We start from the raw sequence: 72089 nt of genomic DNA on the forward strand, positions 1-72089 counted from the left end.
TGCTCTTCACTCAGCTTCTTACCTGAGTTGAATTCCCACACTACAGCTTCCATCATTTTGTCTTCTCTGAGTTCGGGAATGCTTGTACTACTGTGCAAATTTACAACTCTTGGTGATCTAAAATAAAGAAATTTAGACTCTTCGTTTTTCCTAAGGAGTCCATCTTGCACTTTCACTTGGTAGGCATTTTATCGAACACTTCCTAGGCGTATATACATGACGCGAAATTACCTCAAACTCAAATCTTCTAAAACAAATAGACCTAAACACAACACAACACAACACAAAATCAAGACCTAAAATTGTAGAAGGATAAGACAAAGCAGGATCTAGAATCCGAATCACTAAAACCCATTTTGACATAATGTAACATGTAAAAAAACTCAATATTGCAAGTATTATATAAAAAACAAGTTTTTTTTTACGTAAAACAATTTAGCAATTCACATTAAACAACTATGAATGCTTATTATCTAGTAACTCAATGGATCTTCGAACAAAATTATGACGAATTATATACTACACAATCTAGATAAGGTAATTTAAAATCAGTATTAAAACAAACAAGATCAAGTGTAGACTGAACCTCACCGATTCACCGGTACCATTCACAAAGAGTAGAAGCCTTCGTTGTACAATCGTGGCAGCGATAGAGATCGTGATTTCCACGGTGGAGATCAACATGTGTATTTAATTGAACAGAAGAGCTGAAGGAGGGACGGCGGCGAGAGGTGGTAGCGGCGGTGGGGAAGCCAGAGGGGAAAGGGGCAGTGAAGGAGGGGTGAACGACAACTCTCTAGGGACCTAATTCAAACTTTTCAAAAATGCCTAAAATACCCCTCCGCGTTTTTTAAGCTTTAAAAATTCTGATCTAATCTCAGCCATTGATTAAGTTAATCCAAGGGTTTCTAAGGGGGTTCCCCAGTTCCCCACTTTTTTAGTGTTCCCCAATGAACCTCACACTATATATATATATATATATATATATATATATATATATATATATATATATATATATATATATATATATATAGGTTAATGCTAGACAAAAAACCCTAAAAATTTTAGGAAACTCTAGAAACTCAAAGCTCCCGACTTTTTTTTTGAAAAAAATAACACATGTAATATACATGTTTTTTAAGAGTTTTGTGTCAAAAAAAACAAAAACAAAAAAGCGCCGAATACTTTTAAAAAAAATAAAATAAACAAGTTCCAGAAACTTCGGTGACTAACATGTGTTAGACAAGATGTAATAACCATTTTCTTTTAAATTCATTTTTCATTACATGATTAACAATAATAATACTAGTAATAAATTAATTAAAAAAAATTAAAAAAGTAAACAACGTTAAAAAAAAAAAAAAGAAATAATTTAGTTGCATTTATCTTTAAGTGACTTTCATTCCCTTCATGGCTAATCATCTGGACACATGGCATAAATTAAACCTCTTAAGGCTATGTTACAACACGTGGATAGACATCTTGCATTCTTATCTACTCTTTTCGTTTTTTTATTATTTTTTTTTACATTGAGAAAAAGCGAAAACTTGACTATAAGTATGAAGACAACACCATTCATTTTAATAATATATATTCACTCCCCTAATAAACAATTCTCTAAAATCTGATGCTCTGTTGTCTCTGATTCTATTCACTGCCAAAAAGACCATTGAGAACTACAACCCATCAATTAGAGCAAAGGTATTAATGTACAACTCAACTTTTTATGTATTATTATATTTGTTTATTTAGAAATATTATAAACTTATATTTTCCAAAATAAGGTTTCTATGAATAACAGGTTGAAACAAAAAGGCAACTTCACTTGATAGTCTTTAAGAATAATAAAAATAAATAAATAATCTATTTGGTTAAGAATGATTCGTGACATCATATTTGTTATAATTGTGTCTACCAGTTTGTTGTTTTGTATCTCATTTTTGTAATTAAAATAGATATATAAAATAACAAGATTTCAAAATATTATATAATAGTCAATGTCAATTTAGGATTTTCTATAAAGAAAATGTTATTTACGTATGATTCTATCAAATTAAATTAAGTAGTATATCATATAATCATACTTTGGTTGAATAATATTAAGAAATATTTTATTTTAGTTTAAAATCATCATATGACTATATAGATCACACATGGTTTAATTTTATTAGTATTTAATGATAGAACCCTTTTGGTACAAATAAACCGAACATGTTTTTGGTTAATTTCAACTTAAATTGTATTCATTTTTGCAAGTTAGGGCAATTGTTCTATAAACTTTTAAAAATATTTACAACCTATGAATTTGTTTTCAAAAATTTATTTAACCAAACCACCTTTCAAAAGTTTTATGAATTTTCATTTAAGCAATGTTATGATTTATAAAAACCAATAGGAACAATCTGGTTGTAAGAGCTCTTTAATATATTAGGTGATGAATATTCTAATACTAATCAAATATTAAAGAAAATAATAATAAATAAATATAATTTCGAATTATGTTTTAAAGATATATATTAAGAAGATTAACTTTATGATATATTAGTAAATTGTTTCAACCTGACAACAACAAACAACAATAATAATAAAAATAATAATAATAATTAACTCTAACCGAATATAACTTTTATGTCAGATAATTGTGAACGGCTTTAGACAAACTAATATCGCTTTAGAATACAAAAAGGTACGGATCCTTACCCCCCACTCCTTATTGCTTCATATTCAAATTGTTATAAACCCATTAAATTAATATATCTTTTAAAACTCCTCACGTCTTTGATTATCGATTCATTTGACAGTCCGTTGGATTCCTATTCTAATCATAACATTGGATTTAGCTTTCATGTCATGCGATAGTATTATGTTTAGTTGTACTCATTATCACATGTTCCAATATATGTTACGTCTTGTTATGATAATATATTTTTGATAAATTATGTGAATAAGACCATTTGTACTCTGATACCCTGAGTGTCGCTTCTCGTGGAGTGTCCCACGGGCATGTTGTTGTGGCATCGACATCATGTGCTCTATTCGTGACGGAGAGATCAGTTCACGACGTCCCTAGGTACAAGTATGGTACAAAGCTACTAGGAGGCGTATGGATCGATCCTAGGATTTAAGTTAAGGAGGTGGATACCGGGTATGCCAACTCGCCATCTCGTGTGATAATTATGCAGGAGTAGTTACCTGTGTATTGTCACGTTTTAAGTTTGGCTCATGGGTACATCCGTATGATTTAAATTATGAAATTTCGTTACTTACATCGTCTCATTTTAACATAAAGTTCCATCCGTATAACATTTCATATAAAGCGTTATTTGTTATTTGAGCCTATTATTCCGTACTGAGCATTTGGCTCATTCCGTAAACTTTTTGTATGTACAGGTTCACAGGTTACTTCGGGCGGGGTAAAGAGAGAAGAATAAAGCCTAGGACTAAATCTGAAGATGTTTGTTAATCAAGTTGAATGTGTCCGCTTGGATATTAACCTTAAGTTTAGTTGTCGTGTGGTTTTGTATCCTTGTCAAATAAATAAATGGAATTATGACTTTTGTTTATGATACCAATGTTATTGTGACACGCCAGCCCTTCCGGGTTGGGGTGTTACAGCTATGGTATCAGAGCAAAGGCTCTTTCCTGTAGAAAACTTAAAGATAGTAATTAAAAACCTGTGAGGAATGGGTAGATATTTTTGATAGGATTCAACTTGGTCTCTTATTTTTTTTCTCTTTTCTAACTCCTACGTCTATTCTTATAGATGCATCCTCGTCGTCAGCCCCGTAGGACTACTCGTACTAACCATGTACGTAACAACACTTCTTCGAACGAGACTCCAGTTGATCCAAACGTAATTAATGCTATCAACCAGGCTGTTGCTGGGTTGCTTCCAAACCTTGTTGCTCAAACAGCTGAGGCCGTTATTCAACAAACTCGTCATCTAGAACGTACTAACACGAATCCAATCTCTGGTGGAGAAACTCGTGAGAATACCACGAACCATACTACTTATAGTATAGACATATGGATCGCTAAATTCCAAAAATAAAAGCCGAAGTCCTTTAGTCACGCTACTAATCCAATCGAAGCAAGAAACTGGATAGCTCATGTTGAAAAGATCTTCGGAGCTCTTGGAGTTCCGGAGCAATACAAAGTTAGATTGGCTACCTACAAACTTGAAGATGATGCACAAACTTGGTGGGAAGGATATAAGCAAGTCAAAGGAGGGGATGATTTCGACGCTAATCTTTCATGGGTCGACTTTCGTACCATCTTTTATGACAATTATTTTTCTACCGCTGATAAAGAAGCTTATATCAGGGAGTATGCAGTGATTCGACAGGGGAGTGATGAACCAGCCTCTGAGTTCATTACTCGATTTTCAAGGTTGGCTAGTATTGTAGGAGACGTTGCAGGATCAGCAGAAGCCCAGGTAGAGAAATGCAAGTGGGCAGTCAATAATCGAATTCGAAAGTCGATCATGTACATGAAATTTAAGGATATCACCGAAGTTGCTGATGCAATCAAAACTTTTGAGTTCGAGAGGAAAGAATTTTTATCTCGAACTGGGGATAATAAGAAGAGAAACAGGGAAGGACAATTTAAGCAGTCAATCGGCCAATCATCCACTACGCCACACCATCAAGACCGCAAAGTGCAAGGAAATCAAAACTCTGGAAATCAGGTACGCCCATGGCAACCTAGACCACAAAACCCGAGGCCCACTCAAAACCAGATTCAGCTGTATGCAGAACCTATTAGAGCACAACCACTGAATCAGCATGTAAACCTGAATCAGATTACATATCCTCTATGCAATACTTGTGGTAAGAGACATCAGGGCATATGTCACCGAGGTACAGGAGCATGCTTTAGATGTGGCAAAACTGGACACATGATCAAGGAGTGTACTAAGAAAGACACTAAGAAGAATAACCGACCAAATGCTGCACCACCCAATGTTGGAGGAAGAGTTTTCGCACTTTCTGCTACTGACGCTGCTAATGCCCCAGGTACTGTATCTGGAACCCTTCAGCTTGGTGAACGTAGTATCTATGTGTTATTCGATACAGGAGCGACCCATTCTTTAGTATCCCACTCGTTTACTAAGCACCTTCCGATAAGACCAGCACTCTTAAATCATACTTTAACCATTTCCACTCCCATGGAAAATTCATCCGTAATCACTCACGTATATAAAGATTATCCTATCCGTATTGAATCTATTGTGTGTAAGGCAGATCTATTTCCAATACATATGTGTGACTTTGATGTTATTCTCGGGATAGATTGGTTGTCTCGACATCACGTAACTATAGATTGTCATTCCCGCCGTGTTATTTTCGGCGATCTTCATCATCCTGATATTATATATCAGGGAACTCAAGCTCATAAATCTCTTAAAATTATCTTTGCGCTCAAGGCTCGAAAATTCATATCAAAAGGCTGTGCTGGATTCCTAGCATCGATTAAGGATACTTCTGCTAGTGTTAATAGTATCAATAGCCATTCCGTTGTCCGTGAATATCCTGATAGATTTCCGGATGAACTACCGGGATTACCACCCGACCGTCAGGTAGAATTCACCATCGACTTGATCCCTGGTGCCGAACCTATTTCTAAAGCTCCGTACCGTATGGCCCCGATGGAACTGAAGGAGTTGAAGGAACAATTGCAAGAATTGTTAGATCTGGGATTTATAAGACCCAGCGTTTCGCCTTGGGGTGCTCCGGTCTTATTTGTGAAGAAGAAAGACGGTAGTATGCGTTTATGTATTGACTACCGAGAGCTGAACAAGATTACTATTCGTAATCGGTATCCTCTGCCTCGCATTGATGATCTCTTTGATCAACTTCAGGGGGCTCAGTTCTTCTCAAAAATCGACCTGAGGTCCGGGTATCATCAGCTAAAGATCAAGAAGGATGATGTTCCCAAGACCGCCTTTCGTACTCGTTATGGTCATTACGAATTCTTGGTTATGCCCTTTGGGCTAGCTAACGCACCCGCAGTCTTCATGGATTTGATGAATTGCGTATTTCACAAATTCCTAGACAAATTCGTTATTGTCTTTATCGATGATATTCTGGTGTATTCTAAAAGTCGTGAAGAGCATGAAAGACATCTACATGCAGTACTTGGAACCTTGCGGCATGAGAAGTTGTACGCGAAGTTTTCCAAATGTGACTTTTGGCTTAGCCAAGTTGCATTTCTAGGTCATGTCATATCATCAGAGGGAATTATGGTAGACCCAACAAAGGTTGAAGCTATTACAAAATGGCCAAGACCCACTTCTGTTACCGAAATACGAAGTTTCTTGGGTCTTGCTGGCTATTACCGGAGATTTGTTGAAAGATTCTCAGTAATTGCTTTACCACTCACAAAACTCCTAAGGAAAGGGGTGAAGTATTCGTGGAATGAGGAACAAGAGAAAAGCTTTGAAGAATTGAAGAAACGACTCGCATCCTCCCCGATACTCGCTCTCCCTTCTGGATCAGGAGGCTACCAAGTCTACAGTGATGCCTCTAAGAAAGGCTTAGGTTGTGTGCTAATGCAACATGGGAAGGTTATCGCTTATGCCTCCCGTCAGTTGAAGCCTTATGAAGTTAACTACCCTACACATGATTTAGAATTAGCCGCAGTCGTCTTTGCACTTAAGATTTGGCGACACTATCTGTATGGTGAGAGTTGTGACATCTTTACCGACCATAAGAGCCTCAAGTACATATTCACCCAGAAGGAGCTAAATATGAGGCAACGAAGGTGGTTAGAACTTTTAAAAGATTACGACGCAAATATTCAATACCATCCAGGCAAAGCCAATGTTGTAGCTGACGCGTTGAGCCGAAAGAATTCCGGGACAATCTCTTGCTTACAAATTCAGCCTCGTATTATGCGGGATCTCGAAAGGATGAACATTTGGCTTCAGGTTAGTCAATCTGAGGGATATCTGGCTAGAATACAGATAGAACCCGACCTCATATCACGGATAAAAGATGCACAGAAGCAAGATGGAGAACTTTGGGCAATTGTGCAAAATCTCGAGGTGGGTAAGCAATCTGAATTTCGTATAGACCATCATGGGGTGATTTGGTGTGGCAAAAGACTTTGTGTACCCAATGACTCCACCCTTCGTGAGTCATTGTTAGCCGAAGCTCACAACTCACCATTTTCAATTCACCCAGGATCTACAAAGATGTATCGAGACTTACGAAATAACTTCTGGTGGAATGGCATGAAGGAAGACGTTGCTCGCTACGTAAGTAAATGCCTCACTTGCCAACAAGTGAAAATTGAACACAAACGAGCCAGCGGTCTGTTACAGCCATTGGATATTCCCATATGGAAGTGGGATGAGATCACGATGGATTTTGTTACCGGTTTGCCTAAGACTTTCAAGAAGAATGATGTTGTATGGGTTATTGTCGATAGATTGTCAAAGTCGGCACATTTTCTATCGATTCAACAGGGATTTTCGGTTAGTAAGTTATCCGAAATATTTCTTCAAGAGATTATTCGACTTCATGGCACACCATCTTCCATTATTTCAGATAGAGACCCACGTTTCACCTCACGATTTTGGAAAGGTTTTCAGGCAGCTTGGGGTACACGACTGAAGTTTAGTACGGCTTTCCATCCACAAACAGACGGGCAGTCAGAACGCACAATTCAAACCTTGGAGGATATGCTCCGAGCATGTGCAGTTGAATGGTCGGGGAACTGGGATGAATATTTATGCCTTGTTGAGTTTGCTTACAACAATAGTTGGCAAGCAAGTATTGGCATGGCACCTTTTGAGCTTTTGTACGGTCGGAAATGTCGCGCACCGGTCTGTTGGGATGAAGTTGGAGAAAAGATTATTGAAGGGCCAGAACTAGTTCAGATTACAAATGAAAAAGTCATTATGGCACGAGAGAAACTGAAAGAAGCTCAGAGCAGACAAAAGAGCTATGCAGATCAACATAGACGACCACTCGAATTTAAAATTGGTGACCACGTATTTTTAAAGGTATCACCTTGGCGTGGGGTTCGTAGATTTGGAATTAAAGGGAAGCTTAGTCCCCGTTTCATTGGTCCATTTGAAATCCTTGAAAGAATTGGAGAAGTATCATATCGACTGGCTCTACCGCCTCAACTCTCGCATGTTCATAACGTTTTTCATGTCTCCTCGTTAAGAGGATATAATTATCATCCACTCCATGTCATCAGTTATCCGTTACTTACAATTCACGAAGATTTGTCCTACGAAGAGGAACCAGAAGCCATCTTAGATCGACAAGAAAGGGTTATGCGTAGGAAAGTAATTCCGTTTGTTAAAATCCTCTGGAAAAATCACTCTGAACGCGAAGCAACATGGGAATCTGAAGAGTCAATTCGCTCTCTATACCCTAATCTATTCGAGCGATAGAATTTAGTCGAGGTAACTATGTATCTTGCCCTTCGATCTGTGTTGATTTGTTTCTGTTACTTCTGTAGTCATGCACGCATTGACTTATGTGAATATATCTTAGTTATGATTAAGCATAACTATGTAGGAGATATCAGTACCAGTAGTCACTCTATTATCTGTAAGTCTCCGTTGAGTTTTCCTATGGTAAAATATGTTATTAAGATGCGTTGTGGGAGGACCATTAGGGCACATTTGTATGGTAATTGACAATTATGGTCATGAACGTAATTGTGAATTACAGGTATAAATGTGCATTTTCGGGATTCCTATTATATAAGTTAGTGAATCTTTATGAAATTCTTGCTGTGATATCCTGAGTAGCAAATTTCAAGGACGAAATTTCTTTTAAGCGAGGTAATAGCTGTAATAACCATTTTCTTTTAAATTCATTTTTCATTACATGATTAATAATAATAATAATACTAGTAATAAATTAATATAAAAAAAATTAAAAAAGTAAACAACGTTAAAAAAAAAAAGAAAAAAGAAAAGAAATAATTTAGTTGCATTTATCTTTAAGTGACTTTCATTCCCTTCATGGCTAATCATCTGGACACATGGCATAAATTAAACCTCTTAAGGCTATGTTACAACACGTGGATAGACATCTTGCATTCTTATCTACTCTTTTCGTTTTTTTATTATTTTTTTTTACATTGAGAAAAAGCGAAAACTTGACTATAAGTATGAAGACAACACCATTCATTTTAATAATATATATTCACTCCCCTAATAAACAATTCTCTAAAATCTGATGCTCTGTTGTCTCTGATTCTATTCACTGCCAAAAAGACCATTGAGAACTACAACCCATCAATTAGAGCAAAGGTATTAATGTACAACTCAACTTTTATGTATTATTATATTTGTTTATTTAGAAATATTATAAACTTATATTTTCCAAAATAAGGTTTCTATGAATAACAGGTTGAAACAAAAAGGCAACTTCACTTGATAGTCTTTAAGAATAACAAAAATAAATAAATAATCTATTTGGTTAAGAATGATTCGTGACATCATATTTGTTATAATTGTGTCTACCAGTTTATTGTTTTGTATCTCATTTTTGTAATTAAAATAGATATATAAAATAGCAAGATTTCAAAATATTATATAATAGTCAATGTCAATTTAGGATTTTGTATAAAGAAAATGTTATTTACGTATGATTCTATCAAATTAAATTAAGTAATATATCATATTTATCATACTTTGGTTGAATAATATTAAGAAATATTTTATTTTAGTTTAAAATCATCATATGACTATATAGATCACACATGGTTTAATTTTATTAGTATTTAATGATAGAACCCTTTTGGTACAAATAAACCGAACATGTTTTTGGTTAATTTCAACTTAAATTGTATTCATTTTTGCAAGTTAGGGCAATTGTTCTATAAACTTTTAAAAATATTTACAACCTATGAATTTGTTTTCAAAAATTTATTTAACCAAACCACCTTTCAAAAGTTTTATGAATTTTCATTTAAGCAATGTTATGATTTATAAAAACCAATAGGAACAATCTGGTTGTAAGAGCTCTTTAATATATTAGGTGAGGAATATTCTAATACTAATCAAAGATTAAAGAAAATAATAATAAATAAATATAATTTCGAATTATGTTTCAAAGATATATATATTTAGAAGATTAACTTTATGATATATTAGTAAATTGTTTCAACCTGACAACAACAAACAACAATAATAATAAAAATAATAATAATAATTAACTCTAACCGAATATAACTTTTATGTCAGATAATTGTGAACGGCTTTAGACAAACTAATATCGCTTTAGAATACAAAAAGGTACGGATCCTTACCCCCCACTCCTTATTGCTTCATATTCAAATTGTTATAAACCCATTAAATTAATATATCTTTTAAAACTCCTCACGTCTTTGATTATCGATTCATTTGACAGTCCGTTGGATTCCTATTCTAATCATAACATTGGATTTAGCTTTCATGTCATGCGATAGTATTATGTTTAGTTGTACTCATTATCACATGTTCCAATATATGTTACGTCTTGTTATGATAATATATTTTTGATAAATTATGTGAATAAGACCATTTGTACTCTGATACCCTGAGTGTCGCTTCTCGTGGAGTGTCCCACGGGCATGTTGTTGTGGCATCGACATCATGTGCTCCATCCGTGACGGAGAGATCAGTTCACGGCGTCCCTAGGTACAAGTATGGTACAAAGCTACTAGGAGGCGTATGGATCGATCCTAGGATTTAAGTTAAGGAGGTGGATACCGGGTATGCCAAACTCGCCATCTCGTGTGATAATTATGCATGAGTAGCTATCTGTGTATTGTCACGTTTGAAGTTTGGCTCATGGGTACATCCGTATGATTTAAATTATGAAATTTCGTTACTTACATCGTCTCATTTTAACATAAAGTTCCATCCGTATAACATTTCATATAAAGCGTTATTTGTTATTTGAGCCTATTATTCCGTACTGAGCATTTGGCTCATTCCATAAACTTTTTGTATGTACAGGTTCACAGGTTACTTCGGGCGGGGTAAAGAGAGAAGAATAAAGCCTTGGACTAAATCTGAAGATGTTTGTTAATCAAGTTGAATGTGTCCGCTTGGATATTAACCTTAAGTTTAGTTGTCATGTGGTTTTGTATCCTTATCAAATAAATAAATGGAATTATGACTTTTGTTTATGATACCAATGTTATTGTGACACGCCAGCCCATCCGGGTTGGGGTGTTACAGCTATGGTATCAGAGCAAAGGCTCTTTCCTGTAGAAAACTTAAAGATAGTAATTAAAAACCTGTGAGGAATGGGTAGATATTTATGATAGGATTCAACTTGGTCTCTTATTTTTTTTCTCTTTTCTAACTCCTACGTCTATTCTTATAGATGCCTCCTCGTCGTCAGCCCCGTAGGACTACTCGTACTAACCATGTATGTAACAACACTTCTTCGAACGAGACTCCAGTTGATCCAAACGTAATTAATGCTATCAACCAGGCTGTTGCTGGGTTGCTTCCAAACCTTGTTGCTCAAACAGCTGAGGCCGTTATTCAACAAACTCGTCATCCAGAACGTACTAACACGAATCCAATCTCTGGTGGAGAAACTCGTGAGAATACAACGAACCATACTACTTATAGTATAGACATATGGATCGCTAAATTCCAAAAACAAAAGCCGAAGTCCTTTAGTCACGCTACTAATCCAATCGAAGCAAGAAACTGGATAGCTCATGTTGAAAAGATCTTCGGAGCTCTTGGAGTTCCGGAGCAATACAAAGTTAGATTGGCTACCTACAAACTTGAAGATGATGCACAAACTTGGTGGGAAGGATATAAGCAAGTCAAAGGAGGGGATGATTTCGACGCTAATCTTTCATGGGTCGACTTTCGTACCATCTTTTATGACAAGTATTTTTCTACCGCTGATAAAGAAGCTTATATCAGGGAGCATGCAGTGATTCGACAGGGGAGTGATGAACCAGCCTCTGAGTTCATTACTCGATTTTCAAGGTTGGCTAGTATTGTAGGAGACGTTGCAGGATCAGCAGAAGCCCAGGCAGAGAAATGCAAGTGGGCAGTCAATGATCGAATTCGAAAGTCGATCATGTACATGAAATTTAAGGATATCACCGAAGTTGCTGATGCAATCAAAACTTTTTTAGTTTTTGTTTACTTTTTTATCTTTTAAAACCATATATATATATAATAATTACTTTTTTATTTTTTAAAACCATATTCCTTTTGTCATTTAGTTTTTGTTTTTTTATAATTATTTTTTCTTTTTTAAATGATATTACCTTTATCAATTATTTTAATATTAATATTTCTTTAATAACTTTCGTTGATTAACTAAAAAAACTTAAGTACGCATTTGTGTTTATTTCCCCCTTAGAGATTCCGATATAAGTATTGTTAAAAATGAAGTTGTATTCAACTAGAGTATTTTTATTTGGTATCTTTTACGTTACAATGATAAACTTAACTGATTCTAGTGTTTGGCTTTCGAAACAACATGCTTCATTTTCAAATATCGTTTGTTTTACATTATCATTTGCTCCTTTTCACCGCAGCATGCGACGTCAAAAGAACCTAGTATGAGTTAAATTTCTAGTTTTATCATTATCATTCCACTGCACCACCCAAAACCTAAAAAAACCTAACCCCCCACCCTACCCCACCCCTCAAAAACCTACCCCCCCCCACACATCCAAGCAAAATGCTAGAAACTAAACCATAAAGCTAAACCCTCCAAAACCTTAAAAAAATAAAAAAACACACATTTATTTTTTAATATTTTTCTTATAAAAAATCCCTAATTTTCGTCATAAAAAAATTTATTGACGAAAAGTAGCTAGGTCCCTCACGAATCCTTCTCCTATATATATATATATATATATATATATATATATATATATATATATATATATATATAAACACATACACGAAAATAATAATTTGAGAATGTCACACCCTAGCTTTGCGGAAGCGTGGTTAATTTGGTGTGACTTCTTAATACCATAGCTTAATCATAACAAGGCTATATGAATTAAAACATGCAAGAATCATCCATTAAGTTTTAAAACCAAATACAGTACCATTGTTTTAAAACGGGATCACGCCCTAACAACCATAACCTTGTTCAACAAACATTACAACTTAAACATAACATAAACACAGTTTAAGGACTGTGACTTGTCCAGGAAAGAGTCACATTCCCTAAACCCCGGATGACCTTGGAAACTAGTGCAGCGGGAAAACGTGCCATACCGTGCCAGATCTTTAATTCCCTGAAATACATGTAAGTTGAAAAATCAACAATAATGTTGAGCGAGTTCATGTGTAAGTGAGTAAATAAACCTTTGTATTTATCAAAAATCCTGGTATGTAGCAAATAAGGAAAAAGAGATCACCAATGGTTTGCAAGGCCATTGATATGTGTGAAGTGCAAGTAGGAAGACTCAAACCTAGCGGATTTTGCGTTGGGCACAAAGTCACCCCGAGGTCCGTTATGCTGGGCCTGGGGCTGGGCTCGCTACACCCAGATAGATCTACCGCTACTGTCCCTCGGTCCTACAATGAGGATTAATGGCTTCAAGTTGCGCCTACCCACTCACATGATCTAAGTAGTAACCCTCCTAACGCTAACCATACCATGTATAAAGTACTCGTAATCATAGTAACATGTATTTCACCCCCGCAGTTTAGAAAACTGAAAACAGTTAAGAGAAAAGGGGGACATGAACTCACAGTCAGTGCGTCTCTACCAAGTACTCCGAATGTCAGCTGTGCGACGACCTACATGTACTAATTCTATTAGACGGATGGCCGTGCCTTAGCTTTATAGTTTAGGTTTTTGGGAAATAGTTAGACAACTATTCCGTGTTTATATTTTGCATGTACTTGGTAGTTAATCTCCTTCCCAAGGATGAGGGATTTAATACATGTGCGTTCAATTTATAATATTAAGTCTCACTTAATATATTTTCATTTCTAATTCCAAATATAAATATTTTTCTCAAAAATATTATATTTCCATTTCACATAATTCTTTCCCAAAAAATAATACGTTGATAAAATATTCGTTCATAATCATTTCCGTATAATGCGTAAGTTACGTTTTCGTAATCGTGTGGTAATAATAATTACCGTTGTAACTTATATGTTTTTCGTGAAAGCGTTCGTATTATTTTGGATTCGTCAACGTTTGTAAATATTATTTTACTCTAAAAATAATATTTGTGTATCTTCACAAAATAATCATAAACAGTGTTGTGAAAAATTATATTTGCCAAATATATATTTATCACGTTTCGTTTTGTGAAAATCCCACCTCCGAATATTTGTAAATAAAGTCATGGCGAAATATATTTTGAAAACATATCAAAAGTAATTCTAACACTTGTAAATAATTCTAAGTGTTATGTTTTTAGGAAAATTTCGCCAGAGTTTCCCCTGTAACTGGAGGTGGCCACGCTTTCAAGCGTATCATTTTCTTTTACAAAATCATTTCAACAACTTCTTGATTCAATCAAACAATTTCTGACACATCAAACTAGTCGACAAGTATGTAAATCGCATGATCACATGAACTTGTAGTTTTTCCGAAAACTATAGTGTAGATCCCGTTATATTTTGTGGATCTTTGTATAAAATAGTTTAATCTCGTAAAAACCTCGTTTTTAGAATAAATCCATCTTTACATCTTCCCGTCATCTTTTACAAAGATCGTTACTTTGTCGAAACTCTTCATTTCACAAGTGTTTATACACTTGTGGTTTGTAAAAATCATGCTTGTTAGTGTGTTATCCGACTTTTAGAAAACATGATTTTCTCGACACTTGGTCCTTTGAAAATACCACTTGCAGATACGTAGATCCGCTAGTTTTAAACACTATTTTACAAGTAAAAATACTTTTACACAAGTTTATGTTTCTCGTGTGGTAGAGTTTCACCTTTTAACCCTTGTACCATTCGAAACAAGCTTATGTCAAGATCCATGATCTTGACCAAACCGGGTTAAATGGTGATCCGAGCTACCACAACGTAGATCGGGTCTAAATAATCACAACTTTCAAGTACTACAAATTTTACACAACTATTATGCCTTTAACCATCAATATTCATGTTTTTAGTAGACTTTAATGTTTCAAAACGAGAGTTTCCGACTTTTAACCGTTACAAATCTTATTAACCACCTTAGATTAGTTCGAGTATGAGTTTTAAGTGTTATACCTCTAGCTCGAGGCTAGGGAAGAATCTATGCGAAGAAGAGGTGGATAAAAGCGAGAGAGGTCCTTTGCCTTCCGTTAGCTCCAAGACTCCTTATGCGTGACCCTTGAAGCTTGTAGATGATAGAAATGTGATGGTCAAAATCGAAAGGTGGTGGTGGTGTTGCTTGTGTCTTCGGCCGAGAACCAAAGAGAGGGAGAGAGGAGTGTGAGTGGTGAGTTGTGGTGATGAAAGATCAAGTGTGTAAGTGTTGTGTTTTATAGACAAAAATCAAGATCATGGTCCAAAGGTCCTAGTGTTCTCTTGATATGAGACACTATGGAATATAAAATTCAAAAATGGTACATGATTAGTTACATGGGGACCGAATCGGCCCAAGGGGGGGGGGACTAGTTCAATTTTAACTAGATAGTTGATGATTAGTTAAGTTAAACCAAGTTAGATTTAGGGTTAACTCGGTTAGTGGTGTGAAGTGCTCTATAGCGGGTGTTAGGGTATTCAGGGACCCTAACTGGCTCAGAAAAAGACCAATATTGTTAATGTCAATATTTTTATGTTCCAGGTAAAGTCCGGTTGTTCGGTTGGATAGTAATCCGTTAAAGTGCTTAAGTAAGCTTTTAAGTGTCGCAAATAACATTTTTAGTGACACAACTTATTTCCCAAAGTGTCAGGAATATTTTCCTCATGTTTTGGCACTTTATTAGTTAGCCAGAAGCTGGTATGTTAATTAAAGTGCTGTGTCTGGTGCTTAGAGTACGTTTTAGGCACATCCAGTCATTATATCTTATTCCTAGAGACGCAGTTCTACAACCCTTGTATCCCTACACTCACTATGGGTGTAGTAAAATATTTATGGCTCATACAGGCCTTAGAGGCAGTGTCTGCCTGATGCTGGCTTTATCAGCATGTTCAATAGGTTATCCGTTCTAATGCTACTGTGCTTTTGTGCATCATGTTTGTCACTAAGGTTCAGCATGTAAAATAATGTAGTGACGGTATGTAAAGTATGATGCAGATATGTTCAAGTAATAAAGTCAAGTAGCAGTTCATCAGCAATTTCAGTTAAGCACAGTAATCAGGCAGTAATTATTAATTAATTAAATCGTACGGATACCTGGTTTAGTGAGGGTTGTCACATTCTCCCCCCGTTAGAAAAATTTCGTCCCGAAATTTTAAGTTTTGCTTGTAGAAGCAGGGTTCTCAGGAAATAGGTGGGGGTATTTCTCTTTCATTCGGTCCTCACGCTCCCAGGTGAATTCAGGACCATGTCTAGCATTCCAACGAACTTTGACGAGCTTGACACTGCTCCGGCGTGTCTGGTTTACTTTCCAATCCGTGACCTCAACAGGTTCTTCAACGAAATGGAGCGTGTCGTCAACATGAATTTCGTCGGTGGGAATGGCAACGGTAACTTGTGTTGGACTCTTCTTCAGATTGGATACATGGAATGTATCGTGAACACCATTTAGTTCAGCAGGTAGATCCAACTTGTATGCTACTAACCCGATTCTTTCCAAGATCTTAAACGGTCCAATATACCTTGGATTCAACTTCCCACGCTTCCCAAAGCGTGCCACACCCTTCCAGGGTGATACCTTCAACAAAACCATATCACCAACCTCAAACTCTAGAGGTTTCCTGCTTCGATCTGCGTAGGCTTTCTGCCGGTCACGAGCCGTACTGATGCGATCTCGTATCTGTGCGATCTTATCTGTGGTTTCCTGTACCATGTCAGGACCAACCAACTGTCTATCACCTGCGTCAGACCAACAGAGCGGTGATCTGCATTTGCGCCCATATAAAGCTTCGAATGGCGCGGCACCAATACTGGTGTGGTAGCTGTTGTTGTATGAAAACTCAACCAGAGGCAAATGTTTATCCCAGCTACCGCCCAAATCCATCACACATGCTCTGAGCATGTCTTCTAGCGTCTGTATCGTCCGCTCACTTTGGTCGTCGGTCTGCGGGTGAAAAGCAGTGCTCAGATTCAACTTTGAGCCAAAAGCTTCCTGGAAGGATTGCCATATCCTCGATACGAACCTTCCGTCTCTATCGGGGATGATTGAGAGAGGTACTCCATGGCGTGTAACAATCTCTCTCATGTAAATTTCGGCCAGTTTGCTCGTATTATCCTTCTCTCGGATAGGTAGGAAGTGTGCTGACTTCGTTAAGCGGTCCACTATTACCCAAATATTGTCATGGCCTCTTGGCGTTCTTGGCAACTTCGTAATAAAATCCATAGAGATTTGTTCCCATTTCCACTTGGGAATCTCTGGTTGCTGCAGAAGTCCCGAAGGCTTCTTGTATTCCGCCTTAACCTTAGCGCAAGTTAAACATTTGCTCACATAAACAGCCACATCGCCTTTCATCCTAGGCCACCAATAATAATCTTTAAGATCCTGGTACATCTTATCCGCTCCAGGGTGGATAGAGTACCGCGACTTGTGAGCTTCATCGAAAATAACCTTCCTTAAACCACCAAACAGAGGAACCCAAATCCTTTTCTCAAAACACAACGTTCCTTCCCTGTTTGGTACCAATAACTTCTCCATCCCACAGAGATACTCTTCTTCAATGTTTCTTTCCTTGAGAGCTTCTTGCTGCGCTGTTCGAATGCGTAAGGAAAGATCGGTCTGAATAATCATATCCAAAGCCCTAACCCTTATGGGCTTGATTCTCTCCTTTCGACTTAGGGCATCGGCGACCACATTCGCCTTCCCTGGATGATACTTAATCTCGCAGTCGTAGTCATTCAACAGTTCTACCCATCGTCTTTGCCTCATGTTCAACTCCTTCTGGTTGAATATGTGCTGGAGGCTCTTGTGATCTGTGAAGATTGTGCACTTCGTACCATAAAGGTAGTGTCTCCAGATCTTTAAAGCAAAAACCACTGCGCCTAGTTCCAAATCATGTGTGGTATTGTTCTTTTCATGTACCTTCAGCTGGCTTGACGCGTAGGCAATAACCTTTTGGCGTTGCATCAACACACAGCCCAATCCTTGGCGCGATGCGTCACAGTATACCACAAAATCATCCGTACCTTCCGGTAGGGCTAAAATTGGCGCGTTGCAGAGCTTATCTTTCAATATCTGAAATGCTTCCTCCTGTTTGATTCCCCAATCAAACTTCTTATCCTTCTGAGTGAGGAGCGTCAATGGTTGAGCGATCTTTGAAAAGTTCTCAATGAATCTGCGGTAATAGCCAGCCAAACCCAAGAATTGCCGAATCTCGGTTGGCGTCTTTGGCGTTTCCCAATCCTTGATCGCCTCGATCTTTGTGGGGTCAACATGTATTCCATTTCCATTCACCACGTGCCCAAGGAATTGCACTTCTCGTAGCCAAAACTCACACTTAGAGAATTTGGCGTACAACTGTTCTTTCTTTAGCAGCTCCAGAATGGCTCTTAAGTGCTGCTCGTGCTCAGCCTTCGTCTTTGAGTAAATCAAGATGTCATCGATGAATACAATCACGAACTTATCCAAGTACGGCTTACAAACCCGATTCATCAAATCCATGAACACTGCAGGTGCGTTTGTCAACCCAACGGCATAACGAGGAACTCGTAGTGTCCATATCGAGTTCTGAAGGCTGTCTTTGGGATACTCTTCTCCTGTATCCGTAGCTGATGGTATCCAGATCGAAGATCGACCTTTGAATAGAAGCTTGAACCTTGTAGTTGGTCAAACAGATCATCAATCCTTGGTAGGGGATACCTATTTTTGATCGTCAGCTTGTTCAACTCTCTGTAGTCAATGCACATACGGAAACTACCGTCCTTCTTCTTGACAAACAAAACTGGAGCTCCCCAAGGCGAGAAGCTTGGTCGAATAAATCCCTTGTCTAACAACTCTTGAAGTTGTGTCGACAGTTCTTGCATCTCAGACGGAGCAAGTCTGTAGGGTGCCTTAGCCACAGGCGCGGCGCCTGGAACTAAGTCAATGCGAAATTCCACTTGTCTCTGAGGCGGCAACCCAGGCAAGTCCTCTGTGAAGACTTCTGGATATTCCCTCACGACAGGGATGTCTTCGATCTTCGGTTCTTCAGCGCGGGAACAGTACTTTTTGCGCATGAGTTCCTTCAGTTCGGTCCAGGTCAGCGCGTAGGCAGCAGCTTCGCCAAGTGTCTGTACTTGTAGATTCCACCAGGATAGGGCTCCATCCAAAAATAGCCCAGAGATATAGGTGACTTGCTGATCCGGTGCGCATTTGCTCATGCGAAGAACTGATTCTGTTTTCTCAGCCCAGCGGACAAAAGCGACAACACCTCCTGTGCCATCAAAGTTTACGGGCTTGCAGTCCAAGAACTGTTTGTAGGTGCACCCATGAGGTGGATTGTTGTTGTTGCCAGTGTTGCCAGAGTTGCTTCCACTCATTCCTCTTTGAGAGGCAGCATATTGAGCAATAGCAGCAGCAATGACTTGCTGTAGTTCGGCCTGGGTCGTAGGCATTTGCTGTTGTTGACGTCTTGGCGGCATCTTCTAAAGATGTGTTTACGTCGGTCAGGCCATAGTAAAGCGTACGTATATAGTAATAGTAATAGCACATAACATCTCATGTTATCAATACTTCACAAATACTAATCACACAACATCCCATGTCACAAATATTATACACACAACATCCCATGTCATACACACAACATCCCATGTCATAATAATGTAAATAAGCAATCAAGCGAATCAAATATGATGAGAATACTGCGATTGCCATATATATCGAGACCACAACGTAAGTGTATCAGTACATCATTGTGTCATACAATCATCAATCAACTAGGGGCTACATCACCCCTGTCCAAAAGCTATATCAAGTCAGTGTCAAATACATCAAGTATGTGTCAAAAGTCAGTATCTTCATGTAGTCTCCAAAATGCTGTGCAATCAAAAGCAATCGCGGTCCTCTCACCAACGTCTACACAAGCAGTACTGATGAGCTCTATACAGATGGCGGTGGAGGAGGGGGAAAGTAAGTGTAAAGCAAGCGACGTAACTGGAGCCAGTCCTCCTCCATAGCTCGCTGAGCACGGATGACAGAAGCAACCTGCTGCTCTAGTGTAAAGAGGCGAGCAGCATAATCTGGGGGTAATGATCGACATGGCTGAAGAGGAGAGTGTGTCTGACCATGGCATGAACATGGTGGCAGCTGAGCTCTCTCAAGCTCCTGGAGACGCTGCGTGTGTGACTCGTGCTGATAAACGAAGGACATCAAAACGTCCTCTATAGTGTGTCCCACATGGAACGGATGGTAAGGGTCAGTAGGTGGCATGACTGGTGGTGTCGACCAAAGCAAAGGCTCACTGGTGGGGTCAAACGGTGCCACATGAAACGGTGAAGTAGAGGGTGGAACAAATGACATCTGGGGCATGAAGGGGATAGACATCGGTACGTGCCCAAAAGGATGGGCTGAAGAGCCCTCTCCAGGCCTCGCTGGAGGTACAAACTGAGGAACCTGAAAAGAAAAATCAACATGTCGTGTAACAGGGATCTGAGGGGGCAAAGGTGGAACATCCTCATCAGCAGGTATCCAACCGTGCTGTGCATGCTCATCCGGTGGATCCATGTGGTCGGCAAACAGTGCGTGCTCAGGCTCAAGTGGAACGGGATCAAATGGGGGAGCAATAACAGGATCAACTGGTGCAATGTGATCGACAGGATGGTCAACAGGTATATCAGCAACAAAAGGTGGAACAACATGATCGACAGCAATGACCTGATCACCCTCTAACAAAGGGACATCCACAGGAAGATCACCAACAGGTGGGTCAGCTAGAACAGGGATGCCGGCATGTATGGGGTCATGCTCAGGCATAGGGTCTAGAGCAGCTGCCTGCTCAGGAGCCAAGGCAGGCTCAGGGTCATCAAAAGCCATCTCGAAATCAAACTCGGGATCAATAGGATCAACTGGATCAGCGGGATCCTCCATGGACTGGTCCATCGGGATAAACTCAATATCATGATCCGGGTCGAATCCCAGAGGAAAGATGGGATCAGAATCCTCTATGTCATCATGGTCAAACGCAAAGCTGGGAATAGGTGCGGCAGAGGATGCCTGGTCAGGATCCGAATCGTGTGCAAAGTGCTGTGCGCTCACCTCGTGAGATGGTGCGGATGCCACAGACTCAAAGGAGTCTGGGACCGGTGAATGTGCGGGTGAGTCCTTGGCAGGAGCATCAGCGATCATCAGAAGATCGCCAGCAGGAAGTAGGGCTGCGTCCGGGATCTCATTCTCGATAGGCTCATCCTCAAACAGATCGATATCGCCGTCAGCCTCGGCGTCAAGAAGTAAGTCATATGCGGGATAGACGGCTAAAGGTATAGGAGCCGGAATCACTACTAGAGGTAGGTACTCAGCAGGAGGGCCATCTGCAGGCTCATCAGCACCCTCGGGTAGTGCGAAGGGCTGGAAATCGTCATCGTCCGTGCTGGTGTAGTCAGACGTATGCACCTCGTGCTCCGAGGATGGGAGGTCATCAGATACGATAGGTCTGGGTCCAGTGGTGTCCGAGTCGCCAGTACCGGCGGAGTCCATGAGTCTGTAATCATAAACACAAATATGCACAAATAATCAGCCGTACAATCAAGTAATCACATAAGTTACCAAGTAAGATATCACATAATCCTCCTAGTCCCACTAGCTTCCCAGCCTCTCAGACTGCTCTTCCTAGTCCCACTAGCTTCCCAGCCTCTCAGACTGACGTTCCTAGTCCCACTAGCCAATTCTTCCAGCCTCCCAGACTGACTCCCTAGTCCCACTAGACAATTCTCCCAGCCTCCAGACTGACTCCCTAGTCCCACTAGTCAATTCTCCCAGCCTCCCAGACTGACTCCCTAGTCCCACTAGACAACTACCTCGATCCATTGGATCGAGCCTCGGCCTCCCAGACCGAGCCTCAGCCTCCCAGACTGAGCCTAAAAATAATAAATAAAATGCGCTCAACATTTGTTTGTAAAAAGGTTTTGGATCTGGACTTAAGTGGTATGCAGTAAAAATGTTTTCGTGAGAGCCCTAGTGATCATAGTCTAGACTCGAGAAGGAATCCTAGTTCGCTATGATCAGGGCTCTGATACCAAGCTGTCACACCCTGGCTTTGCGGAAGCGTGGTTAATTTGGTGTGACTTCTTAATACCATAGCTTAATCATAACAAGGCTATATGAATTAAAACATGCAAGAATCATCCATTAAGTTTTAAAACCAAATACAGTACCATTGTTTTAAAACGGGATCACGCCCTAACAACCATAACCTTGTTCAACAAACATTACAACTTAAACATAACATAAACACAGTTTAAGGACTGTGACTTGTCCAGGAAATAGTCACATTCCCTAAACCCCGGATGACCTTGGAAACTAGTGCAGCGGGAAAACGTGCCATACCGTGCCAGATCTTTAATTCCCTGAAATACATGTAAGTTGAAAAATCAACAATAATGTTGAGCGAGTTCATGTGTAAGTGAGTAAATAAACCTTTGTATTTATCAAAAATCCTGGTATGTAGCAAATAAGAAAAAAGAGATCACCAATGGTTTGCAAGGCCATTGATATGTGTGAAGTGCAAGTAGGAAGACTCAAACCTAGCGGATTTTGCGTTGGGCACAAAGTCACCCCGAGGTCCGTTATGCTGGGCCTGGGGCTGGGCTCGCTACACCCAGATAGATCTACCGCTACTGTCCCTCGGTCCTACAATGAGGATTAATGGCCTCAAGTTGCGCCTACCCACTCACATGATCTAAGTAGTAACCCTCCTTACGCTAACCATACCATGTATAAAGTACTCGTAATCATAGTAACATGTATTTCACCCCCGCAGTTTAGAAAACTGAAAACAGTTAAGAGAAAAGGGGGACATGAACTCACAGTCAGTGCGTCTCTACCAAGTACTCCGAATGTCAGCTGTGCGACGACCTACATGTACTAATTCTATTAGACGGATGGCCGTGCCTTAGCTTTATAGTTTAGGTTTTTGGGAAATAGTTAGACAACTATTCCGTGTTTATATTTTGCATGTACTTGGTAGTTAATCTCATTCCCAAGGATGGGGGATTTAATACATGTGCGTTCAATTTATAATATTAAGTCTCACTTAATATATTTTCATTTCTAATTCCAAATATAAATATTTTTCTCAAAAATATTATATTTCCATTTCACATAATTCTTTCCCAAAAAATAATACGTTGATAAAATATTCGTTCATAATCATTTCCGTATAATGCGTAAGTTACGTTTTCGTAATCGTGTGGTAATAATAATTACCGTTGTAACTTATATGTTTTTCGTGAAAGCGTTCGTATTATTTTGGATTCGTCAACGTTTGTAAATATTATTTTTACTCTAAAAATAATATTTGTGTATCTTCACAAAATAATCATAAACAGTGTTGTGAAAAATTATATTTACCAAATATATATTTATCACGTTTAGTTTTGTGAAAATCCCACCTCCGAATATTTGTAAATAAAGTCATGGCGAAATATATTTTGAAAACATATCAAAAGTAATTCTAACACTTGTAAATAATTCTAAGTGTTATGTTTTTAGAAAAATTTCGCCAGAGTTTCCCGTGTAACTGGAGGTGGCCACGCTTTCAAGCGTATCATTTTCTTTTACAAAATCATTTCAACAACTTCTTGATTCAATCAAACAATTTCTGACACATCAAACTAGTCGACAAGTATGTAAATCGCATGATCACATGAACTTGTAGTTTTTCCGAAAACTATAGTGTAGATCCCGTTATATTTTGTGGATCTTTGTATAAAATAGTTTAATCTCGTAAAAACCTCGTTTTTAGAATAAATCCATCTTTACATCTTCCCGTCCTCTTTTACAAAGATCGTTATTTTGTCGAAACTCTTCATTTCACAAGTGTTTATACACTTGTGGTTTGTAAAAATCATGCTTGTTAGTGTGTTATCCGACTTTCAGAAAACATGATTTTCTCGACACTTGGTCCTTTGAAAATACCACTTGCAGATACGTAGATCCGCTAGTTTTAAACACTATTTTACAAGTAAAAATACTTTTACCCAAGTTCATGTTTCTCGTGTGGTAGAGTTTCACCTTTTAACCCTTGTACCATTCGAAACAAGCTTATGTCAAGATCCATGATCTTGACCAAACTGGGTTAAATGGTGATCCGAGCTACCACAACGTAGATTGGGTCTAAATAATCACAACTTTCAAGTACTACAACTTTTACACAACTATTATGCCTTTAACCATCAATATTCATGTTTTTAGTAGACTTTAATGTTTCAAAACGCAAGTTTTCGACTTTTAACCGTTACAAATCTTATTAACCACCTTAGATTAGTTCGAGTATGAGTTTTAAGTGTTATACCTCTAGCTCGAGGCTTGGGAAGAATCTATGCGAAGAAGAGGTGGATAAAAGCGAGATAGAGAGGTCCTTTGCCTTCCGTTAGCTCCAAGACTCCTTATGCGTGACCCTTGAAGCTTGTAGATGATAGAAATGTGATGGTCAAAATCGAAAGGTGGTGGTGGTGTTGTTTGTGTCTTCGGCCGAGAACCAAAGAGAGGGAGAGAGGAGTGTGAGTGGTGAGTTGTGGTGATGAAAGATCAAGTGTGTAAGTGTTGTGTTTTATAGACAAAAATCAAGATCATGGTCCAAAGGTCCTAGTGTTCTCTTGATATGAGACACTATGGAATATAAAATTCAAAAATGGTACATGATTAGTTACATGGGGACCGAATCGGCCCAAGGGGGGGGGGGGTACTAGTTCAATTTTAACTAGATAGTTGATGATTAGTTAAGTTAAACCAAGTTAGATTTAGGGTTAACTCGGTTAGTGGTGTGAAGTGCTCTATAGCGGGTGTTAGGGTATTCAGGGACCCTAACTGGCTCAGAGAAAGACCAATATTGTTAATGTCAATATTTTTATGTTCCGGGTAAAGTCCGGTTGTTCGGTTGGATAGTAATCCGTTAAAGTGCTTAAGTAAGCTTTTAAGTGTCGCAAATAACATTTTTAGTGACACAACTTATTTCCCAAAGTGTCAGGAATATTTTCCTCATGTTTTGGCACTTTATTAGTTAGCCAGAAGCTGGTATGTTAATTAAAGTGCTGTGTCTGGTGCTTAGAGTACGTTTTAGGCACATCCAGTCATTATATCTTATTCCTAGAGACGCAGTTCTACAACCCTTGTATCCCTACACTCACTATGGGTGTAGTAAAATATTTCTGGCTCATACAGGCCTTAGAGGCAGTGTCTGCCTGATGCTGGCTTTATCAGCATGTTCAATAGGTTATCCGTTCTAATGCTACTGTGCTTTTGTGCATCATGTTTGTCACTAAGGTTCAGCATGTAAAATAATGTAGTGATGGTATGTAAAGTATGATGCAGATATGTTCAAGTAATAAAGTCAAGTAGCAGTTCATCAGCAATTTCAGTTAAGCACAGTAATCAGGCAGTAATTATTAATTAATTAAATCGTACGGATACCTGGTTTAGTGAGGGTTGTCACAGAGAACTAGCTTGAGTCGGAAAAAATAGATAGAACACCATTTAAACTTTATATTTCAAATACGTTTTATATATTAATAAAATTTATGAAAACTAAAAAAATAAAATCTATATATATATATATATATATATATATATATATATATATATATATATATATATATATATATATATATATATATATATATATATATATATATATATAAATGAGATGGGTTTGGGCTAGGTGGCATTTGTATTTGGCCATCTTGGCTGATGTGGCAATTTAGTTTAGGAGGGAAATCACATTTTGGTTCCCAATACACAAACAAAATTACTTTGGACACGGGATCCGACTACATTCGGTTCGGATATATGGGTTTTCAAAGAAACCGAGTAACAAATATGGATCCTATAAATCCTTTCTCTCAATTCACGCTTTACTTTTTCTTCAAACCCTAAACGAGATCATGCATCCTTCTTCTGTCGGCGACTAACATCTGATTCCATCGATTCAAGCTATCTTTTCTAAACAATTTTGAAAATCGAAGGTATGTTGTTTTGATTTCTTCATCATCTATTTTAGATTTGTTTTGTGATTCGTTCATCTAAGATAATTCGATCTGGTCCCAATTGATTGATCTTCCAGTGTTTCTTGGCAAGTTTGTTTCATATACAGATTATTCACAACTATTTTGGAGATGACTTTCACATAAACTTTATAGCAGATTATGAACTGGTATTCTGGTAATTATCATATTTGAGGCATGTTCTTCATTAGGGTTTGGATTATTCAAGAGACGTTATTTGATTTTGGAATGTTATAAAGTTGATTCCTCTTCGATTTTTGTTGTGTCGGGGAATTAGGGTTTGGATTTATGTGTAAATAAGCCAAATCTTTTACTTTTTGGTGGTAATTTGTTGGGCCAGTTTAGATTGCTCTTGAACATAACTACATAAGCTACTTTGATGTAAAGATAAAAACTATTGATAGCTTTTGTTCATAATAAAAAAAAACGCAGAAGAAAGACAGATTGTTTTGATTTGTTTTTGCTGAAAGAAGAACGAAAGTTGCGAAGATTTGTTAAAACTGTTTCGGATCAGATCTGAATCAAAATAGAGAATAGAGAAGCTGGATTGTTCTTGGTGTTTAGTGATAACATAAGAATTTGAGTTGCCGGTTGCTGGTTTGAGTATACAACAAAGAAGAATAGCGAGTGTTTGGTTTGCGACTGAATGTTATCGTATGAATGTTTGATGTGATTTGGAGTGACCATCATTTTTTTAAAGATTAGAACAGAGTTGAGGTTTTTGTTATGTGGGTCACGGGAGATGAGGTGGAGGTGGGTAGCGGCGATGGAGGTGGAGGTGGGTGGTGAGGGCTGATGGTGGTGGAGGTGGGTGATGGCGGCTGATGGTGGTTTAGGCGGGAAAGGTTTTTTTTTCTGCAGGGGTAAGATTTGCAATAACTATTTAACACCGGCGGATTATGTCTCTATGAAAGACACATTGGGTCACAATCTGGTGGAATGGACCAGGTACATATGGAATTAATTTTTTTATTTTGTATTTTACATATGATGCCTTTATGTCATAACTAAATTTTTGTTTACTGAACTAGGCATATCCATTATGGCCAAAACTAGGTTTGCTAAGCTCATAGATTTCAACTTAATTCGTGCAATAGATGTGCAACTTCCAGCTGGCAGTTCTTTTGTGATAGCTCATTCGTTAGCTGAATCGCAGAAAGCGGTAGCTGCAGTAACCGGCTATAATATTCCGGTTGTTGAGTGGCATTTAACTTCTGTAAGTACAAAACACTTTCTTTGTATTCTCTTTCTGTTATTTTGTTTATTGTTACAGTTGATGTTTTTGTCAAAACCTGATTCAGATTTGAGCATTAGATGTTAGTCGAAAATTGTGTTGCGACTGAATTTGAGTTCGATAGTAAAGAAGTTGTTAGCCTGTTGAGATCTGAATTATATTTTGAGTGAAATCTGAGTTTTGGACATTTTCGGTCAAGTTTCGATTGAAGCTTAGAGTGTCGATTGAAAATTCGGATTAAATCGATCAATTTCAGTTGATTTCTTATAGAATCGGTGTTTTTCAGTTTTTTTTTAAATCTAAATATATATATATATATATATATATATATATATATATATATATATATATATATATATATATATATATATATATATATATATATATATATATATATGAGATGGATTTGGGCTAGGTGGCATTTGATTTTGGCCATTTTACTGATGTGGCAACTTTTGGTGGTGAGTTTAGGAGGGAATTGACTTCTTGCTTCTAGATTCACGATTTTAACATAAAAAAGGCGGGATCCGAATGCATTTCGGTGACCCAATGATCCATACGGATCTTTTATATCCCTTTTTACTCTCCTTCTTTCTCAAGCTTCGCCATTCTACACAAACCCTAAAACCAAAGTTGTTCATCAGGTTCTTTCGTTCAATAATCCTTCGTCGCCGCTTTCATTCTTCGTTGTGGCGATCAGAGGTTTGATAAACGTTCAATTCCCCACAAACCCTAAAACCAAAGACGCCATTCATTTTCAATCGTTTTTCGTCGATTCAAGTTTGATAAACAAAGGTATGTTCTAAATTTCATTCATCTATGTTTTTATTGTTACTTTCATTCCTTTTCAATCAAGTATTTGTAGATTTTCAATCAAATCTTTGTTGATTCCGATAGTGCCGTCGTCGAAGAAGATAAGTGCACCGGTGAGGAACTGTTTTGGAATGATCGGACGGGAATGTGTGATTAAGGCGTATCACTTTCTTGTGGATCTAGGTCAAAAGGATGAAAAATCTCAGGTATATTTTGGTAATTTTACAGATATTAAAAATCTCATTAGTTAGTTTTTTTCACTCTGATTCGTAATGTACAATTACATCGTTTTATTTTTTCTTAATCCTCTTTTTTCTGTAATGTAACGTGGATATAGTTCCGTGGTGGTTTGTTGTTTATGGTTGTAATCATGGATTTTACAATATTTGTCATGTCTAGATGAAGGATCCTGAACGTTCTTATAAAGGGTGCATTTTGATAGTGATTATAAAAAATTTGTAGAACAAATCCTTCATCTATTTGTGGATGTAAGATTCAGTTAACCAGACTTTGAATGTTACTATGTTACATAATCTGATTATTTTAAAATAAATAGGTAAGACGATCAATAAGGTCATTTATCTGAACAAAGTAGATGGTTTGTAAAAATGAAGTAAAAGTCTCACATTAGCTTGGTAATGAAATCCTTTCACTTCCGCTCTAATAGCAAAGAAAGGTTTTTTTAGGGTTTCAGTTAAAAGTGCTTGCCGATGTAATTATTTCGTTTCGATTTGTGATGGATTATGTTAATCCGAATTCGCATTTCGTTTCGAGTTGTGATGATTTCGTTTCAACATGCTTATGAAATTGCCGATGTAAGGTTTTTTTAGGGTTTCGTTAATTGTTTACTAATTTTGTTGAGAAACAACTAAAAACGAATGAGCTACTTCTTTAACAACGACTGCAAATCAAATTGTTGGCTTTTCGAAGGTTAGTTTTCTGTATCACATGAATTGCTTCTTTGGTTACCATTTATAATATTTTCTTACTATCTTCATGTTATAAATCAAATTGTTATGAATTGCTTCTGTATCACATGAATTGAACATGATGAGATAAATGCCGGTGAATGTGACGGCATGACTTATGAAGAAATAAAGAAGAATATGCTTGATTAGTACATGTAGGGTTAATATGAAATAGTCAAGTGTTCTTTTTAATTTTTATAATATATTTGTATACTTTACCGAGTATGCTGGCTGGTGCATTTTTATATGGTGGCAGGTCTTTGCAATTGAAGGTGAAGATAACTTTTCACATGTTATAAAGGACGACTTTCCGCTGCCCAAGGTGCTTGCTGGAGCTCTGGAAGCTCGGAAGAACGACATTCATGTGAAGGTTAGGTTACTTTTATTATGCGTATGTGTGTTTATATTGTTTCGATGCGAGATTTGTGAGTTTAATCTGGATTTTGTAGACTTTGTTGACGATATGCGAGGGACGTGAAGGTACGGAGTTATCGGATGGAGATGTGTTGCTTTTTCCTGAAATGATTAAGTACAGGTAATGTTATCATGCCCTACGGTTTTGATTTTGTATTTCTGTTAGTTAGTTAGTTAGTTATATACTGTTGGTTATGAGTTATGACCTAATTGTTAGGTTCATGCATGTGAGCTTTTGGTTTTTGTTGATATAAATAGGATTTAGCATTAAAACATGTTTAGGTATCTGTTTTTAGGCTTTCTTCTGTGTATTTGTTCCCTTCTGCGTCTGTGGTTGCTGATAAGAATGACTTCTTAATTTTTTCTTTTACAAGCTTGAATCTGTTACGATATTCATGTGGCAAACCAGCTGCACGAGGCTCCCAAGGGTCCCGGAGGTCAACTTGGACCTGATGACGCATCCTACCGTGCATTTCTGCAAGAGGCTGATTATTATCTCACACATGATGTTCATGTGTAAGATGATAATCACCGATTTTCATTTGCAAATTGTTGTTAGTTGTGTTTTTAAACCATACTTGATCCTGTTATAATTCGGGTGTTCATGATATGATGATATGTTTAGGTCTATAATTGGTATGCAATAATCCAAAAGTTGTGCTGCTATGTCTCAATCAGACAAGTGGATATGGTTGTGCATTATGTGGGCATTGGATCTAATAATTCCAAAATAAGGATCACGAGGCATGGTGGAGGCTGTCGAAACGCATTTTCCAAGTGCGTTTCATGGGTTTTGTTTACGGTACGTGAGTGAAAACTTTCGTGATACGTTCAAAAAACTCGAAGTTGGTAAACATTTGCGGTGTATGCTCTTACGCCAGTCGAGTTCGAAAGCAAAATATCTGAAATGTTGGAGGTTTCGCAAGATGTTATTCACTGGCTTCAAGAGTTTCCACCTCAGCTTTGGGCTGTCGCGTACTTCGAGGGAGTCTGTTACGGTCATTTCACGTTAGGCGTCACCGAACTTTTATATAACTAGGCGTTAGAAGGTCATGAACTTCCAGTTGTTCAATTAATGGAACACATTCGTCATCAGTTAACTACGTGGTATGAAAACCGACAAAACATGGGGATGGTGTGGAACTCGATCGTTGTCCCGTCAGCCGAAGCGAAGATTCTAGAAGCTGTCGCTGATGCGCGTTGTTACCAGGTGTTATGTGCAAACGAAGTCGAGTTCGAGGTTGTTTCAACCGAAAGAACAAATATTGTCGACATAAGAAGTCGAGTATGTTCATGTAGGCGGTGGAAAATATATGGTCTTCCATGCGCACACGCTGCAGCCGCGTTAATGCCTAGCGGGAAAAACGCGCATGTGTTGGCTGATTATTGTTTTAAAGTGGAAAGTTACCGGGAAACATATTCGCAAATGATATATCCGATTCCTGACAAAAGCCTTTGGAAGGATGTTAACGAAGGTGCAAAGGGCGAGATGGTAATTTGGCCACCGAAAACACGAAGGCCACCGGGTCGGCCAAAAAAGAAGGTTCTTAGAATCGAGAGTTTGAAACGACCGAAAAGAATTGTTCAGTGTGGTCATTGCCATATGTTGGGGCACTCGCAAAAAAAAGTGTACAATGCCGATTTGAGTGTTACCGCTACGCTCTCTGTTTTTCTAATCTATATCAGTTTGTTATTTGTTTTCAGTTTTTTTGATAGTTGGCATAGAGTTGTGTATTTTGTATGCTTATCAAGTTTGAAAAATAATCTATTTCTTAGTTTTATATTTTATTTTGTTTGTTATTATGGACTCCTGCTGTTTGAGATGACATGTTTTTTAGGCTGATCGTAACGATTTTTAGCAGCATATCATCTGCAGGACAGAATGTAAGTTGTCGTTGGTTTAATTTCCGTACTCCTGTTATAAGTTTATGTGCTTCATTAATGTTTCTTTTTTCGCAAGTGTGTGAATAATAGTAAAATTGCTGTAAAATAGCACAAATACAATCAAGTAAAATGGACTTAATAGGTGGCAAAATGGGCAGGTCTGGTAATGGGTCAAAAGTGGTACAGGGCAAGATGGGTAAATTTTGAAATGAAAAACAGCTTAGATAGGTGATCATGTATTAATATATTGGACATATATTACCTATATACTAAAAGTAGAAAGTTGGTGGCAAAGGCCACCGACAACCTACCTCAAAATAATAATTTTGTCCTTTAATATCTTTAATGGTAAATTGGTAATCCTAAGACTACAAGGTATGGTGATGGTCCTCCAAGGGAGGATGATCCGCCACGTAGGCGACACGTCATAGTCCTCCCAAGGATGGATCATCCTCCAAAACTAGGGGGCATGGGAGGATGGTCCTAGTCATCATCCTCCACCACTTTTATATTTTTTTTTATTTTTTTTAGTCTTCAAGTTTTTTTAAACATTTAACAAATAAAGTAACAAAATATTTTCATTAGTATTAAAAAACATTACAAAAACTTAAAAAAATAAATATTAAAATATCCTAATATTAAAAAAAAAAAAACATAAACTTAAAAGCCTAAAGTTAAAAAAAAAAACTTAAAAATATCCTAACATATTAAAATAAGCTACTAGTCTTCGTCTTCCATGTGGTGGGCGGGTTCGTTTTGAGCGTTGTTCCAAATGTACTCCACCAAGTCCGCTTGTAGGTTGTGATGTGTGTACTCGTTACGTAGAGCGAAGGCGTTCAAATCTTGTTGTTCCTCACTAACTGGAACAGAAATTTGAATAAAACGGATCAGACAGCGCCATGTCGCCTGCAATACGTAAGAACAGTGGACGACTCATGCGGAAACGACGTCGAAAAATCTCGGCTGGGTACACGGGTTCGTCGGCAAAATAATCGGCTACTAGTTTATCGTGGCCGGCTATAAATTTAGAACAAAACATAAATGAAATTAATTATTAAATACATTTTAAAAACTATATAAAACAAAAAGAAAAAAAATAAAATACCTTCTTGGTCTCGGTTATATTTTTCTCGTCTAGTTAGCCGTTGGGACGACCCTTCATCGGCCGCCATGAACACCTCAGCCGCGTTCATAATCATGTTGTGCATAATAGCATCCTCTTCCGAAGACGATGAATACCACTCGGACGAAGACGATGAAGACATAGAAGAAATTGAAGAAATTGAAGAAACGGGTGAAGCCATGATAATTTTTTAGCGAGATATGGGGTGGTAGCGAGTAAAAAATGGTACAAAATATGATTATTTTTTATAAAAAGGGAAGAGTGGTTTATAAAATGTGAGAGAGATGGGGTGGTAGTGGGTGAAAAATTGTGAAAAAAGGGGTTAAAGATGTGAGTATTTATAAAAATGGAAGTGAAATGGGGTGGTTTTTAAAATATAGCCGTTTGAATTTTTTTTTTTTATAACGGTCAAAAAGGTGGGGGGCCCACCATAAAAGCTTCGTCGCAAACGGCTAGAATGGGACGTAGAGGACAGGGACGGTTGGGGGCGGCACGGTGTTTGGACCGTCGCCGACCCGCGACGGGCCGGGGCCGACCCCCATACCGTGTAGCCTAAAAGAGTATGCCAAATTTTAACGATATATTTTGTCTCTTGAAACTTGCAACACATTACTTCCTATATAATTTAAAGGAAGTGTTTGACTATTTTGTAGTTTGGAAAAAAAACAATATTGACTTATTTCCTAATATACAGAAGTAATTTCTGGTGATCCCATTCAATTATTAGTCATGGTTTTCATGGACAAAATAGAAAGAAGTTTATGTGACATCCTAAAAGGAAACTTATTATATTTGTGGGACAGAGTATGTTAAAGAAACATGAAAGACGCTTATGGGGCATCCAAAAGAAGTTTGGCCCACCATTGTGGAGGCATAACTGCTGTTTTAAATCTAGATTTGATGTGTTTATTTTAAAATTCTGTGTTAATTGATCTTAGAAATGCAAGTTGGATATGGACTAAGGTGTAGTTGTGGAATCCTCAAGCAAAGGATCTCTAAAGAAGGACAAGAAGAGAAGTTATGTTAGAAGATTGGCTAAAGGTCTGAAATACGCCTATACTGTCATTTATTATACCAAAGATATGAAAAATGCATCAGGTAGGTCCTCTAAACCATTATCCATTACATCGTTTCTCCGGTCTGGATTTGAATTCGACTCATTTTTCGTGTTCATTCTCATAGCAATACTGGTAGTAATGGCAGTAATGATGATGACGACCTGTCTTACATCTTTAGTAATCATTCTTTGTTGGCATAAACTGCCAATTGTCACTCTTTTTTTCTTGCTATTCTTTGTGTCAACAGAATTACTTACTTATCGACTTCTCTAACAGATCAAAAAACGTATGATTTAAAAAGAAAATGGGTCAAACATGTCAAAGCCATACAATCTTTCTAATAATTTTATTAAGAAAACAAATCATTATTGATGTGATCTATATCCTAATTTTCGTCTTTGTCATAAAGGTTAGATTTCGTCAATGAATCAACTATCGTTCTTGATTTTTAACTAATAATTTCTTTTGTTTTGTATATCTCATCTGAAATCGGTTATATCCCCTTATCCGATTGTTGTGGATCCAGTCAATCCGACAACCGTGTTATGTATTAGATTATAGCAGCCTAGGTCTAATTTGTAGTTTGAAATGAGTGTGCCTGAACTCTATCTCAGTTTTAGGTAATTCGGTTTCTTTCGAGTTTAATATGTGGTAGCATATTTGTTCTTCGCATCTCTGTTAAGGATTTGAATCTTTTTCTTAATTAATACCAATGTTGATGTCTCTATGTGTTTTCTCCATTACAAATCAATGTTTGTTAATAAGAAAAGAATGGCAATGATGGATCATTCTACAATTTGCAACCATTAAATACCCTATGATTGATCTGTTCAAAGATCCTTTGGTGTACGATCAGAGGGTAAACCATTTCGCTTATACTATTTACGTTCATTCAAAGTTCCTTTGTGGCGTATAATTAGGGTTTGGTTCATGATATGTTGTTTCTTGAACATTTAATCGTTGGTTTGAGCATGAGTACTAATAGGACTCTTAAAGAGTGTAGAAGATAGAAAATAGTAAGTTTTGGATTTATCATATTTTAAACTTTTGTTGTATGATTCCTGTATAAATAAGAAAATAAGAGGGACTAAGGGGTTGTTTGGATCTACTTTCAGGCTAATTTATTTACAAAAATCACTTTGAGAACTCACATCTAAACAACTCAAATTTGTTATATGTCATATGTTCATTAATATTGACTTTTGGATTGATTTCAGGTCGATCTGCGCCACCGTTATGTGCATAAGTTGCACTTTTACCATGAAGAGTGGTGTAAGGCTGATGCAGCTCAACCTTTTTTCCTACTGGATATGTATGCTCTATACAATATGTGGCATGAATCTTGAAATCTATTTTAGTGTCCTGACTTATTCATTTTTTTATTGAATCTGATTAGCGTTGGTTCACTCTGTTCAACCCTATTGACCAAACCATAGCTAAACAGTGTGTATATTGTGATCATTTTGGCTGAACCCTTTTGTGATATATGTTCGCAGCACTCGGTGTTATATGGCTAGAAGAGAAGGTGAAAGTGATGTCTCTGTGGACTTGACAAGAGGGCCTTTAATCGCGCCATCCTATTCTCTACCAGAATCCGATCTTCCTTCAGCCGATCTCCCTAAAAGTGTTACAAGTGGCACAGAGATTGTAAATACCGATGAAAAAAGATAACTCGGGCCTGAGCTGATTTTGATATCATATGCCGAGTCACCTAACACCAAGGATTCACTTGGAAAAACCAACACTTAGATCGTTTCACCTGGAACATTTAAGGCAACCAAAAGAATGGGAATATGTGCATGGGCTGGTATGTTTTAGTTTTTTTCTTTAAATCAACCGAAATCGTGGTATAAAGTTATTAGCGACCCACTGCTTTGGATTTATTTGAGGGCCCACAATGGACAATCACAGCCAAAATGTGTAAAAGGGGTATGGTTACATTTAGTTCACGCGTCAAAAGGACCAGGCTTTGTTGAATGACTGTATAAACTTGAAGAAAGTTGATAATTGTGATATAAAGATACAACTCGCTTATATCATTTTGTGATCCGTTGTTATTCCTTCTGACATCAAGTTAATAAGTTAATGGGGCCTATAATTATACCTTCACTCTTATCATATAAATAATTTCCATACAAATTATTGGACAAAAGGTAAATAGAAAATATTTTCTTTATACCATATTTCTTTAGTAATTTTTATTCCCCAATGAATGTGAAAGCTTTTCCGGTGCAGGTTGTTATCTCGATCTTGAAGTTTAGTGCATGCAGCTTCTTTATTTTGTTTATTGTTGATTATTTAGAGTCAAAGTAATCACATATGGATAATTTGGCCAGAATACATTATCATCGATGCAAATAGCGAGGTATGTACACCATTTGTGTTTGCATATATTTGCAGTTGTGGTATTAACTGGAGTGTCTTCTATGTGTTCGACCTATACACTATTCGCTATGGCGACCATAGCGGCAACTATTGACAACTATGGTAATCATGTTACATTAATTTGATATTGAATTTAAAATCTTGAACAGGTTATGGCCCCGAATAATTACATCGAGTTCATTACGCGTCAAGAACAAGTTTATCTCAATGGGCCGTATTGATGATGCAGTGACCAGAATCTTACGCGTCAAATTTACCATGGGCCTGTTTGAGAACCCTCTTGCCGATTACAGTATGGTTAACGAGGTTGGAAGCCAGGTCAGTGAATTATTATGCATTTCTGTTCCAACTTCCAAACCATGTACGTATATAAGTGGTTCGTTATTTATATTAAATTCTTTTGCTTTACGCGTTTGAGAAAATAGGCACACAGAGAAATAGCAAGGGAGGCAGTGAGGTCACTAGTGTTGCTGAAATCATGTTTGTTAACTGTTTTATAAGAGACTAGGAGTTGATATTTTATGTTATTCGTAAGCCAATATTGAAATCCAATGTGATTGTGCATATCAAAATATATCGTGTTTGTGTGTTTCAAACGTTGGTGACGGTGGTAGTGTTAAAGCCTTTGGAGAATTCATGATAGTTTTTTGGTTTTTGGTACATGTTAAGTGTTATAATAAAGAACGTACATAACATTAATAAAGTTCTAATAATCTGTTATAATAAATTAAAGCTTTTTTTTTTTTTTTTGTGGGTCATTCAGTGAAACAAGTTTCTGTCTCCGGTTCTTGCCCAAAGTTTCTGACCCTACTCGCAACCCTAACTACAACTTTCAATTCAAAACAATTATAAAACAAGTTTCTTCGCAACCCTAATGACTACAACTTTCAATTCTAAACAATTATAAAACAAGTTTCTGACATAGTTTGATTAATATAAAGTAAATTTTCCTACCCGCGAAGTTCGCGGGTGATAACCTAGTGAATATATGTATGAAAAGTTTATGTATGCATAAAAAAGTCAGGTGATTAAATATTTTTCATTTTTACGGTTTACAACGCATTTGTTTTATGTGCGTATAAGTTTTTTTTATTTTTTTTATTTCCGTAAATATCATTAACTTATAAAAACATCAACAAAAAAGTTATTTATGTAAATATCATTAACATACAAAAATATCAACAAAAATATTATTTTAAAGTTTAAATAGAGTCCAGATGACCTTTCGTAACTTAAACTGATTCTCGGATCCTGAAGGGGTATGGTCCCAGATCTCGCGTCAGCATCGACCGCGAGTGACCATTACCCTTATCAAAACCCCCACTAGCTAACAGCCTACTTGTGCTCATGCGGGAACGCGTCGGCACAAGGGTTGAATCCAATCTATCTAGTAACGAAGGAGGACTTACATGGAACATGAGAACGGTAGAGTGATGCGACATAGCATCACATCTAGTGTATGAAAACGGAAGTATTCACAGCGATGCGGCATCGCACCGCATCCAGTGAACACTTCTATCAATACAAGAAAGCCTTACCTTAGGCATAGAAGAAGATGAACGTAACGGTGCGGCTGACACCGCACCATACGGGCATTTTCGTCACGACAAGGGATGCAGGCAGGACGACGATGCGGCTAGCACCGCATCTCGCGTATTCCTTGATCACAAGTAGGAGACGCGGTAACTTCAGATGTTACCGCACGTAGCGATGCGGCTTGCACCGCATCCTATGCATTCAACAAGTGGGACTGACACCACAGTGCAAGTGGCACTAATGGCAGTTACCTGTCAGAGCTACGTAAGCAATGGACTGACGTGGCGTAACCTCCACAACCGACAAGCCTGACACACCTGCAAAGGTGCAGCACGTCGTCAGTCCATCCATCATCATCCTCCTTCACTCCTCGGCTATAAATACCAACCCCAAACCAGGTTTGAGGTATCTCTTCACAACTCTCTCACTACTACTACTATCTTACTTTGCTTCCCAAGCAAACTACTGATTCTCACGCCGGGGAGTGGTAACAAGGAGCACCCCCCACCCCATCCTCCTTGTTACGAGTCACGGCTTGTTTCCTTGTGCAGGAGATCAACCACCGGTGATCCAGCCAGCGATCCTCGAGAGGAAGGGATTAACCCTTCTTGACGAGACCAGTGTGTTAACCCTGCCCGGTTAACCATTGTTTCATCAGATCCATATATATATAGTATGTATTTGGTGTGTGTACGAGTATATATAATATGACGATGTTTACCTTCAAATGAACAAGAATGCAGCACCTTCCCAACTTCAGCAACCAAAACTTTGATTGACGTTAAAAAGCCCATCTTTCCTTGTGATTTGAGCATCTGGAGAGATTCATCGAACTTTAGCATTTTAATTGGAGCCAAAATAAAAGAACAAGCACAGGAAGGAGAGAAGGATATGTTGAAGTTCTACGCAAGGTGAAAAGATACAGAAATAAGAGAAGGATATGTTGAACTTCTAAGCTAAGAAATGATAAGATGGGGGCAAGATAGAAGAACTAAGAATATGTTGCAAATGAATTTGCGTTGTGAGAATAATGATAAAACAAAACAAAAAAGCTATCGTTTTTTGTGCATAATTTAAAAATAGTTAGTTTAATTTATAGCATTCAATGCCAAAAAAAAAAAAAAAAAATTGTTTGCATAACCTAAAAATAGCTGGTTTAATTTATAGCATTCAATGCTAAAAAATATATATATATCGAAACATATAAAAGTAAGGGCTGTGTTAAATAAAGAGTTTTTTCCCATAATGATGTTGATGAAAAAAGTATTTACTAAAATGGTGTTGTTGGAAAAGTATTTACCAAAATGGCGTTCTAATTTTTTTATGTCTCACTTCTAACCTTATTAGATAATCTAATTTATTAAATAACTACTGATCAAATCATGGTATTGTGTCTCTCACCAAACTTATTTTTTTAAGAATCTTAAAAATAATCTATTTTTTTTTTTTATAAAACCTATTTTGAAAAACAGAAAAACCTACATGTGATTCAAAGAAGTGTAGTTATACCATCGTAATTATGTATTTAATAAAAAAACTGAAAAGTTTACTCAAATGTGTATACAGTTTGTTGTTATAATTCCTTTGACTTGTTTTTTATATAAATCAGACAATATAATATATTTCTTTTTTTACTAACTACATTAGTTAAAAATATATTCAACACTTTGAGAATGCACCCATATAATATATTAAAAAACATAAAAAATATTTTATAGTTTAAATCTTTTTAGTCACGTTTTCTGTTATTAACTTATTTTATAGTTCAGATTTATATTATTAACTTACTTTATAGTTTAGATTTATATCTTGTTTTATTGAAGTAAAAATAATATACTAATAAACATATAAAATTATCTTACTTAAAATACGATTTAGACTTCTAAGTTTTTGCTTTTTGCAGTTAAATCCACACTTTTTTTTGTAAAAAAAAAAATATAAATATACGCCTTTTTTAATTACCAGTTACCTTAAATTTTATTTTTCTTAATTTACTAACAGGGATTTAAATCTGTCCAACTCAAACCTTGAGAACTTGACTAAAAAAAAAAATAACAAATTGAACGAGTGATGAAAAAAATCTGAACTTTTAAATATCTTTACATGTTTATTTAATATATTACGTTTTAAATTAATATAACAATACATCAAATAATTATAAGGTACATTCTTATAATGTTAAAATATCTTTAGTTTAGTTAATATATATATATATATATATATATATGGAGAAGATCATGCGAGAACCACCTCTTATTCTGAGAACCGCGAGAACCAATGTGAACACACCAAAAATGCCTAAAAATAGCTAAAAATCACACAAAATTTTTTTTTAATATTTTTTATATAAAAATCGCAACTTTTCAAAGCTAATTTTTTTTTTAAAAAAAAAAATTTTGCCACTAAAAGTGGCGATTTGAGCATAAAAAATATTAAAAAAAATTTTTTTAGATTTTTTTTTTTTGATTTTTTTAGATTTTTTTAGGTTTTTTTGGGGGTTTAGTTTTTAGCATTTTAGCTGGGGGGGGGGGGTTTAGGTTTTTTTTATGTTTTTTTGGGGGTTTTAGTTTTTAGCATTTAGCTTTGGGGGGGGGTTAGGTTTTTTTTTTTGGGGGGGGGGGGGGGTGGGGGTTTAGGTTTTTTTGGGGAGGGGGTGGGGTTTAGGTTTTTTTAGGTTTTTTTTAGGTTTTTTTAGCTATTTTAGGTTGTGTTCACATTGGTTCTCAAGGTTCTCACAATAAGGGTGGTTCTCGCATGAGCCCCTATATATAAATACACATACTATATTGAGTTTTTTATGTAGAAAAAACATAAGTCAAACGAATTATATCACTGATTTGAGTAAATTTTCAAATTTTTAATCAAATACAATTTTTTAGTTACTTAAATTAGTTTTTTACTTTCAAAGTAGGTTTTATAAAAAAATAGTTTTTTTTTAAGATTAATACAAATAACATGAATAAATTAGCACTTCTTTAATGAATTGGATTTATCCAATAAGGTTAGGAATGAGAAACAAAAAAATCTTTAAAACACTATTTTAGTAAATATTTTTTTAACAACACCATTTTAGTATATATTTTATCTACAAACACCATTATGGAAAAAAACTCAAATAAATCCACAAGTCAACTTTTTCATATGATTTTTGGTGGCACATATATCAACTAAAAGTCAATTGACTTTTTTTAATAATCCCTATAACACCCTACTATATGTCTACCTTTTAATAAATGCAACCATTAATACATAAGCATTAATTGCCTATTTTTTATTTTTAATTTCTATATATTGTCAAGTAATTAACTTTTATGAATATTTGTGTTTTTTCTTGTAAATGTATGAATATTTTTTATATTATATAACACATCAATACAAAAAAAAAATATTTTTATATGAATAGCGTTGATAAGAAAAAAAATTATACGAGGCAAAAATTTATTTGGTGGTAGTTTAATTGCTGAACATGCAGTTCCAAAAAGTTTGTCGTAAAAATGATTGCAAAATATATGTTGCATGAGTTATAGCTTTATTAAAACATGACATATTTATATTTAGAGTTTGACGTTAAAACATAAAAAGATGGGATTTTTAATTCAAAGTAGTAATCTAATTTTTTTTGAACTGCAAGTAGTAATCCAATTAACTTGGTTTAATTATTAATTTAAAATATATTAGTATATATATTAGCAGTATCATAAAATAATTAACTTGGCTTTAATACTAATCTAAAATATATTAGTATATATATTAGCATCATAAAAAATGAAAATATTATAGTTAATTAAAGAGCAAAAACTAAAAAAAAAAAAGAAATTTATTGGACCTTACTAGTCAAAAGTTATTAAGATATAATTATTACTTTTGATTTTAGAATAAATAATGTATTAAAGTAGTTAATCATTACCAAATCGACTAATTTGGTATATTAATTCTTATTTTGGGTCTATTTATTATATCCCTAAAAATAATTGCGTTGTGACAATAATAATAAACCAAAACAAAAAAATTATCATTTTTTTTTGCATAACCTAAAAATAGCTAGTTTAATTTAATGCATTCAATCCTAAAAAAATATAAATATCGGAACATATAAAAATGATTAATGAGTAAACATTTTAATCCTTGTGTTTATCATTTTTGTCAGTTTCACCCAAAAAGAATATCTCGCATTTGAGTCTTTGTGGTTTTAAAATCTTTCCGTTTCCATCCACTATGTTAACCTCATTCATTCTTTATCGTGAAATGAGAGGTATACCCGTCTTTATACTATAGGGATATTGGCCACTAATAATCTCTACTAGACGATATTGGCCATTAGCAGTCTCACCTTTGAATATATTCCTTGTGCCAGTCCAACCTTTCACCTTTTTTTCCTCCACCGGTCCAACAAAAACCGCTACTTTTATAAAAACAAATATTAAAAAATTGTGTGTTTTTTAGATTTTTTAGGTATTTTTGGTTGTGATCACACTGGTTCTCGCGGTTCTTGCAATAAAGAGTGGTTCCTAACGGATCCTTCTCCTATATATATATATATATATATATATATATATATATATATAATTAGATAAGTTCTCATGGTTTTTACAACTGGAGGTGGTTTTAATTTTAGCGGTCCCGCTAAAATGAACTAAAATGAAAACCACCTCCAGTTGTAAGAACCATGAGAACTACACCGTACGAGGCGAGTTGGACCAAATTTTTTTTCATAAACAAACGTAGATGCGTGTATTATAAACACATTTGTAAAAAAAATCAAAAAACAATGTCGTATGTGTAGTTTTGAGCACCACAAGTTTGTGTTTACGGTACCCGTAAACACAAACTTGTGGTGCTCAAAACTACACACACGACATTTTTTTTTTTGAATTTTTTTTACAAATGTGTTTATAATACACGCATCTACGTTTATGAAAAAAAAAATTGGTCCAATTCGCCCGGATCAAAAAGTTCTCATGGTTTTTACAACTGGAGGTGGTTTTTATTTTAGCGGTCCCCTATATATATATATATATAATGTAAGTATCTATAGAAAACCCACTGTAATTTAGAAAACCCGGGAAACTCAAAGCTCCCGATGTTTTTTTTTCTTGAAAAAATTTACACATGTTATATACATGTTTTAAAGGGTTTTGGGCAAAAAATAATAAAAAAAGCTCCGAGTAGATATTTTTAAAAAAAATAAACAAGTTTTGGTGTAACACACGTTACAAATATGTCAGATGAATGTAACATGTGTTACACCAAAACTTGTTTATTTTTTTTTAACATATCTACTCGGCCACTTTTTTGATTTTTTTTGCCCAAAACCCTTAAAAACATGTATATAACATGTGTAAATTTTTTCATGAAAAAAAAACATCGGGAGCTTTGAGTTTCCCGGGTTTTCTTAATTAAAGTGGGTTTTCTATACATCCTTTCCCTATATATATATATATATATATATATATATATGTATATATATATATATATACATACATGGTAGGGTTCATTTGAGAACCACCTTTGCGAGAACTAATGTGAACACAAAAAAAAATACTTTGTAAAATCCAAAAAAACACGCAATTTTTTTTTAAATATTTTTCTAAACAAAAAACGCAATATTTTGTTACCTAAAAAAAACTTTTTTTCTTCGAGTAATAGTTATGGATGCACATGTGCATATGTATCATTTCTTAGACAAATTCCGTAATATATTACCGGTAGTATAAAAATGCACTTTCATTTACATTACCATCAACAATACACTACTTTTTACATTACCAATATTAAGAATGCACATGTGCATGATTATGTATAACCATGCTATAACGTGATTTGGTACAAAAAGTTTGTGATTTTAAATGATGAAATAGGCTCATATACATGTGTTTTGGTTAGTTATATTTAGTGGTTGATGGTTTGATTATATTTGTCACTTTATGATGTAATATGTTGTTTGGATGGTATATAAAGGGTGTTGATGTACATGTAATAAAGTGAAAAATTGGTAATGGTATTGCATTATGGATGGTAGGAGGCAATGGTATTGTATTACGGATGGTAGGAGGTAATGGTAGTGTATTATGGATGTTATGATAGATGAAAGAGAAAGTGTATTCAAAGTGGGGTACCAAAACACGTTATAACATGTTCTTACATATAGATGCACATGTGCATTTCTAGTGTTGTTAATGTTATAACAAGTTCATACATATAGATGCACATGTGCATTTCTAGTGTTGTTAATGCTATAACAAGTTCATACATATAGATGCACATGTGCATTTCTAATATTGTTAATGTAAATAGTAGTGTATTATGAATGGTAGTGTTAATGAAAGTGCAATTGTCTGATATTAGTAATGTATTACGGAATTTGTCAAAAAATATACATATGCACATGTGCATGGATAATAGTTAATCGATTTTTTTTTTGGTTTTTTTTGGTGACGACATACAACGATTGTTTTATAAAAAATATTAAAAAAAATTCTCAGTACTTTTTTTATTTTTTAGGTATTTTTGGTTGTGTTCACACTTGGTTCTCGCGGTTCTCGCAATAAAGGGTGGTTTCTGACGGATCCTTCTCCTATATATATATATATATATATATATATATATATATAATGCTAGACAAAAAACCCTCAAAATTTTAGGAAACTCTGGAAACTCAAATCTCCCCCCATTTTTACCCAACCTCCCGACATTTTTTTTAAAATAACACATGTAATATACATGTTTTAAAGTGTTTTGGGCCAAAAAAAACAAAAAAGTGCCGAAGTGATTTTTTTTAAAAAAATAAACAAATTTCAGCAATGTCGTAAATTCATTTTTTTTTTGATAAAATAAACATCTTATATTAGTGGTTAAAAGATGTTATATTAGTGGTTAAAAGATGTTACCTAACGATAACCTTGAAGAACACTAAGAATCACAAGAGTAAAACTTGAACATAAGCTTAAATCATGAAGAAACTATGTTGTTTATGTGTTGTTATGCTTGATGATGGTTGTTTATGAAAATGATGTTGATCATCATATGATCTTGCTAGATAATGATTAAAAACATAATCTAGCAAGATGAGAGGATGAACTTGATGAAAGTTAATGGATCATCCTCATGAGGGGCATGAACTTGAAAGAATACATGGATTTCTTGAAAAATAATGATCAAAGTGAGTAGTAACACTTGTAGATCTAAAGATTTATGGATGATTTCTCAAGAAACCAAGTCAAAAATACAAGTTTTACTTAATCTTGGTTCTTCAACAAATAAACCTTATTTTTGGCGGTTAATAAAGTATAAAAATATGTAAGTAACAAGAAAAACCCATGAAGAAACATTTTTAGAAAATATGACCATAAGTTGTAAAGATCTAAATTCTTTAAGAATGATGTTTTTAAAAGATCAACCACACTTTAAAGGGTAACAAGACTTACTAAAAACACTAGTAAGTTACTACAAATTTTTACAAGAACTTCAAGTTCATGATGTTGTGTGATTTACATGATCTAGGCTTATGGTAAGACTTGATTGTGTTGTTGATGTTGTTGATGATTTAAATGAAAATAAACACATGTTTTGAAAACATGGAAAATCTCCATTTTTAGGGGAAACTATGTCAAAATTTTTATAAATTTTGACACTTAGAAAAATATATAAGTTTTTGAGAAACTTATTCCCTAAAAATGTATCTAAAAACATTCACCAAGATTTCCCTAATTTTTGTTGATTTCTTCAAGATTAAAAATTTATATTAGGTATGTATATTTTTGAGAAAATATATATATTTATTGATCACCAAATTTTGTGCTTAGTGTATGTAGTATGTATTATATGTGATAGTGTATTAGGACTTGAAAATACACTAAGTACTCCTAAGAAGTGAAGATACAAAATATACATACAACATACTTAGACAAATACAAGAAAATATATTTGTGAAAATATATTACTTGATAGAATAAATAACTTGGATAAGCTATGAACATGAAATTAAGTTTTGGACAAAATACTTAATTCGGGTGAAAAATACAAGATGCTTATATTTATTATTGAGAAAATAATATAAGTAAGGCACTTAGTTAAAAATATAAATTATTTTTAACACAAGGACGAATACATAAAAGATGGTGACTTGTACTTGTGCGATACAAGTCTAGTGACTAACGATAATATAACACATTTAGGTCACGAAGCTAGATATGCAAATCCGGTGAAGTTTACGACGCAGGAACGCAAAGTTGTGAGTTCATGCTCCCCCTTTTCTTTAACTGTTTTCGGTTTTATAACTTCGGGGGTGAAATACATGTTACAAATATTACAATGTTTATAAATGGTATGATACAAAAACAAGAAGCACTCTTGGTGATAACTAGTACCAAGTATGATGCGTTTTGAGAAATGATACGAGAAATCGTGTCACGAATAGGGTACCATAAGCACCATTAATCGTGTACATACTTAGACCGCAGAACAAAAGGTTAGATCTAATGGGTACTAGGGCAGCCCCACTCTTGGTGATAACTAGTACTGAGTAGTGTTTTTGTGTCTCCGTCGTGAATCGACAACTAGAAAAATCCCTATGGTTTGGTTGCCTCCTATGTCGTGTCACATGTTAATGGCCTTGCAACCCATTAACAACTTGATACATATAGGAATACTTGAGTTATACAAGAATACATGATTTATACATGAAAACTTGATTTATACATGAATACTTGATTTACACAAGATACATACCATGTTTTTCATACAAAGTATACATACGTTCAATACAAGAACTGCATGAATTCACACCAACATTATGTTGACGTTTTTCCAAAACTCACGTGTATTTCAGGTAACTAAAAGTGGATGTACGCGCGGTCTTACTCATGCTTTTGGATGCCGTTTATGTTTATCGTTGAATAAAATTGTAAACTTTCAGACAATGTGTTATCTCGTGATGTAAACACTTAAACTATGATGTCAGTTATGTAATGTTTTGCATTTGAAGTTATTTTTATGAGCATGTAGTATGTTTACCAATCGTATGCAATGAAAACCTTTCATGATCACACCTCATGCTTCCGCCTTAGAAAAGTGGTGTGACAGATTGGTATCAGAGCTGCGATTGTAGTGAACCAGGATTCCTTCTCGAGTCTAGACTACAATCTCTAGGATCCTTTCACGAAAACAATTTTTCAAAAAGTTTTCATTGCATAAAACTTCCCGCGACATCCACTACCTGAAACTGTTTACAAAGAGTCAAGAAGAGACACTACAAGACTTAGGGTGCACTAGAGTAACACTTGTCTGTGATTAAGAATTACTTGCAATTATGTGTGATAATTGATATATACATATACTAGAAGTAGAATGTCACAGGTATATGTGACTTTACCTGAAAGCAGTGACCTATCTGAAGGAAGAGATACGAGGATGAAACGAACTGTGCGGACTGTGCAAGGAGTTACGTAATTATGGATGCATACATAATTATGGAATTCAGGGCACAGAAATCACAGCAAGTCTTGTCACGTGTAGATTCCCTCAGTACAAGAAAAGGGCAAATGCGAACACCCTTTCCCCAAGACTATTAAATACTCTTTGGAGTAATGACTTAGGGTATAAAGACAAGAACCGCCAATGTGAAGTAAGGTGTTTACCTAATTATACATGCTTGTTGCTGTATGAATTGATTTATACATTTGGCGGATTGTTTGATGTCACTTATGTGGTATGTGCCTGCATATATATGTATACTACTACTGTCTCGTATGACGATATTAAACAAATGTTTAACCCTATTGTGTTGTGTTCTTTCAGAACATGGCACCAAGTAGAGTTGTGAACGCTCGTGATCAACCTCCTCCTCCCCCACTGCCAAGAACTGCTGAAGAGCTTAACGCTCTACTGGAAGAAAGGATCACCGTAGCTATCACCCAGTACGAGGCAAACCGTACTGAACACAGTGGAGGACCAAGCAATGCTAGACAAAATGGTAATGGAGACTCATCTGGAGGAAACGCAGCTCAGGGCTGCACTTTCAAGCAGTTCCTCGACTGCAAACCGCTGAACTTCGACGGCACTGGAGGTGCGGTGGCGTTTGTACGCTGGACGAAGAAGACAGAAGCCACTATCCGTATGAGTAAGTGTAGTGCGGATCAGCAAGTCACTTTCGCTATTGGGTTGTTTGTTGATGAAGCTCTGACTTGGTGGAACTTCCAAGTCCAAACCTTAGGTGATGATGCCGCATATGGCATGACTTGTGATGAACTGAAAGAGAAAATGAGAGAGAAATATTTCTCCCGTGCTGAACTCCAAATACTGGAAACGGAGTTCTGGCACTTGACCATGGAAGGTGCTGACATTAATGGTTATACTCGAAGGTTCCACGATCTGTCTAGAGTGCTTCCCTACATGGTGACTCCGGAATTTAAGCACGTTGAACGCTACATTTGGGGACTGGCCCCAGAGTTTCGCGGCATGGTAACTTCGGCCAAACCTCAAATAATAACTGAGGTTGTAACTCTGGCTGTCAGCCTTACTGAAGATTGTGTTCGTATGAAGAAGTTATCGTTGAACCCAACTGAAAAGACCGAGATGCATGCTGAGTCGTCCGGTGACAAGAAAAGGAAACATGCAAACCTGAATCAAGAAACTCGCAACCACAAGGGTTTCAATAACAAGAAGCATGACCCCAACCCGCCTCAGGAGGCGAAATCTCTTACAGCCATGAATGACGCTCCAGCTAAGGGATACTTGGGCACTCTGCCCAAATGCAATCAGTGCAAGCGTCATCACGAAGGAGTTTGTCGCATTCCAAAGTGTGACAAGTGTGGAATGTTGGGTCACCGCACTGAAGACTGTTGGGGTAAAGGAAAGAACGGGAATGGAAACCGCAACGGTGACGGTAATAGAAATGGTGTAAATGGGAATGGCAATGGTAACCGAACTGGGAATGGAGCTGGGCGGAACCAAGGATGCTTCAGTTGTGGAAGCAAGGATCATTTCGTGAAAGATTTCCCAGGGGGAAACAACGCTCAGGCTCGAGCATTTGTGATTCGAGCAAGGGACGCACGCGAGGACCCTAACGTGGTCACCGGTACGTTTCTCGTTAACAATCACTTTGCATCCATATTATTTGACACTGGTGCCGATTATAGTTTCATGTCTGTGGAATTTAAACGTATGCTTGGGATAGAGTCTAGTAGATTGGACATTCCTTACTCCATAGAACTAGCCAATGGTAAACTTGTTGAATCGGGCAAAGTTGTTAGAGGCTGCTCATTAAAACTTGGTGAACAAAATTTTAGCATCGACCTCTTACTTATTTAATTGGGTAGCTTCGATGTAGTGGTCGGAATGGACTGGTTGTCCAAGAACAAAGCTGAAGTTATTTGTCATGAGAAAATCATTCGCATCCCTTTGGCGAATGATGAAACTCTCATCATACATGGAGAAAAACGAGACGCGCCTCTGCGAATCATCAGTTGCATGAAGGCACAGAAGTGCTTAAGGAAAGGATGTGTTGCTTTCCTAGCTCACGTTGTAGATAAGAAGGCTGAGGAGCCGAAACTCGAAGACATTCCTGTGGTGAAGGAATTCCCTGATGTTTTTCCTGAAGATCTGCCAGGACTACCTCCGCAACGACAAGTCGAATTCCGTATAGACTTGGTTCTAGGAGCTGCTCCTGTAGCCAAGGCACCCTATCGGCTTGCTCCATCCGAAATGCAAGAATTATCTACACAACTCCAGGAGTTGCTGGATAAAGGATTCATAAGGCCAAGCTTCTCACCCTGGGGAGCTCCAGTATTGTTCGTGAAGAAAAAGGATAGAACTCTGCGGATGTGTATCGATTACAGGGAACTGAACAAGCTCACTATCAAGAATCGGTACCCACTACCGAGGATTGATGACTTATTTGATCAGTTGCAAGGATCAAGCTACTATTCCAAGATCGATCTCCGATCTGGATACCATCAGTTAAGGATACAAGAAGAAAGCGTAACAAAGACTGCATTCCGAACGCATTATGGGCACTACGAGTTTCTTATGATGCCATTCGGACTGACGAACGCGCCAGCGGTATTTATGGACCTGATGAACCGCGTATGCAAACCATATCTCGATAAATTCGTGATTGTATTTATCGATGATATCCTGATTTACTCACGGACGAAAGAAGAGCACGAGCAACACCTCAGAACCATTTTGGAGCTACTGAAGAAAGAGAAACTTTATGCAAAGTTCTCAAAGTGCGAATTCAGGATTCGCGAAGTACAATTTCTTGGACACGTTGTGAATGAGAAGGGCATTCATGTAGACCCGTCCAAGATTGAAGCCATAAAGAATTGGGAAGCCCCCAAAACCCCAACTGAAGTTTGACAATTTTTGGGCTTAGCGGGCTATTATCGACGGTTTGTTGAGAATTTCTCAAAGATAGCTCAACCGCTAACCACCCTCACGCAAAAAGACAAGATGTACGACTAGGGTGATAAGCAGGTGTAACACCTCATAAAATCACGTTCAATGATGTATTGACACGTGTAATAAACCCTAATAAAGTCCAATATTGAAATTTAGGGACTAATTTTTCGAAAAATTGAAAACCTTGATTATGAAAGGACTGGAAGTGTTAACATACCTAAAATAAGTTTCTAAATAACCTCTCACGATATTTATATTCACAAATGAGCCACTTGGCGATCGAGTGTAGCCGTTTGCGTAATTAATTGAAAGTTTGCGCAATGAAGAGTTAAAAGCGTCAACATGTTAATTCTTACCTCTGAGTGACCTTTTAACAAACCGGGAGCTTCATGATATTTGATTATACTCTCGGGAATGCCAATTATTGGCCAACTAAGGCTTTTATGCCTATAAGTAAAGTTACGCGCAACTCTGAATGACCTTTTAGTGAACCCGAAGCATCGTGATGTTTAATAATATTTTCAAGAATGCCTAATATGGATTATATAAGGCTTTAATGCTATTAAATGATGAGATGCGCAAGTTTGCGCAATAGAGGGGCCTAAAGCGCCAACTTTTGAATCTACGCCTTTCGATGACCATTTAAGTGAACGGGAGCATGGTAATATTTAAACATATGCTTGGGAATGCCTATTATGTGCCATGGAAGGCTTGGATGTCATTAAACGACATTCCACGCTACTTTGCGCAATTAAAGGACTAATTGCGTCAAACTACAAAAATAGGTCGATTCGTATGGTAACGAACCTTCCGGAATATTTCCATGAGTTAAACATACCCTATTTATCCTTTATATAGCTTAGATATAGGCTTAGAGGTGTTTGGTGCGCAAAAATAAACTTTTACGTCATGCAGGGACTAAAAGTGTCAAAAAGTGCACAAAGTGCATTTTCGCGCATATCTTGCATTCTGAATATCCCCGGACACCCAAAACTTTATGTAAGCACTAAAATATTTTATTTTAGTGTTTGGCTTGATAAAATTCCATTCGTCACGTAATTTGGATCGTTTTTAGCGTCCGTCCGTGTTTCGCCGTAATTAGCCGAACATCGGGACCGTACGACCAAACGAACCGACATCCGGCATATTTTTGAGCATGTTTTATGTTCTCTATGCTTAGGCATCATTGTAGAGCCTTAAAAATGGTTTAACGGGCCTTGGATGCGTCGGGAATGGCATTTGGAAGTGCAGGGGCCAAAACTGTCAACTAATGAAAGTTTCCATGTGCAGACCAGGTCCTTACGGACCGTATACAGGACGTTACGGTCCGTATACCAATGCCCAACACCAGATTTTAAAAACCAGCTGTGGTTTTGCTTCTTGTCTCTCATTTCTTCAATCTAGGGGCTGCCCATGGCTCAGATTTAATCACGGTTTACGAGAAACGATCCTAACATTTCTCAAAAACCTATAAATACCCCTCTTAATTTTGCTCTCATTCACACCTTGATCTAATTGTTCTATGTTGGGGCCCTTGTGCTTCATACCTGAACATCGAAGATCAACTCCCTCCTTGCTTGGACCTTTTGTAAGTGTCCTTTCATGCTTAGTTTAATTTTTTAGCGGTTATAACCGAAAGTCAAGCGTTTTCGATAAACGCTTTGACTTTCAAACGGTTGAGCCATGGTTCGCAACGAACATGGCTACATGATCGTAATTAGGTAGGTATTAAACCCTTAAGGGAGCACCTCCTAATTACCATGTCTAGTTAGTTAAATTGTCGGGTCAAATAAAAGTCAAACGGGTTAATTTTAATTAAATTCATAACTATTAATATAAGAAACCATAAAAATTAGTTTTCTCACTTTAATAACTTGGTAAATATTAGTTGAATATGCCTAAGCATGATTCAACCCGACAATTCTAAGTATAGGCTCGGTTCGGAACCGAAAGTCGCAAAAGTTGACTTTTGCTTTGACTTTCAGTTCTGGCCCGATTTAGCTTAGTTTAGATATGCTTTAGGATTCCATTAGGACCATATTATAAGTTAGTATAACCCTCCAAGGTTATACAACTTGGTTCCATAGAAATCCTAGTTCATGCATGTTTCCGTTAAATGCCTAAATGTTGACCATTATGCCTTTTGGCCCTAAAACGAGAATTGTGAAAATGTGAGAGGACAATAATCTTTATTACTGATTTATAAACTTGTCCCTAAAATTTGACATCAGTTTGAGATCTAGATTAGGAGTTATGCTCATTAGCATAAATGAAAAGCTTTTTTTTTAATTAAGCGGCATAATTAGCGTATATCCTATCTAAACCCAATTTTTGATACCAAACTTTTTACCTACTGATATAAAATAATATTTTGGGATTTTTATAGATTTTTATTTATTTTTAGGCTGAGCATAACATAGGGTTCTAAGCTTGATTCGGTAGTTGTCGGTTTTGCCCTTTCGGGCTATAAAATGAGTTTTACAAATCCTTTTGATGCCAAACCTTTTTCTACTGATATAATATGATAAATAAAATATTTTGAGCCTTCTGGAATAATAAAAACATCAGCTTTCCTTTGAAGACCCGGAAATGGCTCCAAATCGCCTTTTAAGCGTTTTTAACGCATAGTATGTATCAAAACTATTTTAAACATATAAGGGTTGATGCCTACTGATATAATCAGTAAATTTTTATATTTTAACAGTAAGGAAAAGTTTTAAACTCAGCTTTTCAGTTTTGACATTTTAAGCCTATGTGAAATTACCAAAATGCCCCTACGGTGCATAGTATGGTTATAATTAATAAATTTCACATATATATGATACCCTACTATTATAACTTATTAAATTAAGTATTTTTACTGATTATACCAGACCTGAAACACAGATTTATATTAAGCCTCTCTTATAACCTTTAAAATGACTAAAATACCCCTTCAGGGCATAAATTGGTCTTAAACTCGTTTTAGGCATAATGGAAGGTATCATACTGATATCACAACATATTTAAGGCATATTGACTTAGGAAACTTGTTCATGACTCTTGTGGTTACCTGTTACGCACTTTTCGTGTACGGATCGGCTTATGTAACTAGTTTGCATAAATTAGCCGAAACGGGTCAAACCTTATCATTTTTATCTCAAAATCCAGAATGTGTTTAGTTTACCCTTATTACACAAGTATACAAGTTTGTCGGGTCTAAACCACATTCTAATCCGGTCTTCGCATAATCATGCGTATTGAACCGTATCCTCCTTTAAAAACTAACCGGTCTAAGCTTAGGTTTAATTAAAGACCCGTTAGGAATCTAATAGGTTATTAAAAACCTTCGTTCCAGATTTAGGAGCCCAGTAAAAGCTATCTGTACTTGCTTGGTGGTATATGGCTGGGATAAATTGTATAAATTTGCTCAGGTAAATACTTTTAACTTATTTCCCTTATACGGGCTTGGGGTACGGTATACAAAATACCGCTTGGTCGGGCATTTGACCTTAATCGATTGGTGGTTAAGTATTATCATGATAACCCGTTTAAAAATTTGTTTTGTCTGTTTTACGCCTTTGGGAGTTTAATGACCATGTCCCGGATATCCTTGGCATCATTCATTGAATGGCCACGACCTTAGCACACTGGTGTAGGCGTACACCCGTCAGTGCATTTACATTTATTAAGGTATAACCGCTGGTTTCCCGCCGCGGGACTATATCATGTGGTGTGTCTATTAATCTTTAACCCGGCACGAACCGGGCAAACTGAACGCATAACAAACATGTAATTCTTTACAAGTATTATATTCAAATAATTATCCCAAGATATAAAAAGTTTTGTGCCGTTTGCACTCAAATCAATTTACTAAAACATTTTCAAAAATGAGCCAGTTAAATTCTATTTACCAGTGAAAACTGACGTATTTTCCCAAAAAGACTAAGTGCAGGTGCTACGCGTAATAGGCTGGTCTCTCCTAGCATCAAATAGAAGTCTCGCAAGCTTAGATGCCTGAAGTCTGTTAAACAAAGTTTTCTCTTTATTTTGATCCGCCTGTGGATCCTTTACATTCCGTATTTGTAATACTTGATATTACTCATTATATCGGATTGTAATATATTTATCTTTTGCTTCCGCTGTGCATTTAAATTGTGTTGTTTGACTATGATGATATTAACTACGTCACGATACTCCCCACCGGGCCCACCGGTGACACGTGGAAAATAGGGGTGTGACAGGTTGGTATCAGAGCCAACATTGAGTGAATTAAATACTAGCCTTTTGTGTTTAATCTCAATGACACAGTAGCACATTCCTTGACCTTCTGAGTCTAGACTTAACATAGGGATACTCTCATCTCTATTCGGAGAATTATTGCTTTCAATTCTATATATTTTTGATATGTCGCCAAGCGAAGAAGCCGTAATGGAAATTCTCCCCATTTAAAGCCTAGGGAAGGCCGAGCTTCGTACTGCGACTAGGATTAACGTGCAACCAAGGAGAAAGCATTCAGAAATAAATGAAGAAGAAACTCCTTTTGCTGAAGATCGTTTCCTTAGTAGTCCTTATAAGGACATATTTATCTTTCAGTCCCTTTGTGGACATCATCATTTCTTTCAAGTCCCGCTTAGGGCAATTCTGTACCTCCTTTAAAAATCATTGGGATGTTTTATCTAAATTTCATTTATATCTTTGTATATAAATATAATATATGAAATAAATTAAAATAACATTCCTTTTGTAAGATCTACCATTATAATAAAATGACAAAAATCTAAAAAGGACGAGACCTAGCTCGGGTGTCATTTTAAGACAGGGCCAAGATGGTAGTTCCTCAATTAGATTTAGATCCTTATTAACATCTCAATAGGATTGTTCTGCTTTAAATATTAAAAAGAATCTTAAAAGTAAAACCTAGCCTAGGTATCATTTCAGACATGGCCAAGATGGTAGAACCTATTCAAAAGATTCAAATCCTTGTTAACATCTGTAGTATGTTAACATTCCTGGCAGGCGTGGTTCGATAAAATTGCATAAATCATCCTTATACTGGATTCTCCCGAAATCCTTTCTCATTTTTTTATTTAAGCATCCATTAGGGATATAACGCTTACGGGCCATATTCATTGTCATATAAGACAAAAGACAGTCGTATCCTACAACTCTCTGTCAAGAAAAGGCACTGAACAACGTTCAAGCCTAAATACCTTGATTCTACAAAATCATGGTTTATAATTGCCCTTGTGACTTGGCCTTTTGTGCAATAGTTATATTTTAATTAAATCCATGATAATTATAATAAAAATCCTGAATAAAATAAATATCATTACTTTCCTGCCAGTATTTATATTAAAAAGAGTCTCAAAGGGTATAACCTAGCTTGAATGTCATTAAAGACCTGGCTACGATGGTAAGACCTGTTTAAAGAGATTCAGATCCTTGTTAAACACCTGAAAACGTGTTAACACTCCTGACAATGGGTGATGCGATGATATCTCACTTGTCATCCTTATATTAGAAATCTTCCAACCCTTCATTTAGCCTAAATGATCAATAGGAATCATGGCTAATAAACGTCAAACATGATGTACTCATCTAAACATCCATCTGGGATGTATACCTACGGGCAAAGATGTATACATGAAAAAGATAGTTTTATTTCATTACTTCTTGTCAAGACAATGAACTATGAAATTTTCCGATCCAAAGGAATCATTGATTATGTTTTAAAATTTCCCAAGTGACAAGGCCTCTGTGCCATCAAAAGGTCCTTTGAAACAAGCCCTTGCGCTATAAAATGTCGGTACGACATTAATAGTCGTGATTTATGTCCCCTGTCTAATAAATATGAAGGATTATATTCCGTTTAAAACGCCAAAGATGGTTTATTTAAAAACTTAGGCAAAACATAATCAAATAAATCTAATACTATCTATTGGCCTTTATGGTTTATTTGCACCATGGCTATTAAATCATCAAACTCGACAATCCTATATAATTAAGCAAATTATTACCTCTTGATTTGTAGCCTTCAAAGCTTCACCATGGCTGACTCCTCTGAAGCTCACAATCATCCAGTTGATCAGAATGATGATGCAAGACTAAACTTAACGGGCACCGAGTTACAGGCTATGATAGATATAGCCGTAAACAACGTTGTGGACCGTGCATTGAGGATCATAAGTGAAGGTGCGATGATACCCCAAATAAGGCTTATAAAAAGGGTAAGACAGGTTCAAACTATAACCAGTCCAAGCCAAAGGAGGCAAAACCCGAATGTAAAACCTACGGTAAGAAGCACTTCGGAAAATGTTTCTATGATCAGACCAGGGGATGTGTCATCTATAAAAAGATAGATCACAAGACCCATGACTGCAAGGACTTGAAGGACGCCACATGCAATGGTTGCGGGGAAAAAGGGCACATAAAGACCCGCTGCCCAAAGAAGGCAATTAAAGGAAAATGCACTTTAGAGTCACAAGCTAGGCCGTGTGGAATTTGTAATAAGAAAGGGCACCAGACTTTGGAGTGCCAAGACATAAAGGACGCAACCTGCTATGGTTGCAATGAAATAGGGCACGTCAAAACAGATTGCCCAAATAAAACCAAGAAGCCTGGGGAGGCTAAGAAGACCAAAGCTGGAAGCTCCCAAATGGATGCTCAAGAGGCTATTCAGGATGACAATGTCACAACAGGTACTTTCTTTATCAATAATGCTCATGTTAAGAGTATTATTCAATTCAGGTTCAGATAAGTCTTTCATAGACAATGGATTTTGTAAATTATTAAATCTGCCTGTTAAAACTCTAAGCGTTAAGTATAAAGTAGGATTGGCCAATGGTACCTTAGAGACTGCTTCAGCAATATTAGATGGATGTTTTATATCCAATAGGAACCATTCTTTTCCACTGTCCTTGTTTCCGTTGAAATAGAGGGACTCGATATAGTGATAGGAATGGATTGGTCATCTTATAGCTAAGCCCATATTGTGGGTGATAAGAAGCAAGTTGTGACAACCCGTATTTCCGAGGTATGAAACGTTCACCTTCTACGTTTTATTTCACTTAACATTCTTGATTGTATATCTATACTTATATCTCAAAATTTTATAAGCTCGATACACTCCAATACTTATTCGAACGAACCACTTTACCTGTCATGCGAACCACATCGCCTTAACCCGAAACCACCCTCTCTCATGTCACTTGACCCGACCCAGCATAAATTAACCCAACCACCTCCAACCGTTTTCCTAGAAAGGTTTATACAGATCACGCATGTAAATGCATGTTTAAACAAAAGAAAAAAAAATATCTCAAGACTAACCTTACATGAAAATGGAAACTTACATACAAAATATATATATATATTATTGTATCATGGTTTTGTATGATAAAAGTAAGTTATAATATACTAGTTATAGTTGTTAAAAGAAAGGCTACATTCTGTTTATAATTAAACCACATTGGATTGTTTTATCAACATATAAAATACTAAATTTTGAAACAACAGATTATACACTTCGAAATTTTAGTATATCAGATTTATACACTTTCCCATCCCTTAATTGAACATTTTGGTTAATGGCAGCCAACACTTGATCGGCCCAAGCCCAACCGTCCAAACCCATGCCCATGTGGGTTACGGCCACATCGCATCCAAACCGCCCCAACTCCTATTTTATTAATCTGATGTTGTTCACTTTCCCCTACACCGTAAACCCTAACTGTAGTGTCAAACTACCGACCGCAACTTCCGTACGACGTCGGTTGACTCCGGAACAACCACACAAGGCCACGACTGCAACCGGTTAGTGCCGCACATACTTCGTAGTCTCGTAGTAAGATTTCATTGTTTCGGTTTCGGTTTCGGTTTGTCCTTGATTAATATATTTGTATGAAAATAAGGTTATATATGAAGCTACTGTTAGTATTAGGTGCATCATGACATGACAAAGTTGATTATATGTTATATATATGCACATGAGAACTGTCTTCAAGGTCAAATTGTGAACGTATTATGAAGGAGTAAGGTGTGTTAGACTCATTACGGAAAACTGTGACATAATGTTTGTGTTGTTTGTTTTTACATGAGAATCTTGATCTTGATCTGTTTATAAGATAATATGATTAAGCATGATCCTAGTCGCATTGATAAGTAAGGAATGCGGGTATGTTTCGGACCATCTATGTAGGCACCATGTGAGTCGATAAAGTCACGGGTTTCGGCATGCGATCGACGGAGATCATGGGCTTGGGACATGAATATACGTGATGTGTGGTATGAATATGAAACTTGTCTATTTTGTTGATTAGCTCCGATGTTAGCAGTTGACAAGGGTAAGGCATGAACTAAATTATGTGATAATGTATGTACGTGGTGTTAACTTGATTGGATCATGGTCATGTAGATTAGTAGGGTTGTATGGGGTCATGATAAGGAAATCATTATAGCATGAACTATTAATCAGATTATTGAAATAAATTATTGATCGACTCAATTGAAATATGCTTTATTGATAAATGGAAATCATATGATGGTGTTATGGAAACTGTGATATTATACGAAACTTTATGGGGAAATAGAGTACAATTCTTGGGCCGGGTAACAACATGTGAACACACCATCACTTGGGCCGATTTGGAGTGATGGGCCACACTCATGAGTAATCTAAACACCCACTTAATGAATTTGTGAACTTGTAACATGCCTATATTTTGGGCCGGAACTAGTGGGCTGCATGGGGTCGGGCTGTCGCACACTTCATCCGGCTGAACCACGTTAATGGGCTGCATGATAGCAAAAGGGGTACACACACATTTTGGCTGGGGTCGCACAATTAAATGTGGACCGCACTCTCATTATGGGCTCTCAACTGAATGGGCCGTGCACTGTTAAATCATTGATTTGAATCATGTAATTGTGTTATGAACATGCGGTTTGAATGTCTAATATGTGTTATGAAACGATGTGTATGCATGGGTTGACTGTTATGGTATATGATGGTATGCAACTTGCTAGGTATATGTGTATTGTCATGAGATTTACTTGTATATGAAGCCCTTTCACTTGCTATGCTACTCTGCAATAAACATTGTGGATCAATGGGCCATATGATTTACTGTTATGGTTTGTGTGAGGATACGTGTTTTACTTGTATGCTACTTGTGTAACGTGTACTAAGGATACGTGACATACGTGAATATTAAACTGACTATCTTTGGTAACCACGGTAGGGTATGATTGACCAACTGGGAACGGGTAACATAATCTACCGAGCAAATCTAAGGTGAGTTCACTGCACTTTTCTAAGCATGCGTCCCGGTGGTTGGGACATCTGGTAAACATATCTGAAGGGAACACTGGGTAAACTGTTAATTCGGGATGTTGGTTATTGAACACAGTATAAATCATGTAAGACCCCATACATCTACCGTGTTGCTGAAGAAGCAACGAGGTATTTAGTTGATAGCGCTATTAGGTTTGGCACCCTCACACCGGGCCGAAAGGACGGGCGTGAACTAATTACCTGGACTTCATGACCAATGCCTAGTTAGAGGCATTGGGGTTGGGCATTCACATCGTGTACATATAAGACCCCTTACATCTATTCAAGGTTGTTTGATACCTTGACCTCATGACCAATGCCTAAATGGAGGCATTGGGGTTGGGCATTCACATCTAGTCGCCACATACGGTAATCGAGTTAATAACAACATCAAATCAATTTGTTGAACTGTTTTATACACGTAACTGGTAACTAACTCGGTAACAAAACTTTGAACTCACCAGCGTTGTCTGACACACTTGTTTGCATGCTTGTAGGTCGTTAGCTGTTGCATTGGAACTTGCTGTCTGGAGTAGCAGGAGTGGTCATGGGCCGACTGGAGGAATCTATGATTTCTTGATACTATATATTGGTTTTCAAATTATTTAACTTCGTTTGATTTTGCTTCCGCTGAATACTTTGGTTTTCTTTTGAACTTGGATGGTGTTTTATTAATAATCAAGAACTTTATTTTAGAAACATGTATGGGTTCTATGTAATTAGTGGCTCATTGCTGGTACGTCACACGCCTATCAGGGACACTCCCTAAGTGGTATTTTGGGGGTGTGACAGTTTGGTATCAGAGCCACTGGTTATAGTGAACTTGGTTTTAAAACGTTTTTATAAAACCAGACTATAACCGAACAGATCCGAAATCGACCATGACACTCAGCTCCAGACTGCAAGGTTCGTTTCTCGTTTACTATTGCATCGTATATCTAGTGGTTGCTTATGAATAACATCACACGTGAATGCACACTTAGCACTGCAGTATGAACTTCTATGTTACCAACCCATGTTACGTGTTTTAAGAGTGCGACTCTTCTTGAACTTTCATGATCTATGTTGTGGCGTCATATGTCTTATTGCTCAAATTTGGGGAACCTTTTAGCACGAGTTAAGAGGCACTGAGATTAGAATGCAAATTGCATTATTATTATGGGTGCACACACAATAATAATGTGGGGTGCATGCGAGTCCCAGTGAGGCTTAACGAGTGTGAGAGGGGTTCCGCTCTGTTAATTGATGTTATGTTAGAACTCAGCAGTCTATAGGAGTCATAGCAGTGATTGTCTCCTACTCGAACATGATCTTTTCACCCCTTTCTGAATCCTTACGAATCTCGATGCTATCGAGTATCACCTGATCACACATCTGAACGCCTAGCGAACTGTGTAGAATGTTAGGGTGCTAGTACGAACGTCCCTGAGTTGGATGGCTCAGCGTCAAATGATTGGACTATACTTTCCTCACTTATCTTTGTTTGCTGGAACTTAGCGTGTTGACGCCTTAGATCCCGAAGTGCGATCACTTCTGCAACAGTCTCGCGACATACCGAGTATTACTCAGTCAACTTGCAAGAACGATGGACAAGAGGGTAAACGTAGTACCTTACCGACTTCAGCATTTCAACGGCCCTAGTTACCGGCAGCGAACAACAGCGATTTGACTCCAATCGAATCCTTAACCCCAGCCAGCGACTTATGGGAGTCGACTCTTACGAACCAATCGGGACAAAATCGATGACGATTGACTGTAGAGCGGTGTGTAACCGCCTGCACCATGAGTAGTGCCTTAGGATGTGGCACGGAATATGAAAAGATGGACCTTGTTGGTGAAAGGACGCATGACACCGTTTCAAGCAACGACATTAGGGGTAACAGTCACGACAACATCACGATACTCGTAGTTATAGCCAACGGAATGAAAACGAAGGTGGCTTTAACAAGAATTGACTGTTATTAAATCAAAATGTCAATAACCAAGGGAACGATGATAGTAGTGGGAATCCACGTGACCGTGAAAACACTGGTAGTGGTGCTTGTGGAAGGACATGCAGGATTGGCGTGAGCGATGCCAGGCATAATAACAACATGGTAGCTTTTATGGACGGCTAATCGCTTTGTCTCTATTCTGTTTAACCCTGATGCTTCTTGAACCTGAACCTGTTGTGGAATCGACTGATGACAAGACAATTGAAACCTCATATGTTTGTTGGGATGCAAACTTGACCTTGTGGGACAAGTGTACGACAATGACCTTTCTTTTGCTACCCTTGACGGGTTCGATGCAGTAGTTGGTGTGGATTGGTTATCCAGAGAATACGTAGATATACCCTGTGAGGAGGAGATTTTGTGTACCCATCTCCCTAGTGAAGGATTGTTGTCTGCTCTAAAGCGTCAGAGTGGTGCAAGGGTTAGCGCCATTCCAGTTATGAAAGCCCAGAAGTGTCCACGGAGGGATTACCCCGCCATCGTTAGCAACCGTTACTGATGTTAAGCCAAGGAAGAGAGGAGTGAGGATCCACCAGTCGTTTATGATCTCTTTCGAGGAGCTACTTGAAGAACTTCCAGGATTACTTCCACAACTGTTAGGCAGAGTCGCAGTTTGATCTCATGACGGATGTAGCTCCGAATAATCCTACTCTTATCGTCTTGCACTAGAAGGGCAGCAAGAGCTGTCTAATCAACTACATGAATTGTTGAACAAGAGTTTTAGCGGACCTAGTTTTTCGCTTTAGGGAGCCCCAGTTATAGCCATGAAGATAAGTCTTTTCGTATGTATTCTGATTATCCAGAACTTAACAAGGTGGCAGTCAAGAACCGTTTGCTTCGACCATGTATTGGCAACCTGCCGACTAGATGCGAGGGACACACTTTCAGTCGAGGATTGGCTAGCGAACGAACTATCATCAGATAGAAATCCAGGGGGAGGATATTCCTAAAATGGCATATCGAACGTCGTACGACTATCGCGACTTTGTATTCCATGACCTTTGGGTTAATCAATACACCAGCAACTCTATGGATCATATGAATCGACCGTGTATATTGATGACGTTTTGAATCATTCCCAGGAGAAAGGAACACCATGGGTGGTATTTGTATCTTACCTTAGAGCTCCCGAGGGAGGAGCCACTACACACGAAGTCTAGTTAGGTGTAATTTCTGGATTCGGGAGGTGCATATTTTTCTTGGTCACGTAGCCAATGAAGGGGGAATACACGTGAATCTCGCTAATATCCATTGACAAATCCTTGGTTTTGCTAGATACAATCGCAGATTTATCAAGGGATTTTCGAAGGCCTACGCAGCGAAGCATGTGAACGACGTTTAACTTGGGCGAAAGTCAAGGTGGAACATCAGAAAGCTTCTGCTTTGTGTCAGCAACTAGAAACACCCATTTGGTAATAAGAACAGACTGTCACGGACTTTGTCGCGGATCTACCTAAAACTCAGAACGGAAACAATATCACTTGGATGATCGTTGATTGTCTCATGTAACCAGCACACCCTCTTGCAATTAAGGAAACTAACGAGTTTTCGCACCTTATGAATATCCCTCTGTGAGAGTCGGTTTTTGGGCACGGGGTGCCAACTCCTGCTACCTCTGAGTTTGTTCTATGCATGATTTATGTCAGGCAATACACAACACCCCTGGTTCACGTCTAGACATGAGCATTGCTTATTACCGTAGGATAAACGGCCAGAGTAAACAAACCATCCTGACACTCGAAAACATGCTGCGAGCATGTGTGTGATTGACTTTAGTGAAAGTTGGAAGGACACTTACCTTTGGTTGAGTTCTACTGCAGCAGTTACCATTCTAGTATTCAGACTACTCTGTTTGGGGCATTGCATGGATGATAATACTAACCTCTTCGTGGATTGAGGTGGATGACAACCTAATCACAGGTCCAGGACTTGTACTTGAAACCTCTGAGAAGATTGTTTAGAGCGGGAATCGTGTGGCAGCAACATGTGACCGCCAGGAAAGCTGATAAGCTTAGGAAACACTGGGAGTTCACTGCAGGTAAATGTGGCATGATTGAAAGTCTCACCCTGGGAGGGTGCGGTGCGCTTTGGGAAGCATGGCAAGATGAATTTACGACATGGCCTACAAACTCGACTTACCCGACGAATTGGGTAACGTTCGCAATATCATTTATGTCTCGGATCTAACGAAGTGTTTGTCCGATGAAACACTTGCGATACCCTTACTAGAGCCTAAGGTTAGCGACAAGTTGCAGTTGTCAAGGAATCTATCGAATATAAAGACCAGGAAGTCAAGGTTCGTTAACACAGTCGAATTCCAATCGCGAAAGTTTTTTTTAGAACTCAAGATGTGGACCGGAGTTCACGTGAGAACGCGAAGATCAGATAAAGCTCAAGTACCCTCAACTATTCCCAACTGACCACTCTAATCCTGATGCAACTAGTGAATTTCGGGACGAAATTCCAAACCAACTTGGGTATAACGTGACACCCCACGAAAACGTTCAACCACACTAGCTTTTTCAACAATTGTTTGCAAAATTTCGGGACGAAATTTGTTTCAACTTGGGGATGATGTGACAACCCGTATTTCCGAGGTATGAAACGTTCACCTTCTACGTTTTATTTCACTTAACATTCTTGATTGTATATCTATACTTATATCTCAAAATTTTATAAGCTCGATACACTCCAATACTTATTCGAACGAACCACTTTACCTGTCATGCGAACCACATCGCCTTAACCCGAAACCACCCTCTCTCATGTCACTTGACCCGACCCAGCATAAATTAACCCAACCACCTCCAACCGTTTTCCTAGAAAGGTTTATACAGATCACGCATGTAAATGCATGTTTAAACAAAAGAAAAAAAAAATATCTCAAGACTAAGCTTACATGAAAATGGAAACTTACATACAAAATATATATATATTATTGTATCATGGTTTTGTATGATAAAAGTAAGTTATAATATACTAGTTATAGTTGTTAAAAGAAAGGCTACATTCTGTTTATAATTAAACCACATTGGATTGTTTTATCAACATAAAAAATACTAAATTTTGAAACAACAGATTATACACTTCGAAATTTTAGTATATCAGATTTATACACTTTCCCATCCCTTAATTGAACATTTTGGTTAATGGCAGCCAACACTTGATCGGCCCAAGCCCAACCGTCCAAACCCATGCCCATGTGGGTTACGGCCACATCGCATCCAAACCGCCCCAACTCCTATTTTATTAATCTGATGTTGTTCACTTTCCCCTACACCGTAAACCCTAACTGTAGTGTCAAACTACCGACCGCAACTTCCGTACGACGTCGGTTGACTCCGGAACAACCACACAAGGCCACCACTGCAACCGGTTAGTGCCGCACATACTTCGTAGTCTCGTAGTAAGATTTCATTGTTTCGGTTTCGGTTTCGGTTTGTCCTCGATTAATATATTTGTATGAAAATAAGGTTATATATGAAGCTACTGTTAGTATTAGGTGCATCATGACATGACAAAGTTGATTATATGTTATATATATGCACATGAGAACTGTCTTCAAGGTCAAATTGTGAACGTATTATGAAGGAGTAAGGTGTGTTAGACTCATTACGGAAAACTGTGACATAATGTTTGTGTTGTTTGTTTTTACATGAGAATCTTGATCTTGATCTGTTTATAAGATAATATGATTAAGCATGATCCTAGTCGCATTGATAAGTAAGGAATGCGGGTATGTTTCGGACCATCTATGTAGGCACCATGTGAGTCGATAAAGTCACGGGTTTCGGCATGCGATCGACGGAGATCATGGGCTTGGGACATGAATATACGTGATGTGTGGTATGAATATGAAACTTGTCTATTTTGTTGATTAGCTCCGATGTTAGCAGTTGACAAGGGTAAGGCATGAACTAAATTATGTGATAATGTATGTACGTGGTGTTAACTTGATTGGATCATGGTCATGTAGATTAGTAGGGTTGTATGGGGTCATGATAAGGAAATCATTATAGCATGAACTATTAATCAGATTATTGAAATAAATTATTGATCGACTCAATTGAAATATGCTTTATTGATAAATGGAAATCATATGATGGTGTTATGGAAACTGTGATATTATACGAAACTTTATGGGGAAATAGAGTACAATTCTTGGGCCGGGTAACAACATGTGAGCACACCATCACTTGGGCCGATTTGGAGTGATGGGCCACACTCATGAGTAATCTAAACACCCACTTAATGAATTTGTGAACTTGTAACATGCCTATATTTTGGGCCGGAACTAGTGGGCTGCATGGGGTCGGGCTGTCGCACACTTCATCCGGCTGAACCACGTTAATGGGCTGCATGATAGCAAAAGGGGTACACACACATTTTGGCTGGGGTCACACAATTAAATGTGGACCGCACTCTCATTATGGGCTCTCAACTGAATGGGCCGTGCACTGTTAAATCATTGATTTGAATCATGTAATTGTGTTATGAACATGCGGTTTGAATGTCTAATATGTGTTATGAAACGATGTGTATGCATGGGTTGACTGTTATGGTATATGATGGTATGCAACTTGCTAGGTATATGTGTATTGTCATGAGATTTACTTGTATATGAAGCCCTTTCACTTGCTATGCTACTCTGCAATAAACATTGTGGATCAATGGGCCATATGATTTACTGTTATGGTTTGTGTGAGGATACTTGTTTTACTTGTATGCTACTTGTGTAACGTGTACTAAGGATACGTGACATACGTGAATATTAAACTGACTATCTTTGGTAACCACGGTAGGGTATGATTGACCAACTGGGAACGGGTAACATAATCTACCGAGCAAATCTAAGGTGAGTTCACTGCACTTTTCTAAGCATGCGTCCCGGTGGTTGGGACATCTGGTAAACATATCTGAAGGGAACACTGGGTAAACTGTTAATTCGGGATGTTGGTTATTGAACACAGTATAAATCATGTAAGACCCCATACATCTACCGTGTTGCTGAAGAAGCAACGAGGTATTTAGTTGATAGCGCTATTAGGTTTGGCACCCTCACACCGGGCCGAAAGGACGGGCGTGAACTAATTACCTGGACTTCATGACCAATGCCTAGTTAGAGGCATTGGGGTTGGGCATTCACATCGTGTACATATAAGACCCCTTACATCTATTCAAGGTTGTTTGATACCTTGACCTCATGACCAATGCCTAAATGGAGGCATTGGGGTTGGGCATTCACATCTAGTCGCCACATACGGTAATCGAGTTAATAACAACATCAAATCAATTTGTTGAACTGTTTTATACACGTAACTGGTAACTAACTCGGTAACAAAACTTTGAACTCACCAGCGTTGTCTGACACACTTGTTTGCATGCTTGTAGGTCGTTAGCTGTTGCATTGGAACTTGCTGTCTGGAGTAGCAGGAGTGGTCATGGGCCGACTGGAGGAATCTATGATTTCTTGATACTATATATTGGTTTTCAAATTATTTAACTTCGTTTGATTTTGCTTCCGCTGAATACTTTGGTTTTCTTTTGAACTTGGATGGTGTTTTATTGATAATCAAGAACTTTATTTTAGAAACATGTATGGGTTCTATGTAATTAGTGGCTCATTGCTGGTACGTCACACGCCTATCAGGGACACTCCCTAAGTGGTATTTTGGGGGTGTGACACAAGTAGTTAGCAAGATTCCTTATGGTGAGCCTTTGGCAATTCAAGGAGACGCATGGTATGGATTGCCTATGTACCTGCTGAATTTGGTATTTAATACCAAAGCTATGAGTATGGAAACTCAGAGGAGACAAACAGCAGTCGCGATGCTAGAAAGGCGACAAATGTTAATGGTGCATCAAATGTGAATCTCAATGTTAATGGAATTAACCTCCAAAACTATAATAAACACAGCCATTTGAAAGGCTGGGAGAAAAGCCATAAAAAGGATCAAGAAGCTGAATGTTGTTTGCTCTAAAAACACATGTCGCTGCTCATGAGAAGAGCTTCATTCATACTTCAATTGCGAAGAATAAACCCAGCAAAGGTATATATGGCAAGGAGACCATTATTTTTGGGTGTACTTAAAAGTACTTCGTCTCTTGGAAGTCAAGAGACTTCTATAATAAAAAAGGGGCCATCGATTGCAAGAAATTGTTAGACGAAGTAGAAACCATTAGGAATATCAGTGGTTATGCTAAAAAGGACACTGTGAGGTATGCACCGCGGTCATTCGAGGGCAATACCCTTAATTAGTGAGGACATTAATGAAGTCCACAAGAAGGATCCTCTTATACATTATGGAATGGACCAAGTGTTAAGAACCTTATTAGAAAGACCTATTATTCGCATCGAAATGGAAAAAGATGGAATAAGAATTTTCTGACTCTCACCATAAAAGTTCGAAACAGTCGACAATATGTCGCAAATTTTAATTCATTGGCTGGGATAGTACCCTATTCCAATTACCCAAATCCTAAGCTTAATGCAATAATTATTGGTGGTTAGTAGCGGCAATAAGAGGGCACATTAAGGTTTCAAAGCCTGCTTATTATAAATCCATTATGGATCTACCTCAGCTGCTCACGTTTTATAGATTAAGAAATAACCAGTCAAAGCTGAGACTGCCCTAAAATTTGTTAAAGGTTTCGCAGCTAAGTTTAAAAGGATTAAGAATGGAGGCGTTTAACCCTCCTGAGGAATGATTAGAGGTAGTTCACATTAATAATGACACCGGATAAATCCCTTATGGTGATTTTATGGCTAGGAGTTACGTTTGGTTTCAGGTGCTGCTAAGTCTCTCGTAAGACCATAAGTTTAGCAAACTTTTAGAAATTTTCCCGTAAGAACCCCAGATATTAAGTGTAAAGTAAAACTTACAGGTGAAATCGTAAGAACCATTTCTTCTGTTCCTATCAGAAATTTCCAATTGTGAGAATTCTAAAAGTATCCTCTCTCTAGAAGATGTGCAGCAGCACATAGTTGATATCTCTTCGATCTCTTTTGATTGTGAATACCGGACAGTATGATAAAAGCGCCATATGAGGATTTGTGTATCTTAAAATGTCCCATAGATTGATTCCATGCCTGATCAGTATGGAGGTTTAATGCATGGGACCACAAAGATATCTCGATGGTCATATGGTACTAAAGTCAACTAATGGTATTCAAAGAAAATATCCATAATGGAATTGTCCAAGTAAATGTTCCCGAATAAGGAATTCATGGACTTGTAGCATAAATATGTCACTTATTTGACACAAGCAATGATGGATGAACTGGAGCCTGAGATTTGAAAAATCTCTGTAACCTCCTTGTATCTTGATCATTTCCTCCTAAGATTACCCTGTTTACCTCCTGAGAGGCAGGTAGAGTTAAGATTTATATCCTATTTAGGGCTGTATTATTATGAAATCTCCAAGACGGCTAGTACCATCACTGGAAGAATCGAAACCCTGATTTAGTAAGTTTCAAAATAAAGGATTCATAAAGCCTAACTCAATATTCTGAGAATTTGGTATAGTTAATTAAGAAAGACGGTTCATTTTGCTTATGCATTGATTACCGCAACCCTAATTAGGCAACAATTAAGAATTGCCATCAGCTGCCCAGGATCGTCGATTTGTTCGACTGACTGTAAGGATTGACTATCCCTTAAGATTAGTTTTAAGTAATGGTTGGAATAACCATCTCACCTTAAGATGAGCTTTTCTATAATAATTGATGTATAAGTATCAAAGCTGCTCCTTGGAGACCTTGTAAAGATGGAATGTTAAACATCTACTATTAGACAGTAGATTGGTAAGTCCAATTGTCAGGATCTGAAAGTTGCCTTGGAAACAGCGAATAAGATCATGCAAATCCATAATCATCTGTAAGTTGCCAGTATTCGGTAGAGAATCAAGGATTAACGAATATAGTAACCCTCCTAAGTTCTTGCTAAGGAATAAGGTTCAACAAAAGATATCACCTTGGAAGGGTGTGCCAATTTGTTAATTATCAGGCTAGTTAAGCTCTGAATATATGAAATCATTCGAAGGATTCAAATGTATCAAGATCAAATAGCTTATAAGCTACAACCTATTTAAGGAGCTTGGCGGAGCTCGCAATATATTACACGCTAATGGTTAAAGGATATGTTTCCCCAATTAATCAAGAAGCATTATCACCTAATGATATGCGGATTAATGAAGATTTTTGGTTTGAGGAGAAACCCGTATCAATTAAAGATCGGCAAGGTTAAGAAGCCCCAAAAGTATACATGTACCTATTATAGAGGTCAACTTGGGTGCTTGAAGAAGCCCCAAATATATTGTGGAAGTTAAGTCCATGATACATCAGAAAGTACTTCCAGCGTTTTAGCAAATCTCGAGGTCGAGATTTCTTTTAAGGGGGTGAGGATGTAACACCTCGTAAAATCACGTCCAATGATGTATTGACACGTGTAATAAACCCTAATAAAGTCAAATATTGAAATTTAGGGACTATTTTTTCAAAAAATTGAACCTTTGATTATGAAAGGACTGGAAGTGTTAACGTACCTAAAATAAGTTTCTAAATAACCTCTCACGATATTTATATTCACAAATGAGCCACTTGGCGATCGAGTGTAGCCGTTTGCGTAATTAATTGAAAGTTTGCGCAATGAAGAGTTAAAAGCGTCAACATGTTAATTCTTACCTCTGAGTGACCTTTTAACAAACCGGGAGCTTCATGATATTTGATTATACTCTCGGGAATGCCAATTATTGGCCAACTAAGGCTTTTATGCATATAAGTAAAGTTACGCGCAACTTTGCAAATTAGAGGGGCTAAAAGTGTCAATATGTTTAAATGCACCTCTGAATGACCTTTTAACGAACCCGAAGCATCGTTATGTTTAATAATATTTTCAAGAATGCCTAATATGGATTATATAAGGCTTCAATTGTAGGATCGTTTTCTGACCTCACGAGTCGTTCAGAAGAGTACTTAGACTAATTCAGAGGCGGAATTCATTGAGTAAGTCTTCGTAAAGCTTGATTTCACTACTTAACGTCTCCTGTATTGAATATATGTCAAATTACAAGTTTGTGGAGACAATCAGACAGGGCTTCGCCTTTTCATACACACCTACGGACTACTGGAACCGCTCATATGATCATCTATATATAGGAATCATGGGCCGCTCATATGGACAAGTCCATATGAGCGATCCAAACATCTGCCACTTGAGCGGTCCAATAACAAGACACTCGAGCGGTCCAGATGTTATGCCATTCGAGCGGTCCAACTCATCTACCCTATAAGCGATCCTATCTGAAACAAGTTTTCTCGTTTTCCGTTCACAATACAATCAGCCCTACCCTAAGACTCGAACTAAGATGTAGTCGACAGACAACTGCACCAACAGACTCCCCCTTGAATGTTGACGGAATCTTCAGTGAGAGTCTTTAATCATTCCCAGCTCTTCAATCTTGTTCGGTCTTCTTCAGGAACTCAGCCTGGAATCAAATCTTCTACAGGAACTTCTCCCTGAAAACATATGCCTGGATCTTTCTCTGGTTTTAACTTTCGTCAGACTCCCCCTATCATCATGCTAGGATCTCTGTCTGGAAATTGTTATCACCATTGAAATCAACTCCTGGCTTTCTCTGTTTAAGCTCTTCTCTGGTTCTGATATATCTCCTGGCTATCTGTAGCAACAGGATCAGAAACCTGCAAGACTTAACTACTCTATCACAAATCAGAATAATTCTGATTCAACTTAATGAATCAACTAATCATGTGATACTTTTTACAATTAACCACTGATTCACAAATTTGAAACATTCCAATTTCTGATTCAATCTAATGAATCATTTTAAACATTTCAAACGATTTAACCAACCTGTCTGTTCATCAAGTTTAGCCTTTGAGATTTTGAAAATCAGCTCTTCAACATCAGTCGTCAAAAATCTTTTTGGATTTTTGAAAATATGAAACATAAATGCAAAGACAGAAATTTAAATGCAAAACAAACATATTTTTGTGAGTTTGTGCAAGAGGATCATATCAGTTTTTGAGACATAACACAAGCACCGTTAAGCTTTTAATCGTTTTAAGTTCTAAACGATTCACGTAGATTGACGATATAATTGTCCTCTTAAATTTTCATACAATTTTCAATCTATTCAGGATACTATTTAGGTATTTTATGAACTTAGTTCAATTCATGTGTCCTACCTCTTGAATATACTCCCGTATCCAGAATCCCAATATTCAGTCTTACAGGTATGAACACTACAATGATGTCTGTACATAAATTAGGGGAAAAATGCGAGAACTGAGGGATCTCATGTCAGAACTTCCGTTCAGCAGAGAGATATCAGCTTCGACTTAGCAGTGTGTCCCCTTTAGAGGATCTTTTCAGCGACAACAGATGATTATCAATTTTATTGTCTAATCAACTGAGGGCTTTATGCTATATTTCAAGCATTTTGTGGAAAGTATTAGCCAAGGACTAGGTCAGAACTACCGTTCAGCAGAAGTCCCGGAATAATACCCCAGACATCATAGAGTATAAACACCTAGTATATCAGAATACGAGACCTTTCAAACGAGATTTCAGGGGTTACCTATATATCCAAGTAGTGTTCCCCACGAATTTCATAAGTTTGAAATTTTAGGTTTATATCCCAAATAAATCTACTAAATGTACAAAAACCTATCGCCACATCATCAGTGAGACCGTTTATCACATTTGGCAT

General features: G+C 37.2%; 3 protein-coding genes and 1 long non-coding RNA gene across 4 annotated transcripts in view; 2 read left to right on the forward strand and 2 right to left on the reverse strand.

Moving 5' to 3' along the window:
* LOC110906817 (ATPase 2, plasma membrane-type-like) overlaps positions 1-53 on the reverse strand; it is a 743-nt gene extending 690 nt beyond the window's left edge. The window contains exon 1 of the mRNA XM_022151892.2: positions 1-53. This exon is cut by the window's left edge and continues 55 nt beyond it. Coding sequence (XP_022007584.1) covers positions 1-53 — 53 coding nt within the window.
* Positions 54-28046: 27993 nt separating this feature from the next.
* Positions 28047-31466, forward strand: LOC110908544. The gene is made up of 5 exons (XM_035982740.1): positions 28047-28266; positions 28369-28490; positions 29509-29622; positions 29702-29787; positions 30076-31466. Exons 2-5 carry the CDS (start codon positions 28416-28418, stop codon positions 30257-30259), a joined length of 459 nt encoding a protein of 152 aa, XP_035838633.1. The 5' UTR covers positions 28047-28266; positions 28369-28415; the 3' UTR covers positions 30260-31466.
* A 766-nt stretch (positions 31467-32232) lies between these two features.
* Positions 32233-33044, reverse strand: LOC118486353. The gene is made up of 2 exons (XM_035982741.1): positions 32656-33044; positions 32233-32567 (listed from the first exon to the last, which is right to left on the reverse strand). Exons 1-2 carry the CDS (start codon positions 32852-32854, stop codon positions 32407-32409), a joined length of 360 nt encoding a protein of 119 aa, XP_035838634.1. The 5' UTR covers positions 32855-33044; the 3' UTR covers positions 32233-32406.
* Positions 33045-33134: 90 nt separating this feature from the next.
* On the forward strand, positions 33135-36712 carry LOC110908543. The gene is made up of 4 exons (XR_002574704.2): positions 33135-35043; positions 35228-36096; positions 36266-36434; positions 36542-36712. It is a non-coding gene; the product is annotated as an uncharacterized LOC110908543 (long non-coding RNA).
* The last annotated feature ends 35377 nt before the right edge of the window (positions 36713-72089 follow it).

The sequence above is a fragment of the Helianthus annuus genome, chromosome 14 (assembly GCF_002127325.2).
Source record: "Helianthus annuus cultivar XRQ/B chromosome 14, HanXRQr2.0-SUNRISE, whole genome shotgun sequence".
Lineage (NCBI taxonomy): Eukaryota > Viridiplantae > Streptophyta > Magnoliopsida > Asterales > Asteraceae > Helianthus > Helianthus annuus.

Excerpts from the sequence above, each read along its gene's own strand:
- LOC110908544 (XM_035982740.1), top strand. The coding sequence starts at position 28,416 with ATGATCGGACGGGAATGTGTGATTAAGGCGTATCACTTTCTTGTGGAT. Across the intron at positions 28,491-29,508 it reads AAAAGGATGAAAAATCTCAG|GTCTTTGCAATTGAAGGTGA; the intron begins GTATATTTTGGT and ends ATATGGTGGCAG. Across the intron at positions 29,623-29,701 it reads AGAACGACATTCATGTGAAG|ACTTTGTTGACGATATGCGA; the intron begins GTTAGGTTACTT and ends TGGATTTTGTAG.
- LOC118486353 (XM_035982741.1), bottom strand. The coding sequence starts at position 32,854 with ATGGCTTCACCCGTTTCTTCAATTTCTTCAATTTCTTCTATGTCTTCA. Across the intron at positions 32,568-32,655 it reads ATATAACCGAGACCAAGAAG|CCGGCCACGATAAACTAGTA; the intron begins GTATTTTATTTT and ends CTAAATTTATAG.